The sequence below is a fragment of the Quercus lobata genome, chromosome 3 (assembly GCF_001633185.2).
Source record: "Quercus lobata isolate SW786 chromosome 3, ValleyOak3.0 Primary Assembly, whole genome shotgun sequence".
Taxonomy (NCBI): domain Eukaryota; kingdom Viridiplantae; phylum Streptophyta; class Magnoliopsida; order Fagales; family Fagaceae; genus Quercus; species Quercus lobata.
The window spans coordinates 58610930-58677494 of NC_044906.1; the positions used below are offsets into that span (position 1 = coordinate 58610930).

Here is a 66565-nt window from a genome sequence, read left to right on the forward strand (position 1 = left end):
AGAACCATGCAAGGCCTTGGTTCTGTCCAAAACTTGTAAGGTTTATTTTTTGTACTTGGTTTCCCCATAGGCTTGAGTCCGAGGACCATGCAAGGCCTTGGTTCTGTCCCTGGACCCCTATGCTGAACGGGCCTGGGCCGCGAATTTACTGGGCCCATAAATTAGGGGGTATTTCCGTAATCTTAGGTCACGCGGTACTTTTTGGCGTCCCAGTGTTCGAGGTGCGCCTTCACGAGGATCTTCAAATCCTACGGCTGAGGATGAAGTTGGAAATTGAGCCAAGTCTGCTTCGTCCGTAGCGTTCCTTGGAAACTTGCATGAATTAAATGCCATCGGTTTACTTCTGGGTATAAATAGGATAGGGGATCATTTCACTTGCACATGAACCCTCCTGTTCCCTTCAGAACCATATTTCTTCCATATCCGCGATCTCTCTTTCTGGTGCCACTGCCTCAAAGCAAGATGTTTGAGGCGTGGATGGGGATGAAAGGTCTTTGCACGCTTCAGAGGTACCGAATCCTCAAGGTGATATGGTATGGATAAGGATGGCACAGATTCAAGCCAGTCCTCCATTTTGACAGGAGGAAAATGGTATTCCTCCCTCTTTTAGTCAAAATCCGAAACAGGTTCTGGTCATGCCAGATTTTTGGTATGTCAGAAGAAGGAATTTCCGCCATCAGCGCCGTCTGCCTTGTAGCAGGCAAATTTTTGCGGGGGCTCCCCAACTTCTGGCTCCCTGCACCTTTTCTGTAGATGGTGTTAGCCTGAGGTCAGGTTCCCTGCACCTTTTCTTCACCGGTGCAGGCCCCAAGTTGGGTCCTTTGGCTGCCTGAGTTATGGGCATGTAGAAGCGTCGAGGAATAGTTTCCTTAGACGACATCTTGGAACAGTAGCCAATCTCTCATCTGCACCTTTTTTCTTCGGCTTTTCTTCATTCTATTGTATCTTTTCTTTTCACTTGCGTAGTTAGTTGTAATGTAAGCTTGTTTCAGCTTTTCACTGTATACTGTACTATTCCTTTGTCTTAATAAAAAATAAGTTTATTTCTTTCTAAATATTTTTCTTTCCTGCAACGTCTACTTTGTGCTTGAATGTTAGATATAAGCTTGCCTTTGATGAGACTCGGGGCAGACAAATGCCTTAATACAGATTCATACTAGTTTAAACCTACGAACACTATTAAGTATAACGATGGCAATCCTCAATAAATTAAACTCCTGGAGCTAACCGGGATAATAGCCGAGCGCTGTGCGATGCGTGCTGGACAAATGTCCGAGAACGATAAACTCCTAAATAATTCATCCGAGGGGGTAGCCGAGCAATGAGGGACCTCAATCGTGTTTTTGGTAGCATATTGCTCTATGTTGCATCAATCCCTTTGGTACTGAGGATCCGAGGGTAGACTGGGGAATCCATTCAGTATGGGGACTAACCCAACTGTTAATGGGTAGATCTCGGATAGATTCTAAGGTTCACGTAACGTAATTTTTCTTTTAAGTAATTGGTTTCCCCACGGGCTTGAGTCCAAGGACCATGCAAGGCCTTGGTTCTGTCCAAAACTTGTGATTTTTATTATTGTTTTTTTTTTACTTTCGTTTAGGCTTCGAATGTAAGCCCCTAGACCAGGGCGGGGAGAGCTGGCTTATGGCCAAAAGCCCCTAGAGCTGCCCACGCCGTTGGCACCGCAAGGCATAGCCCCTAGCAGAAGTTTATGCCGGAGCAGCAACTGTATGTCGCCGGAGACGGAGAAAACCCCAAGAATTTCTGCTTGCTAGAGAGTTGACTCCAACGCCACCCGCGCCAACGCGCAAGCTTCCCACAGACGACGCCAATTGTAAGGACACGATTCTTTGGCGGCCCAATAAGGATGTTGGGCTCGCGCATGAAAGATCCCTCACAATATGATTTGTAGAGAGTGGACTTGAAAAACTAGCCGTTGGTCACAGGGCGATGCTCCGATCTTGATTTTAGAGGAATTCATATAGCAAGAGGAGTTGGGTTTGAATATTTAAGCTCTGCAGGGTCGCATCTTATGGGGTTGGACTCCTCGGACTTGATCTGAGGGTCATTAAGGTCTTACCCCGGTTACCCGACGATGGCTTTTTTTTGTGATCTCAGGTGTTGTTGAGGTGTTCTCACCCATGTAGTCTCTCTTTTTTGGAGGTGGGATGGGAGTCCCCCCTTTTAGATTTACTTACTTTCTTCTTTTATACTCGTCTGCATTAACTGTCTTTCGTCCACGTGTAGAGTCAATCTTTACAAGACTGATATTTGTCCCATCAGTCTAATCCCAGAATTGTTGGGGATGGTTGATAAAACTGCAGAATACGGCTCTGTCAAGTGCAGAGTCTTATCTGGAAGGGTAGTAAGGATGACTTCCCCCAAGATATTTTAGATCTCCTTACAAATTTGTTCCTACATCTCTCTTTTTTTTTTTTTACCCCTCTTCCCAATGGAGCTTTGGGTCTGCCGAGGACTAGATTGTCCTCGGCTACGTCTCCAGGCCATTCTTGCCTTATATTTTTGAGCTCGGGTCATCACCTTTTTCGGCTTGGGCCTTTGGACTCCCCAGGAGCAAGTGGGCCTAACCCATAAATTATTGGGCCCCACAATATATATATATATATATGCTATTACACTAGTCCCCCTTTATATTTTCACTAGAAATGATTTTTAGTTATATGGACATTAGACAAGACAAAGCTTTTCTAAAAAAATAATCATTACTATTTATTATTTAATAAGCCAAGAGAGAAATGGGCCATGAGCCCACCATATGATGTTGACAATGACATGAACTGTGAACCCAATTGTGAAGTAGCAACATTGGGCCTTAAGCTCATTCCATGAAATGAAGAAAAATAATATGCCATGAGCTCAATTTCTGATTAAAAAATACATATGGGTCATTGTCCAATTCATAAAATTGTGGAATAATGCGGCCATAAGCCCGTTATGTGATACAGAGAAGACAAGGGCTAATAAGGCCATTTCGTGAAGGGAAAATGCTCATCATGAGCCCAACCTGAACAAATATGAGAATTATTGTGCATGATCTAATCTGTGTGATTTATCTATACTATATATAAGAGGATTTTTCACTTTTAACTGGACTTTTATGTGGTTCAAAAATATTCTCATTAATGAATGATAATTTCATTTAAAAATAGGATCATAAATATCAAATAACAAATTTCATTTTGAATTCAAAAAGAGGACTCCAAAAATTTAGGATTTTTGTTTCTTCACATTCAAAAAAGAAATTACAGTTACTGCTTATCTCTAAAGTTTATCTTTTTTATTTGTTTGAAAAATAAATAAATATATATTTCTAAATTATAATAGATGCAAATTATCAATCTTTATCCAAAAAAATAGAAGAGTCTTTGAGCACACATGTGAGTGCATGCTCAAAAGCTAGTACTATATATAAGAGGATTCTCCTCTTTCAACTTGACTTTTATGTGATTTAAAAATACCCTCGTTAATGAAGGGTAACTTCATTTAGAAATAGGGTCAAAAATGTCAAATAACAAATTTCATTTTGAATTCAAAAAGAAAACTCCTAAAATTTAGAATTTTTTTCCCTTCATGTTCAAAAAAGAAATTAAAGAAATGATATGTCCACAACATTTTCATAACATTTTTATAACAAATCTTAAATAATAGGTTGTGGCGCCGTCTGTGGGAAAGGCTTGTGTGTAGGTATAGGATGTGGGTCGATAGAGTTTCTTCGTTATTTCTAACCGTTGGTTATAGAGTTCTAGTATAAAGTTCTGCTAGGGGCTACGTTTCTGGACTAGGGGCTAGGCTAAGGAGCTAACACCCTTAAAGCCAGGGTCCCCCGTAAAGAGCAAACTAGGTACTTGATAGCGTTAATCGTATGGATAAACTTTAGGGGCTTGGTTGAGGAGCTAACTCCCATAAAGCCAAGATCCCACACAAAGAGAAAACTAGGTTTTTGACAGAACCAGGGCATTGCATGGTCCTCGGACTCAAGCCTATGGGGAAACCAACTACTTGGATGAGGAAAACTAGGTTTTGGACAGAACCAGGGCATTGGATGGTCCACGGACTCAAGCCTATGGGGAAACCAACTACTTGGATGAGGAAAACTAGGTTTTGGACAGAACCAAGGCATTGCATGGTCCTCGGACTCAAGCCTATGGGGAAACCAACTACTTGGATGAGGAAAACTAGGTTTTGACAGAACCAGGCATTGCTTCCACGGACTCAAGCCTAGGGCCAACTATGGTCCTATGGGGAAACCAACTACTGGATGAGGAAAACTAGGTTTTGGATAGAACCAGGGCATTGCATGGTCCACGGACTCAAGCCTGTGGGGAAACCAACTACTTGGATGAGGAAAACTAGGTTTTGGACAGAACCAAGGCATTGCATGGTCCACGGACTCAAGCCTATGGGGAAACCAACTACTTGGATGAGGAAAACTAGGTTTTGGACAGAACCAAGGCATTGCATGGTCCACGGACTCAAGCCTATGGGGAAACCAACTACTACTGGATGAGGAAAACTAGGTTTTGGACAGAACCAAGGCATTGCATGGTCCACGGACTCAAGCCTATGGGAAACCAACTACTTGGATGAGGAAAACTAGGTTTGGACAGAACCAAGGCATTGCATAGGTCCTCGGACTCAAGCCTATGGGGAAACCAACTACTTGGATGAGGAAAACTAGGTTTTGGACAGAACCAGGGCATTGCATAGTCCTCGGACTCAAGCCTATGGGGAAACCAACTACTTGGATGAGGAAAACTAGGTTTGGACAGAACCAAGGCATTGCATGGTCCACGGACTCAAGCCTATGGGGAAACCAACTACCTGGATGAGGAAAACTAGGTTTTGGACAGAACCAAGGCATTGCATGGTCCACGGACTCAAGCCTATGGGGAAACCAACTACCTGGATGAGGAAAACTAGGTTTTGGACAGAACCAAGGCATTGTATGGTCCTCGGACTCAAGCCTATGGGAAAACCAACTACCTGGATGAGGAACCAACCATCTAAAAAAAAACTTTGGCACATAAATCTCGAAATCCATCCGAAGAGAACTCCGCGTCAACAGATGGGTTAATACCTTGATTGCGCGGATTCCTCGGTCTACCCTCAGATCCCCAGTATCAAAGGGGTTGATGCGATACGGCGCAACATATTACCCAAAAGCACAACCGAAGTCCCTCGCTACTCGGCTACCCTCTCGGACGAATGACTTAGAGTTTATCGTTCTCGGACATCGCTCTAGTATGCATCGCGCAACACTCAACGGTTATCCCGGTTAGTTCCAAGAGTTTAATTTATTGATGATTAACCTTGTTATGCTTGATAATATTTGTAAGTTTAAACTAGTAGGAATCTGTGTTAAGGCATTTTTCTGCCTAGAATATCATTCAGGGCAAGCTTATATTTAATATTCATGCATAAAGTAGTGGTTACGGAGAAGAAGGATATGTATAGAGAAATAGACACATATTTTATTAAGACAAAGGAACAGTACAGTGTACAATGAAAAGCTGAAACAAAGCCTACATTGAAGCTAACTACGTAAGTAACGAAAAATACAAGAGAGTGAAGATAAAGCCGCGGAGGTGGCACAGAGGAGAAGTTGGCTGCTGCCTCTAGACCTTATTCCTCCTCAATGCTTTTGCACGCCCATAACTCAGGCAGCAAAAGAACCCAACTTGGGGCCTGCACCGGTGAAGAAAAGGTGCAGGGAACCTGACCTCAGGCTAACACCATCTACAGAAAAGGTGTAGGGAGCCGGAAGTTGGGGAGCCCCCGCAAAAATTTGCCTGCTACAAGGCAGACGGCGCTGATGGCGGAAATCCCTTTTTCTGACATACCAAAAATCTGGCATGACCAGAACCTGCTTCGGATTTTGGCTAAAAGAAGGAGGAATACCATCTTCCTCCTGTCAAGACGGAGGACTGGCTTGAATCTGTGCCATCCTTGTCCATACCATATCACCTTGAGGATTCGGTGCCTCTGAAGCGGGCGGAAACCTTTCATCCCTATCCACGCCTCAAACATCTTGCTTTGGGGCAGTGGTACTAGAAAGGGAGATCGCGGATATGGAAGAAATATGGTTCTGAAGGGAACAGGAGAGTTCATGTGCAAGTGAAGTGACCCCCTATCCCATTTATACCCAGAAGTAAACCGGTGGCATTTAATTCACGCAGCGTCCCGAGGAACGCTACAGACAAAACGTCTCTGGCTCGATTTCCAACGTCGTCTGCGGCCCTGAGGTTAAAGGAGTCTCGAGAAGGCGCACCTCGAACACGGGACGCCAAAAAGTACCGCGTGATCAAAGACTATGGAAATACCTCTTAATTTATGGGCCCAGTAAATTCGCGGCCCAGGCCCGTTCAGCATATGGGCCCAGGGACAGAACCAAGGCCTTGCATGGTCCTCAGACTCAAGCCTATGGGGAAACCAAGTACAAAAACAAAAAAATCACAAGTTTTGGACAGAACCAAGGCCTTGCATGGTCCTCGGACTCAAGCCTATGGGGAAACCAAGTACAAAAACGAAAAAATCACAAGTTTTGGACAGAACCAAGGCCTTGCATGGTCCTCGGACTCAAGCCTATGGGGAAACCAAGTACAAAAACAAAAAAATCACAAGTTTTGGACAGAACCAAGGCCTTGCATGGTCCTCGGACTCAAGCCTATGGGGAAACCAAGTACAAAAATGAAAAAATTACAAGTTTTGGACAAAACCAAGGCCTTGTATGGTCCTCGGACCCAGGCCAATGGGGAAACCAAATACTTGGACAAGGAAAGGTTTGAATTTTGTAAGAGGGGTTACTTGATAAAAATGTCAGGTCACTTCATCCACAGCTTAAACACCATAAAAAGGTTAAGACCAATAAAGTTGTGAGGAAGGTGGTGAAACGCCCCAGTATTCAGTCGTATAAGAAGGCTGTTCATTTGGTGGGTGAGATATCTTCAAATGGTTATTCCTCACACGGCATCAAACCTTCGTTTTATTCCTCGGCTAGCATGGGGTAAGTATTACTTTTCACTGGTTGGCCTTATTGTGCCAAGCGTTTTTATTAAAGTTATGGCGACATCTTTTTATTATCAAGCATTTTGGTCTTATTCGTCATTGATTTAGATGCTATATTATTGTGCCGAGCAGCGTTTGTGAATTTTTTTTAAAAAAAAAAAAAAAAGGCATAGAGACAAAACATGCGAAATAAAATAACAACAATTTTTATTAATACGAAAAATTATTACAACGTACAAAGGAGGGCTCAAACGAGCCTATACAAAGTGAGGACTGCCTAAGCAACAATTACATCCGTAGTACAGATAAGTAAACTGGCAGGCGTCTTTTAAACTCGTCTTCAAAGTCTCTCCAATCTCTGCCTCAATACTGCTCAATTACGATAAGAACCTTCTTTGGAAAAAAGAAAAAAAATGAAAGAGAAGGAAATAGTAAGGAAGAAATCAATGAAGAAGATGGAGGACATGAGTAAAGAAGGAGGAGAAGAAGAGAGAAGAGATGAAAAGAAAGAAAAAGGAGCAAAAGAGGGAGAAGTGAAAGCACCAGGATGGAACTGGTGCTGGGAAGACTAAGAAAGGGAAACGGAGGATAGCACCAGTGAAGGAAGAGAGGAAGAAGTAGAGACACTTAGTCCCTGCCTCGATCCTGACTCCCAACACACTGGAGCCATACTAGGTATGCTCATAGGAGAGCGGTTGGTATTGATGATAGGTGTTCTCGACTCAGTCACGCCGAAAGTTTGACGTGACAAGTCCCTGCTTCGGATTTTGACTGAAAGAAGGGTAAGGTTGATTTTGAGTCTTCGCCATCCCTGTCCCGATCGAGCCATAATGAGCTTTATTGGAACATGGCGTTTATGGGAGGGGTTTGGCTTCTGCATCACTCGTGGTTATGATAAAGTGTATCACGATTTAGTTTGTGAACCAGTGGGCAAAATGAACCCTAGGGGAGGCCAAGTATTTCAAATCTCAGGAGGATAAGAAGGAATTCTTTACAAAAACAATAACCTCCTCCTTTCCTTCTTATACAGAGGGTGGAGCGGGAGACATTTAATAGATTCAGATCTCCAAAGGAATCTGCCAACACAAACATGCCGGTTCCGTTTCTCCACCCCATCAAAACAAACCGCCAAATTAAAGTAGTCTCGTAAATAGCGGTCATTAAAAGCACGTTTTGGGAAACCCAAACGTTAAGAGCGTATCAAGCGCGAAATCAAAAACTGTCTCATGGACCGGCGTATTTCTTGGACAGATGAAGAGCCGCCAGCATTATTAATAGGCCAAATTGATTGGGCCGTGGGAAGAGGTTCGGCATCACCAAAACCCCCCCTTTCCAACCAAGAGGTTGGACAGCCGGGTTTTGAGGGGCTATTGTGGGGCCCAAATGATTTATGGGCCAGACCCATCTACCCGGGGAGAATCCGAAAGCCCAAACCGAGGAGGGCTATGGCCCAAGCTCGATAAAGATAGCCTTTGGATACCACCGAGGACAGCTCAGTCCTCGGCAGACCCAAAGTCCCCCCTGAAAGAATGGTAAAAACGGTATAGGACTGAAACTAGGAAGAAAGATCTAAAATATCCAGGGAAAGCTGCCCTTACTGCCATTCAATGCTCTGAACCTGACAGAGCCGCATTCTTTGGCTTTTACAACCACTCCCAATGACTTTGAATATGGGCTGATGGGACAAGTATCACTCTTGGAAAGGTTGACCCTATACGTGGACGAAGGACAATGAACGCAGGCGAATATAAAAGGAAAAACAAGTAACCTAAAAGGGGGGGTTGGGAAAAATGGCCAAAAACCAGAGCCTCCCAACCCACCTCCAGGAGAAAGACTCCAGGGGTGAAGGAAAACTTAAACTTGGACGAACACCGCGAAAAATCCACCGCCTGTCAACCAAGGCCTAGCCTTCCAAACCCACGCTCTACAAATGATATTGTTAGGGGCCTTTTTACGTGCGAACCCGACACTGTTACGGTCCGCCACGAATCGCGTCCTTACAGGTTGTTACTGGTCATTACTGTTGGGGTAAAAAAGTAATCTTAGTACTAGGTTCAAATTTGAACCAATAACAACTAACCACTTATAATTTGTTGTGAAAATGTTGTGGGTGTAGCACCTCTTAAAAAATTATAATTACTACTTATCTCTAAAGTTTATCATTTTTATTTTTTTGAAAATAAAATAAAATATATCTATTTCTAAATTATAAAATATTCAAATAATTAACTTTTACCCAAAAAATAAATAAAAGGGTCACGCACGTGCTCAAAAGCTAGTACTACTTATAAAAGGATTCCTCTCTTTCAAATGGACTTTTATGTGGTTAAGAAATACCCCTAAACCTTAGATTTAACATAGAAAAAACTTAAAGACAATCCGGTAAAAATATATCTCCAACTTTACCTAAAATACCTACAAAATAAAATATTTTCCTACTAATCCATATCTTCAAAACAAACTTATCCAAAATTTATTTTTTTAAAAAAAAGTCTCGTCGTATGCACAAAACACGTGTGATGAGGCTAGTTTTATATAATTCTCGCCCAATTCAATGTCATTCAACTTAGGTTCCATGAGCCTAGAGCTTTATGATTCATTTAGTTGGATAGATGCCATGCCTCAACAACTTATCCTGAGTTTGGAGATGTTTTAGGTGGTTTTGTTCCTTCCAAAAATATGACCTTTGTGGAGTGGATCAATCAGACCAGGTTTGAGTTTGACACCATGGAATCAACTCGAAGGCAATCAGGATAAAAGCAAAAAACAAATAATACGGAATGGTATAAAAACAACGTGAAAGTGAGACATTGATTAAGAGAGAGAGAGAGAGAGAGAGAGAGAGAGAGATTAATCTAAAGACCGTAGAATTGCTAAAAGTTGAAGGTAATTGAACTATTGAAGAGGCAAGGGAAAAAAAAACTAAATGAATTGAGAGCCCAAGCAAATATGTAGTCCCGCATATCTTTCATTCTTGAAATTACAGCTAATGAGATTGGATTTGAAGCCTGAATTTGTGACCCCCCAAATTTCGGCTAAATGTTCCATGTAGAAATTGCAATTTCCTTTGAGAATGTCACCAAACAAAAGGATTTGACAAATTCCTTTGTCAAATTCTAGTTTCTTCCCAAATCCCATGTCCAAATACTCTCCCAAACACATGGTAAATACATACCTTTGTAGTTGTCAAATGGTGCATTTAGTATAGAAGAAGACAATATTAAAAGTTTTGCCTCTTCTCACCCAAAACTCACCACTTTGGTTCAACAAAACAACAAAACTTTACTAAACAAAGGAATTTCTCTCCTTATCAATGTGTGATTACACATTTGACAAAGAAAAATGCTAGAAATACAAACTTTGACAAATTTCTTATCTTTCATATTAATTCATACATTTATATATATATTTTTTTGGCTGAATCCCACATCTATACATTTAAATTGCCAATTTTATTTATTTTAATTATTTAATATGAAAATGATAGAACATTAATTTATATAGTAATAAAATTTCTTGATCAATTCGTTTTAATAAGATTTGAATTCAAAACCCTTATTCAATGGGAAAAGAGTTTTCTCAGTTAAGTAAACCAAAACAGCATGTTATATTCTTCTTCTTCTTCTTTTTATTTTTTTTAATGTGTGTGTTCGAATGATAATAAGTCTGTTTCTATAATTTTTTAAAAAAGAAAAAGAAAAAAAGAATGATATAGTCTCGAAGGCATGCGTGGTCCGCGTGGATAATGTCTTTCTTTTTTTCTTATTTCTTTTTTTGATAGGACATGCGTGGACAATGTCATGTTGCTAGTTGGTTGGCTGGTACTCCTGCATACACAATTTTTGGATGTCAGAGCTTGGTCCCCCAACACATGAATTGTGTTGTGTTGCACCAAGAAACGCACGTAATACTTTTTGAGATTTAACTTATTTTGTCTCTAGAATCTCATTAAATATTTATAGTTTCTATTGTATTATTCAACAAACTTTTAATTTTTTTTTTTTTATATTATCGAAAAAAAATTTTCAAATTCAATTAAATAAGTTGTTCTCAGACGGTCTCTTAGAACTTATTTGATTTGGCCATAACTCAATTTTCATAACTTAATATTCATAACTCAAACTCAAAACCTATAACTTATAATCCAATCCTCACTTTCTCGCAAAAACTTCAAAATGCTTGTTTAGTTACATAACTCAGCCACATAATTCATACTTTTTGCCAAAAGCGTGAAACCCACCCACTGACACCACACAGTGGGCTTATGGTTGCTACCCTCGTGGATTTTCTTTTACCTCTCACCGAAATTTTCTCCCATCAGAGCACGCCTGTCTTCCCCGAAAAGACCCAAACCCCACAAGCCAAAAGCATAGCAATCACCTCCCAATCCAACGTCGGTGAAGATCGAGAACAGGTTCGGGTCTTCTTTAATCTTCTTTCTTTTTCTTTTTCTTTATGCTTTTCATCAATACCCATTTAACACCTCTTTTTCCATAAACTCATTTCTCGCCTCTCCCTCGTCTGACCTCAGATCGTCGCCTGGGACCGGTGAAGATTACTCTGGAGTTCGCTACAATTATCGTTGCACTTGCTGAACCACCGTTTAACGTAATTTTCTCATGACCCTTTGGCTCCGTCTCTCTTGCCCTGTTTGGGGAAGTTTTAGGATCAACCTAAGGAATAGTTTGGGCCTACTTCGCCTCTGAAAAAACAACGAGATTTTGGGTCTGTAATGTTTAACCCCATATCCCACAACAATATTTATGTAATCAATGGGTTTCGTTGAGCTTGGGTTTAATATTATATATGCTATTTGGGTTAGATAAATTCAAACTTTTAAGTATACATTAGATGTTTGGAAAAACGTTTGAATTTTTCCATCTATAGAATTGAATCAACATACTACTTGACACAGTTTGGATATAGATGAATTTTCAATGGTATAAGCAGAGCAGTTTGTAATTTCTACGTACAGTTTGATGCGTGTTATAGTTTAGTCATTCATTTGAAATTGGAAAACTTTAGAGTACTTGGTATAAATTGGTTCTCAGGACCCAGGTAGGAAACTATGGATTGACATACTATTAACCATGTTGTTATCTAACTGAAGTCTGACTGATTCTATAAATTTCTTTAAACTGTATTTTTTTGAGTGAGTTCTTGGATAGTGGAGCCAGATTGGTAATGTAGGCTGCTGGGAATGGATTCTTTTGCCAGTTGCATCAATCTCTACTATCATGATACTATTTTGATTGTCAAGTTGTGTTTATGAAATGTATAGAACTTGCTCAAGACTAGTTTGACTGAGTTCTCTGTGACTGGTTATGGATATTTGATTGTTGTGTTCATCTTAGGCAGGTTCAGTGCTTCGGTTCATCATCTCAAATGTTGTTGGGAATGAAGTGTAGGCAAAATGTGAAAGGAGGCGGAGAGAGGGAAGTGGGAAAGAGGGTAAAGTGATGCTGAAAATTTGGGGGAAGAAATGAACTGAAATGAAGCAAATGCAATGGTAATATCAAAGGACTGAAACTAATTTGATAATTCACTGCAAATGAATCCCACAAAGTCACACTATTTACCAAATTGCCACTGAAACTCAGTTTTTAACTTTTGAAAACACAAATTTTTTGTTCCTAATTTCCGTCAATCAAACTCAAATTTTTGGTTTTGAGTGAGAAACAAGAATTTTTTTTCTAAATAACAATAAATATTAAAAAATTTAGTTAATTGTCACGTTTCAAAACAATATTGAAAACTAGCATCTCGAGTGTCTAAAACTTGAGTTCCAAGATAAAACTCGAGTTTTTAAGTCTCGATTTGTAAGTGGATTAGTTTAAAGTGGGAAAAAATGAAGCTGAAAATCGAGTTTTAAAGACTCGATTTCCAAAAATTAAATAAAAACGCCGCTATAGGTCTATAAAACGTCACTATAGGGTTTAAAAACGCCATTATAGGACTCCTTAAACCTGTACTTATAAAAAATTTTTGCAGGAAAACGCCGCTATAGGGCTTTAAAACGTCACTGTAAGACTTAAAAATGCCACTATAGGTTAAATTTTTTTTGCATGAAACTCGAGTTTTAAAGACTCGAGATCTATGTGGCACTTTCACACTCGCAAGGCAAGTCTTTTAGACTCGAGTTTCTAAAACTTGAGATGTTACTTTCCTTTATTGTTTCAAACGTTGCCTAACTAACTATATACAATTCTTTTGCATTGCTATTTTGCACATTACCTCTGAGAAACAATATTAGGAAACCAAGCTAAGGACACTTTTTTTTTTTTTTTTTTGTGGGCCCCACTAGATTTGGATTATGGGCGATAACTCAGTTTCCATCATATGGTCTCGTTTTCAGCTAGAGTCTGCGGGCTAAATAGAGATTCTTGCTAGTTGGTTAATGGGCCTCACATAGAACTCTAGGTGTTGGCCCAAAGATTTTGACATTTTTGAAAGGTCTTTAACAAACTCACCGATCACTTTTTTATTTGTGCAAATGCAAATACAATACTCGTCCCTCTTTTTTATTTTCAAACGAAATAAAAATCATTAACTCAGAAAAATCATCATCTATGAGGAAATGAATTCAAGACTCTTTAATAAACAAATTCTTACTGTAAATAAAGAAAAGTTGGTAATGAAAATTTTGTTTCATACAAGAGGTACTCAAAATGATAAAATTGATTGTCATAACGCCTGTGGTAGTATGGTCCACTTTTAGTGGAAACAGTAACAGTATGTATAAACTAATTTTCATTTTTGGGGGACACAGCGTCTGTTGCATAAATGGGTAAATCCAAGCTGTAACTCGGAACAATGAAAAGGATGGTTCAAAGAATTCAGATTTCAAAATAAAATAGAACAATCTGAACAACCAATAGACAAATTTAGAGAAAACAAAGATTATAGAGGATGGGGGAGTTAATAATATACCTGGCCTCTGTGGATGCCTGGATGGATTGATGAGGCGACAGCATCTTAAAACATAAATTTTAAATTAGTATTAACGATTTAAAGAACTTTTTCCAATAAAGTATTCTAAGAATTCGTGGAGAATCTAGTTGTTATTTGTTTTCAAATTGCTTTTATCTTCTAGTTGAAATTACTTCTACAGGAAGGATGCTTCCTTAAAGTTAGAAACAAATCTACAAATATTTATTTACGTGTAATAATAAAATTAAATAGAAAATTTATCTCAAGTTCAATAAACTACTTTCTCAAAAAGAAAAAAAGAAAAAAAAGAGGGATGGTTCAAAGAATTCAGATTTCAAAATAAAATAGAACAATCTGAACAGCCAATAGACAAATTTAGAGAAAACAAAGATTATAGAGGATGGGAGAGTTAATAATATACCTAGCCTCTATGGATGCCTAGATGGATTGATGAGGCGACAACATCTTAAAACATTAATTTTAAATTAGTATTAACAATTTAAAGAACTTTGTCCAATAAAGTATTCTAAGAATTCGTAGAGAATCTAGTTATTATTTATTTTCAAATTGCTTTTATCTTCTAGTTGAAATTACTTCTACACGAAGGATGCTTCCTTAAAGTTAGGATCAAATCTATGGATATTTATGTACGTGTAATAATAAAATTAAATAGAAAATTTATCTCAAGTTCAATAAACTACTTTCTCAAAAAAAAAAAAAAAAAAAAAAAAAAAAAAGAAGGATGGTTCAAAGAATTCAAATTTCAAAATAAAATAGAACAATCTGAACAGCCAATAAACAAATTTAGAGAAAACAAAGATTATAGAGGATGGAGGAGTTAATAATATATCTGGCCTCTATGGATGCTTGGATGGATTGATGAGGCGACAGCATTTTAAAACATTAATTTTAAATTAGTATTAACGATTTAAAGAACTCTGTCCAATAGAGTATTCTAAGAACTCGAGAGAATCTAGTTGTTATTTATTTTCAAATTGCTTTTATCTTCTAGTTGAAATTACTTCTACAGGAAGGATGCTTTCTTAAAGTTAGGAATAAATCTACGGATATTTATGTACGTGTAAAAATAAAATTAAATAGAAAATTTATCTCAAGTTCAATAAACTACTTTCTCAAAGAAAAAAAAAAAAAAAACCAAAAGGGATGGTTCAAAGAATTCAGATTTCAAAATAAAATAGAACAATCTAAACAGCCAATAGACAAATTTAGAGAAAACAAATATTATAGAGGATGGGGGAGTTAATAATATACCTGGCCTCTATGGATGCCTAGATGGATTGATGAGGCGACAACATCTTAAAACATTAATTTTAAATTAGTATTAACAATTTAAAGAACTTTGTCCAATAAAGTATTCTAAGAATTCATGGAGAATCTAGTTGTTATTTATTTTCAAATTGCTTTTATCTTCTAGTTGAAATTACTTCTACACGAAGGATGCTTCCTTAAAGTTAGGATCAAATCTATGGATATTTATGTACGTGTAATAATAAAATTAAATAGAAAATTTATCTCAAGTTCAATAAACTACTTTCTCAAAAAAAAAAAAAAAGGGATGGTTCAAAGAATTCAGATTTCAAAATAAAATAGAACAATCTGAACAGCCAATAGACAAATTTAGAGAAAACAAAGATTATAGAGGATGGGGGAGTTAATAATATAGCTAGCCTCTATGGAAGCCTAGATGGATTGATGAGGCGACAACATCTTAAAACATTAATTTTTAATTAGTATTAACAATTTAAAGAACTTTGTCCAGTAAAGTATTTTAAGAATTCGTGGAGAATCTAATTGTTATTTATTTTCATATTGCTTTTATCTTCTAGTTGAAATTACTTCTACACGAAGGATGCTTCCTTAAAGTTAGGATCAAATCTATGGATATTTATGTACGTGTAATAATAAAATTAAATAGAAAATTTATCTCAAGTTCAATAAACTACTTTTTTTTTTAAAAAAAAAAAAAAAAGGGATGGTTCAAAGAATTCAGATTTCAAAATAAAATAAAACAATTTGAACAGTCAATGGACAAATTTAGAGAAAACAAAGATTATAGAGGATGGGGGAGTTAATAATATATCTGGCCTCTATGGATGCTTGGATGGATTGATGAGGCGACAACATTTTAAAACATTAATTTTAAATTAGTACTAATGATTTAAAGAACACTGTCCAATAGAGTATTCTTAGAACTTGGGAGAATCTAGTTGTTATTTATTTTCAAATTGCTTTTATCTTATAGTTGAAATTACTTCTACAGGAAGGATGCTTTCTTAAAGTTAGGAATAAATCTACGGATATTTATGTACATGTAATAATAAAATTAAATAGAAAATTTATCTCAAGTTCAATAAACTACTTTCTCAAAAAAAAAAAAAAAAAATATATATATATATATATATCAATAAACTAGTCACCTCAAGAGTATTTAATTAAAATATATATTATTTTATAAATATTCATTATCCATAATTGATCCCAAATGATTAAATTTTAGGTTCAAAATTAGGATGAAATTTTAAAAAAAAAAATTTCAAAAAATCATTAACAAAAGTTTAAAAAATCGTAACAATATTCAGGTTCATATTGCAATGTAATTTTAACAAATCAACAAAGTTATCTTCTCAATAATTCCAATTCAAATCATAATGTTTGCTAAGCCTCCAATACAAAAGGAAAAGGTGGTGACTAAAAAATGTTTAGAATGTGAAACAGTGTGACCATGAAATTACCTTGCTTAATTTCAAAAAAATAATTAATTAATTAAAAAGAAAAAAAAAATTTGCCCGGCTTTATAGTTAAATTGGTCTATTTCTTTTTCTCAAAAAAAAAAAAAAAAAATTGGTCTATTTCTAAGACAGCCCTCCAATTCCCTACTACTTTTAGTTGGATGATTTGATTTTTAAATACTACATGTGTTAGATCTAAATTAAAATTTATTTGATTTTTAAATACCATGTCTATTTTTTTTTTTTTAACTTTTCAAAAAAATAAAAGTCTAAATTTTTTCCTTATAAAACATCTCAATAGGTGTTTCCTCTTTAAATGGTGCAAACTTTTTTTTTTTTTTTTTTTGGCCTGAGCACCACTTTTCAATTTCAGGCAAAATTACCACCGCGCACCCTTGTGCGATAATCACTCCACAAGTATAATTGCTTGTAGAGTGTAGGGATAAGGGCTAAAATTCAAATCTCTGAGAGGAAACATCATACACATATATTCTTACATTATGATAGAGTAAAATTTCTATCAATTATAAAAAAATTTCTAGACAAGATTGCTTGCTATCATTGAATTTCATATTAGTTTAAATCCCACCTCTTTTGATAATAAACACTTGATAACACAAAACAAAACAAAAGAGTGACCAAAAAATTCAAGAATGAAGTTCCAAACATATTTATGAACAGAAAGAGAAAGAGGATAATGTCTAAAATGCCATAAGATTTACTAACTTTATAAAAACCAGAGAGGGCTCGTGTATAAGCTACGCCTCTAATATATATCTCATAAAGCTACAAAGACAAGTTGGTACAATGAAGAAAGGGAAAAGAAGTGAACTGAAAAAAAAAAAAATTAAATTTACATTTACAATGGAAAAAGAAAAGGAAAAATGTGTAGCAGGAAAACAGGAGTATATATTTTCTGGCTGTTGAGTATCAGGCGAGAGAAACAGATACAAAAACCTAAACAGATACAAAAAACTATTGGTGTGCTTCGTTTGGTAATGTTGGTGGATCCTTCCTAAATACATGCTTTCTGCAGCGTTCAAAAATGCTGTCATATATCAGATCAAATTGAACTCCCGCTCTCTCCCGATTCACAATGAACAATATGTGATCAGCTTCCACAATCTTGTAGTACCTGCATTTAGTTAAAACGTCAGACTCCGTCTCTGAGCAGGCTCAAAGAAGAAGCATTAAAGCGAAGTCTAAAGATGAAATGCCCACAAGCAGTGGATGGGGAAAAGCAAGTAGAAGTCATTCCGTTTCTTAATAACATAACCTTAAGCAAGTTTAATAACAATACTGAACTTTCAATTTTATTCCAAGGCATTATGGAATGGACTATTTACTTGTTTTCTTGATGTTTTGTACATTTCTTTGAGAATTACAACTCTGTCGTGAGACTACGGTTGCAGAAACTGATATGGCTGAACTAGCTTCAGCCAGTAACGGTGCATTTGGACACGATTCTAAAAATGATTGATCTTGCTATAGTGATCTCTAATGGTTGTTTACAATGCATGTCCAAAAAAGAGCACCATCTCATTATTTTGCAATATATAAATGATTAGCAATGTCATGATCCCCCAGCAAGCATATTGCTAGGTGCTAATTACTCCACACTGCCAGACTAGTTAAGCCACCTTAATTTACACATATTAGCAATGGAAGTAATCTCTTTTACATCCAATTTATAAATTCTTAGAAAATGTACACCATGATAGTTAAGTTCTGTATGATATGAATTGGCTTAAAACTGAAGCCGGATGTCAAATTTTTTGAATTTCAAACAAGTTTGAAACTTTGGGTGAAAGATTTGTCTATGAAAATTACCATTTTGTAGCTAGTATTGTTAATAGTGTATGTAAGAAACAATCAAAATCTTCTTATCAAAAAAAAAAAAAAAAAGAAACAATCAAAATCGAATTTCCCAAAATCAAGCTCTGTGGCCCAAACAGTAAATAGGATTTTATTAGTAACTGTGTTAGGTAAACAATTTTGTTACTAAGAAGCATGACTTACCAGATGCCTGGTTGCAGTGGTTGACACTCTGAATCATTTTCAACAAAACAACTTGGATGTTCAATTGGAAGACGAGGGTGAGTCATGTATGCTGTGTTGAGGGCTCCATCATTGCCCTGCCAATCTTCATCCCTGAACAAGCATTTATAAAACACAAATTAGTTGTTACTAAAGTAATAGTCATTTTTGTTTTTCAGATATCAAATTCAGCACTTGCTCCAAAATGAAAACTTTAATTTCTTGATTTACGCAAAATCTTACATATCAAAGAGGGTACCACCATCTGTATTTTTCAAATTCTAGAGATTTAATCATTACAGAAAAGGACAAACTAATTAATAGTGGTAGTGTCACACTTGATTAGGATATTGACAGAGAGAAATTCAGTAAATGATCCAAACTTATATAGTCAAAATCATTTGTCAAAATAAAAACCTCAAGTAATTGGAGAACAGGTACTAGATAATAAGTAGATACAAGAACACATGCATTTTAAAAAATACCTGTAGCCTTTATAAGGGGGAGAGACATCAGGAGGATGACGCCATTGGCTCATCTGCAATACTCTTATAAAAAGCAATGGGTGGATGCCAAGTATGCTAGAAGGAACTGTGATGCCTAAGATCTTCCTAGTACGCTTGGTAGCATAGCTGAAGTAGTATGTATTGGGAAAGGTATTTAGATGGCAGTTGAGTTGCATGGCCCCTTGAATTGAAAGATCTGGGAGGATCCAGTCCCCTGAAGAAAATGGGCCTGAATTCCCCAAGAGGCCATCAACAAGACCCCTAAAACCAATTTTCCTCCACGACATGTTGAAGTGATCAAACCCAAAATTGTAATATGCCTTGAGCCAGGGAACGTCAAACCAATCATATATTATCACTCCTATGCGGCACAATTGTAGCAGACATATAGGTTTCATGGTTCTCCCATCCTCTGGCCTGGAACAAGTTCAAACCACCTTAAAAAGTTAGGTGTAGGGAAAATTGGGGGAAAAGTAGTCAATATATAATAGCATAATTTGCCAACAATTATAACCATGATCCAACTTTACATACAAAAATGAAACTAGCTTTGATGTATAATCTAACGAGGCAATTATTATGACATATCATTAGGATGATCAGCTAACGTGGCCACATAGACCAACAGCCTCTCTTTTTTATGCTTTCTACTATTAAGTTACACACTCTGAATTTTGAATCCACAGCCGCCAATTCTTGTGTGAGAAGGAAATGCTATTAGAAAAGAGATCACATGTCCTCCCTGGGGCATTTGCAAGCAGTACTCTTAGTGAAGTTATTTTCTAGTTGTTCTGTTTCTGTTTTGCTCTCAGTTTGCTTTTTGAAGAGTCAACCCCCCCCCCCCCCCACCCCACACAGCACCCCCTTCCCATCAACCACCCCTCAATATATATAATTACACCCATAATTAATTTACTATCTATTATAATCTTATTTGGCTACTAGCATTATTTCAACACTCAATGGTTGGACTTAATTTCGCAACTAACACAAAAGTTAGAGAATTCCATAGCTGTAATAGAAATTAAAGAGACCGAGCTCTAAGGAAAGGCACAAGTTTTAAACGAAACTCACTGTATCCCATCTAAGTAGGTTCTCGTAGTCCCATTGAAGGCTCCTGACAAGGCTGTGATGCTCAATACCCATTTTTCTGAGGTATTCTCATACCCCTTGAATGCCTGAAAACAATATGAGCATAAAATTACAAACCATCTTTAATTTGAAGATTTGGGTTCTCCTTCGTTTACATAATACAATTTCAACGAACCTTATCAGTAAGCATTTGCTGTAACAAGCGAACAACCTGTGCTCCAGCCGAGTGCCCCACAAAGTGAATAGGGTGATCCTCATCCCATTCAGGATAATTCCCTGCATTGCAATTACAGCCTATTAGAATAATGCTTAAGTGACTAAAATTCACCCCTTCTTCATTGTTAAAGTTTTGGGGACAACTCATAATTTGTCATGGTATCAGAGCAAGTGGTACTAATTTCAAACCTGTCTCCACTCTATCTCTCATCCTTCCTAACAGCATAAACAACTAGTAATTTACCAATCCCCAACCACAACAACAAGACAAATTCAAATTCAACTAAAGCCAACTATTATATAGACAAATTTCATTCATTGAAACAGACAAAAATCATGAATATAGAGCTCTAAGCAAAGCAGGCGAACTAGAACCTTGTTCATAAACTCGTCCGAACTGTGAGTGCCCACAAGCCTTGCTATGTTCTTCACCATAATCGACCTGCCCTCCTTTCAAATAATAGAACAATTCACGAGCCCTGAAACCCAAAACCCATTAGCTAACGAGAAAAAAGTGAAAGCCATGAATGAAGCTGAACCAAAAACGCCAAAACCCCATTAAAAAGTGGAACGTACCTATCATAAATACTTGTTAAAGAGCCCAAATCAGGCACCAAAACCCTCTCGTCTTTCTTCTCTGCCCCAGCAAAATACGACAAACCTCCCAATCTCTAAAAACCCAGAAAAAATTTACCAAAACAAAAACCAAAAAGATTAATTTGGAAGCGTAAAAAACACGAAATGGAAAAAACAATCCAAACCCATTTGAGAGAATAATGAAATATTCACATACCCCTTTGCCAAATCCAAAAATTCCATGAACTAAAACAATAGGAGGCAGACTATCAACATTGGTGCTTGTCCCTTTAGGCACGTCTTCTTTGACCACAACATTCGTATTATTAGCCTTAAACAAACATTCATTCAGAGCCTGAGAGAGATCACCAGCCACGGCAGAGCTAAATATGTAAAACCCATATAGCATATGAACCATCGAGCTCACAAATAGCTCTGCCAATTGCAGTGAAAGCACCCACCATCTGATCATTCTTACTTAGATTCAAAACCAAAAACAAAAATATTCACTCTGCAAGAGAAAAAAAATCACTATTTGGAGGCTATGTTTTCTAAAGCAGAGAGAGAGCAGAACCTTCTTCAAAACCCAAAAATGAAAAAACCAAAGAAGGCTCGCCCAAAGAATTGGTTCAAAGAATAAAAAATTCTACATCAACCCCATGTTTTAAAGACCAAAAAGAAAAGAAAAGGCCAACGTTCTTAACAAGTTTTTTTTATATAGCATGAATTTTCTTTTCTTTTTTTCATTTTCTTTGCTTCACACTTTTGAATAAAGGCTTGCCACGATTTTCTCATTCCCCGACCACACAACAAGACAAACAATACTGCCAACCAATTGATTTCTTTTTAGGGGAAATGGCAAATACACCCCTAGGCTATTGTCCTTGTCACACAAAACGCACACGTCAATTTTTAAATTTTGAACGCATGAAGAATGGTGATGAATTAGAGAGACGTCGGTTCTTGTTACTAAAATAAAATAATAATAAAAAGAAGAGACATAGAGCTATTTGATAGTGTATTTTAAATAATATTTTTCAGTATTTAAATAACAATATATTTATTTTTACATACTTTTAACTACACGTATTTCTAAAAAAATATAAATAATATTATCAAACAGTTAAGTGATAATATATATATATATATATGGATTCATGTTAAAAGTGGACTATTGATCACTTTCATATGTTATGAAATTAGGTAAGTCTCTAGATTTTCTAGCTGATCAATTGATCCATCAGTCTCACTTTTGTTGATTTATTTGTAATTAAGTTTTAACAAAAAATAATTCTAAATCATGAAGAAATAAATAATTCTAAATAAGATACAAAAGTTATAGGACCACATAAAAAATCATAGTTTTTGTTATAATTATCCACAAGCAAACATGTGTGTAGTGAATATAAGGAAGAAAAATGCTACTTTCACAATATTTTTATAACATTTTCACAACAAATTTTAAGTGACAAATTCTTATGAGTTATTATTGATAGGATAAAAAGTAATTTCAATAGTTTAAATTTGAACTAATAATAACTAACCACTTATAATTTGTTAAATATTAGAATTATTTGAGATAAAAAAAATTAGATTTATTAGAATTATTCGGGATAAAGAAAAAAATTAATATATAAAGGGGTGGGGGTGTTTTCTGTAATTTGGCCTTCTACTTTTCTTTTCCTACGCGGCAGACAAGTTTGGTATGGGTTGGTGCCACATGTCGATGATATAACCCCACAAGATATAGCAAAATCTTGGGACGGATAAAATTATACCGAAAAAATCGAAGATTTTTGCCTCTATATCAGCGATCAAAATAGCGGAGTGAAATATGGTAATAAAATTTTGGATAATATATATGATTCTTTCATTCTAGATGTTTCTTCTTAAATTCAAACAAAAAAAACAAAACAAAACAAAAGTAAAAAAAGATTCTCGGCGTTTCTATCGAGTAATGGTGCGCTGGATCAGAGCTGGAAGGTTCTCTCCATTACCAAAGTCCCAACCTACCAACTGTAATTGCCCCCTTATCCCTTGCAATCAAATCTTCTTAAATGCAAACATTTTTAATGTTGTGGATCACGCGCTTAAGTGGAGGTGTGGAGCTTGTAAATTGGTACTAATATATTTATAGTTTTTTATAAATTAAAAAAAATTCAAATTCAAATAAAAACTCAAAATCACATGAGGATAATTTTATAATTTTCTAACAACCATTTTCAGGAGTGACATGCATCATAAATGATTTCTGAGTTTAGGTTTGGTTGGGGTGAAAAGAGAGATGATGAAAAAGGAGGGAAAAAAAATAAGATAAAATAAAAAGTTATTTTATTGTTGAGTCATGCTAACAAGTGCCTTAAAGATATTGATTAACAATTTATTTTAAAAAAAAAATTTGACATTATTTTTATAAAAAATAAAAAAACTGTCAAAATATTAATGGTTTTTTTTCTCCGTAAAAATTTTTTTAAATGAATTATTAACACATTTCCCTTTATTATTTGGTAAATTTTTTATTTTTATTTTTTATAAAGTATTGTTTTGGTAATTTGGTTGGGAGAACATGGAAGGGATGAAAAATGAGGTTGGTGATTTTCTCCTGGCCTATAAACTTTAATATTTCCAAATTGGAGAGAAAATGAGTGAAAATGTAGAATATAAATGCATTAATTATTTTACTCTTTGAACCCTTTTGACCGACTTTGTTGTTCTCTTTTTTCTTTATTTTAAGGAGCATGTAATATGAGCAATATAGTAAATTTAAACAAACTATCTTTTCTATCATCTCATTTTTCTTCTCAATCAAATCGTGCCGGCTTTATACTATAAACAATTGATGCAATTATCTAAGGCTACAAGTAGAAAAAATGCCACTAAATTTTAACAAATAGAGTTATTTCTTTTATTGTGATAGTATTAATTAAATCCAAATATTAGTCAATAAATAAATAACGCATAAAACTTCCTTTAAATGAATTACTAACACATTTCCCTTTTATTATTTGGTAAATGTTTTTTTTTATAAAGTATTGTTTGGTAAATTGGTTGGGAGAACATGGAAGGGATGAAAAATGAGGTTGGTGATTTCCACCTGGCCTATAAACTTCAATATTTCCAAATTGGAGAGAAAATGAGTGAAAATGTAGAATATAAATGCATTAACTATTTTACTCTTTGAACCCTTTTGACCGACTTTGTTGTTCTCTTTTTTCTTTATTTTATGGAGCATGTAATATGAGCAATATAGTAAATTTAAACAAACCATCTTTTCCATCATCTCATTTTTCTTCTCAATCAAATCGTGCAGCTTTATACTATAAGCAATTGATGCAACTGTCTAAGGCTACAAGTAGAAAAAATGTCACTAAATTTTAATCAATAGAGTTATTTATTTTATTGTGATAGTATTAATTAAATCCAAATATTAGCCAATAAATAAATAATATTGTTTATCAAATGAAAAATAAGGAAAAAAAATGTTTCGTCCACAAAATTTTTTACAAACACTTTTGCAACAAGTCCTAAGTAGCTAGTTCTTACTAGCTGCTATTGATGACAAAAAAATAATTTCAATGTTGAGATCAAATTAGAATTAGTAACAACTTAACACTTAGAATTTGTTGTAAAAAATATTGTGAATGTAGCACTTCTCAAAAAAAAAAAAAAAAAAAAAAGCAATACAAAAAAATTCACAACACTTTTCACAATAGTTGAGTTGACAAGCTTTTATAGTCTCTCATTTAGGTCCATCACTATCATCACTCTTTTATTTACCAATATTAATCTGCCACATCAACAGGTGTGAAAAGTTTTGTTAAATTTTTTGTATCTATAAACTTTCTATATAAAAAAATAAATAAATAAAATTATACACAATTCATGTTAATTAGTAGTACTTTCACATCTAAAACAATACAATAGAGTTTAAGTAATATTTAATTTTTTAAGTCATATTTAAATATATAAAATGCCTCAATTTTAGTTTTCGTCCTAGGCCCCCAAATGCATTAAGCCACCCCTACAATCAAACAAAGGAAATTTATACTTATTTTCCATTGTTTCACTTTTTCATTCTCTATATCAAACATTCATGCTGAAAATTTAAATTTTTTTCTATCCTCCTAGCATTTTCCATCATCCCAACCAACAATGCAGGAGGATTGTATGAAGAGAATACTATCATGTTTAGATGTAATAGGTGTATAACCGCCCCTTCCATGTATTGGAGTCTATGATTGTGGGGTCTGTCTTTATGTGAGGAGAAGGTTGTACTTGTATACCATTATTCTATATACAAACTCAGTGTGAAAAGTCTAACGAGCATGCAATTGATTTGCCTTGCACAATAATTTGTTATTCATTTAATAAATTATTTTGAAGCAATACAAACTGCAAAATTTTCCTCCAAATTGGGTTGAAATAATCTTATCTAACCCATTACTTGGCAACTCATAAGAACATCAACATACATTAAAGCACAATATTTATAAAAACATATAAATAAGTTATGTAACTATTAAATATGTTATGTAACTAAAAATATGCGTATATAGTTTTTTAAAATTGTCATGTGGTTGTGCACTGGAGAAACATTTTGTTATTTAGAAAAAAAATTTGAGAGGAACTAAAAAGGAGAATTTCACTCCTTTGATGACAATGAGTAGACTTTCGTTTCACCTGCGCATATTGTAAAATATGACATAGAAAAGAAAAAAAAAATTCGTATGGTTTTTTCATAAAATATATACCCATTAAGTTTTGAGTGTACACTTAAACCTCGTTGCATTCTTTGTGTGTAAACTATTGCACATTTGATAATATAAACAATGAAGGACAAGGTTTCTTTCTAAACTAAACCCTTCAAAATTCTCCTATATCTTTTTGTTGAATATGAATTTTAAAAATCTATCTGTTAGATTGTATGTTCTTAGCACACATGTCAATTTTTGTTTAAATTGGATGTTATTTACTATTCAATCAATTGACTTATGCTTTATACATAATTTTAGACTACAAAAACTTGAAATTTAAATATTTAATTGATGATATAGCTAGACAAGGAAGTGTATTTTGTTTGCTAGTCTGCTGTGGCACCCTTTTCTGCCATGGTCCGGATCATTTCTCTCTCCCTATCCCTCATGGCATGCACCTAATGGTTCCAACTCAGCTTGCCTCTTTTGGGTAGTAAGCCATCCCAATAGGACACCTCCCCGAAAGAGTCTGAGCTAGAACCATAAAAATAGATTTTTCCTCTCTCCTCACCACTAAACCATGCCCTCTGATCCTCTGACTCCCAACCTCACCATACTCTGTATTGGCTGGGTACAGGCTGGTGGTGTCTGGGCCTTGCGCGTGCCTTCATTCTATATGTGTCCAAAACTTGCTTGCTACCCATTCATCTGCCGTGAACTGGAGACTCGCCGTCCGTGTTTTTTGACCTCTTATGTGGGCTGCTCTTTGTTTTCCCACTCCACTCAGGAGTTGGGCTTTATTTGATGATGGGTCTTATATTTCCTTGGCCCACTCCTTGGTTTCCTTTATTTCTTGCAATGTTGTACTGTTATTCTTGCCATAATAACTTAATCCTGCTGGGCCTCTTTTAGGCCAGCCGTTTGTTCTTTCTCTCAGTGGCTTGGCATGGCCACTGGTTTGCTTTTATTTATGGGCTCCTATGTCCCTTTTGACTTTCCTTTGGGCATCCTCGGCCCGTTTGCTTTCTTTGGGTTTCCTCGACCCTTTTGCTAATTCTACATTCTCATGGGCTTTTTACTAACTTCATTGGGCTTCCTTGGCCCAATAACCTTATTCTCATCCTTGGGGTTTATGGGCCTGTCATAAACCCCTTACTTTCTTAGTTTGCATTACCTTAGACTTGCGGCAGCCCTTTCTCGCTTTTCTACCTCATACACTGCCCATGAGATGCTATTTCTCTCTTTCCAGGCTTCTTTTAGCCCACTTGCCTCTTCAAGACCCATTTGTTTATTTCTTGAGCCTGTGATCCATTATTCCTACTGCTTGGGCCTAATGGTTTTGCTGTCTGCTTTGTCAATTTTGTGTTGCTCATGTTATTGGGCTTTCTTTCTTTCCACCTGGATTCTCACAAATGGCCCTCAACAATTATTTTTTAAAAAGAAAATTAATTTATCTTGAATATATGATGATACATAATTAATTACATTTATAATCTAATTTGTAATTTATGATATTAATTTTTTTTAAGAGAGTTTCAACCTATGACGTCTGCTCCTGATGATAGGTCTTTATCATCAGACTAAGATACCAATCAGTTTTTTGTGTAGGCAGGGATTGAACCTCAGATCTTTTATTCAACCATCAAAGACTTTACCAGTTGAGCTAACTGGAACCCATAATCTATGATATTAATTGATGTGTATCTTTGTAGTAGATTAGTTTACAAATATTAAAGTTTCAAACTATTAGGGGAGATTAATTATCATTGATGATTTAACACATTTGCAAAAAAATTTTAAAGCCTTGTTGGAAATAAAAAAGGAAAATGCTAAAGGTACTACAAAATGTTCGCAATATAACGTGACGATAACAATGATCGATGAGCTTCAATAATGTAATTAATGAATATTTAAAATACTTTTTGTGGTTGGTAACATGTCAGTTTGTAAATCTATAGTAAAATTTGTAATATTTCTAACATCACTAATAATAAAAAATGCACATCCATTTGAAAAAATTCATATTTTTTATAAAATTTTGAGCATTTTACAATGGGATGGGGTCTTTTTTTGTAAAGGGTAAATATATATATATATATATATATTTTTTTTTTTGGTGGTGGGGTCCTTAGGCCTAGGCTGAAGTTGCCTAGGCCTTGGGTCGGCCCTGTCTAAAAAGAGTAATTTAATCAAAATCCTCTACTTTTATAAAATTTAAAATTTTATTTTTATTTGAAGAGAATGCAATGACCAAAATCCAAAATATTGCTACAACACAACTTTAAATTGGATTGATAAGCAATGTTTATCTCTTATGTAACATGTATCACCACTATATTTGAACATAAATCTACTTGCATGCTTGCTTTGAAAAGTCATTTCTAAAGGTTGATTAAGTTTAGGGGAAAAGTTGACGGATGACATAAGGATATTTGCTTTTAAAAAAAAAATTATTTTTTAAAAAATTTATGGAGAATAATAAAGTAATTAATTTTTTTTTTCCAATTTTTTTTATTTTCCTTGAAAATGGTGTTAAAACTTTTCTAAAATAATTTATTTATAATGGCCCTAAGAGCACCCGTTAACATGATCTTAAGTTCAGTGATACATTTTATCATTCAAAAAAGTTGTAATGATTTTATCAGACTTAATCATGTTATAAGGAGATCCTTGGATAAGTAAAGAGATATCTAATTTATAGTTTTCAATACTACTTAAACATACTATAGCATTAATGGCAAATTAATACTGATAAATCAACCTAAAAACAATGTGTTAAGTTGGTTTCTTTTCAACCTTGACTTTAGACCACTGCACTCCCTTGGTGCAATGGTCACTCCACAAGTATAAGTGCTTGTGGAGTGTGGGGGGTAAGGGCCGGAGTTCAAGTCTCCAGGAGAGAGCTTCACACACATATACACTTAGATTAGATTAGAGTAGAATTCTATCTTGTAAAAAAAAAAAAAAAAAAAAAAACCTTGACTTTAGTATCCTTCAATTTATGACTAAAGATATTACGCCTCGTTATTATAGAGATGGTATTGATCTTTAAGCTACGTTTGGTTGGAGTGAAAATAGGTAGGATAGAAAATAAGGAATAGATAAGAGAAAATTTGATTGAAAGGAGTGTTTGGTTGGAGTTATTCTAGTGAGAGAAAATGGTGAGGCCTGAATATTTTTTCCCTGAGCCTACCATTTTTAAGCCCCTCAAGTTGGAGAGAAAATGAAGAGGAGAAGTGAAATAGTTTGATAAAAATTACTAATCTACACTTTATCCTCCCCCAAAATAAATTCACGTTGACACTCTTTTTCTTTATTCTCTACTACATTACAATTTAAAAGTTAGAGTTGCTTATTTTATTCCAAAAAAAAAAAAATTTCATTTTATATCTTATTAAATACCTTTAATGCGGTTATCATTTCACAATTATAAGTGTTTGTGGGATGTGGGGGGTAAGAGCCAGGGTTCAAGTCTCCAAGAGCAGGGATAGAGCAAGAACTTAGAGTTAGAGAGGCGGCTTTGTTGTTGGTTTTGTGCAGTGATTTCACCTTTTGACTATGCTGTTACTTAGCCGCTTAGTTGTTGGTTGTTTTAAATTTTATAAATGGTCAAATTGTTTGTTTTAGGTAAAATTAGTTGATTAGGCTTAATTTTTTTAAGTTTTACTATTGGTAATTTTGTTGTTGGACTAATTTTTTTGGGCTTGTATATTTTGTTTTAGATTTGGTCTTTAAAATGAGAAAAATGATAGAACTACAAACTTTTTTACAAATTGCTGATGTGATGAGTAGTTATTGATAAGTAAAAAAAATAATATAAATAGTCGGCCCAAATGTGAATCAATAAGAATTTGTTATCTTAATAGTTTATAAAAATGTTGTAGAAAAATTTGTAACTATAACAATACTCTTAAAATAATAATGATATGATTAACGAGACAAAAGTGTAATTTTATAAAATAAAATTGCTAAAATTAGTACCTATATATAATAATAATATTTTTTTAAAAAAATTTGGCGGGCCATTGCCCCCCAAGTCCAACTATAACTCCGTACATGTCCAGAAGAGAATTTTATACACATATACACTTATATTAGGTTATAATAAAATTTCTATAATGTATAAAAAAAATTCAAATAAATAAAGAGTTATATAATAGCAGCATAAAAATAAATTCATATAAAAATAATAATTTCAATAAATACTTTTGTTAATAAAATATATCACGCAAGCTATTATCTGAGTATAAAATTCAGGGCCCTTGGCCCTGGCCACATTCCCAAATGATGGAGCGTACTTTGCACGTATTATAGAGATTTGTGGGTCTGGTGACTCTGATGGTCATTGTCCCTGCTACTTCGTGGCACCGGCACATGCATTCATTTTTGCTTGTACGTAATATAAAATCTCACAAATTAGATTTGAAAACTGGGAACTTGGAAACATCTACATTGATTTATATTAAAAGAATATTCAATATTGAGAGAGGCTGCGAATGTTGAGTGGTGGCCGGTGTGAGGTTGTGAGCTTTTCAGTTGTCCTTTTCATATTTTTTATTGGTGGGGCCTTTTGCGCTGTCGTTTGTTTGACGGGTTCGGGGGTTGACCACTTTTTGCTAGCTGACCAAACCAAAATTCCCAGGAGGCATTATGGTCTGATTTGGGAAATTAATTATTAATTAAATAATGGTTTTTTATATGTTTGACACGTTAAGGATTTGATTTGATTAATCAAATTTCAAGTCTGTTTTGACAAATGTTGCAGTTCAACGGCTTAAATCTAATCCCAATTTTGTCCTATAACATTAACATGACGTTAGGCGTGATGTTTTTGCGTTATTATTAAATTGAAAAGAGATAATACATGAATTATGTGTCCATTAATGAAGGTGTAATCTAGAAGTGTTATTTTATTTATTTATTTTATAAAAGTAATCTAGGAGTGATGCTTTCGATCATGGAATCAGAGTTTGAGAGTTAGGCAATAGAGGCATGGTGCAAGCCTGCATCAGTGGTAATGTGGAGAGCATGCAGCATGTTGCTTATGGGTTGGGATACTGGGATCGTCTCTGCTTAGAATTAGATTTAGATTTTATTTTATGGATATAACAATACAACAAACTGTCATGTCAATTAAAAAATAATAGTGGGTTTTAGTTTGTTTAATTGATAATGTAGAGAGCATGCAACATGATGTGTATAGGGTGGGATCCTCTCCACTTAAATTTGAATTTAGATTTTTATTTTATGGATCTAACAATACAACAAACCGTAAATGTCAATAAAAAAAATAACGGTATGTTTCAGTTGACTCAACTAGTAAAATCTTTAATAGTTAAATAAAAGTTCCAGGATTCAATTCTCGCATACACCAAAAATTGACTGGTGTTTACGTGAAACTCGTGTGAGTGTGAGTCTGCGGTGTGAGTCTGTGAAACTCTATTAAAAAAGAAAAGAAAAGCGTGGAGCTTGTGTGAGTGTGAGTAAACGAGATAGGTTGATAGCATTCAGGTAAATGACTAGAATCTTGTAACTTAATTGGTCAACACCTATTGATGTTTCCAATAGAGACATTTAAGATTTAATTCCCGCATACACCAAAAATTGATTGGTGTCTACGTGAAACTCGTGTGAGTGTGAGTCAGTGAAACTCTATTAAAAAAGAAAAGAAAAGCGTGGAGCTTGTGTGAGTGTGAGTAAATGAGATAGTTTGATAGTATTCAGGTAAATGACTAGAATCTTGTAACATAATTGGTCAACACCTATTGATGTTTCCAATGGAGACATTCAACGTTCCAATAAAAAAAATGGTAATAATTTAAAAGTCCTATTAATGGGTGTCCTTAGAGCAAGTATTATTAAATTATTTTAAGAAAGTTTGATATCACTTTTATAAGAAATATAAAAAACCATCAAAAGATTCAATTACTTTTTTTATTTTCCAATAAATTAAAAAAAAAAATATTTTAAACTAATGCTCTTAAGGAATTAGTTAACTGTCCCTAATATCATCCCAATATCAGTTGCAGCTCTTAAAACTTGAGTTTTAGAGGCAAGAGTTCCTTAAGGGTCCGTTTGGATATAACTTATTTTTGCTGAAACTGAAAACTGAAAATTGAAAACATTGTAGCAAAATAATTTTTAAATGTGTAAATAGTACAGTGGGACCCATTTTTAATATTTTTTTGAATAAAGTGGTTGTGGGTCCCATGAACAGTGAGTAAACTGTGCTGCTACAGTATGTAAACAGTGATAATTGTCCCCTGGCCTAAAGCAAAATGCAAAAAAAAAAAAAAGAAGCAAAAAATGCAAACGTGACGCGGATCCAAACACATACTAAGTGTACTCAAGCATCTAAGACTGGTTTTTCTGATATATAACCAAATTGTTGGTAAAATCAGGCCAAATGGCCCAAAAAAAATAATCCAATATTTAATGGTTAGGCCAACAAGAATCCAGTTAATTTAATAATGGACCCCTGGCCCAAAAAATAATAATAATGGACCCATAAAACTCATGCCCAAAGCCCAAACTTAGCCCAAAAAAAGTTTCCTCATTTCTTCTCCACTGCAAGACTAGGGTTTTGAATCTATTCGATCCACTTTCAGTAAAACCCAACAAAAACCCACACTTGCTACTAGCTAGTTCGGAATCGGAGACTTGGGAAAGGGAGGCCATTTTGCAAGAAGCAAGAACAATGGCGCTTCTTCAACATCTGGGGCGTTCAAAGAGCGTGGCGAAGAGGTCGAAGAAGTACTTAGAGGAAGCACTTTACACAAGGCTCTTCAAGGAAGGTGGGTCTGAGTTGAGCGTCAGACACCAGCTCAACCAGTTCATCAAGACCCACAAGCGAGTTTACAAATGGGAAGTCGGTGACACTCTCAGAAAGCTTCGCCAACGCAAGCTCTACTACCCTGCTCTCAAGGTTTGTATTGAAATTTTTGTCAATGGTTTCAATTCATTTGCTTATCTCTCTGTTTTATAAATTTACCCATTTCAACATTTGAGCCTTTAGGACTTGAATGGTTAGGAGTTGTGTGATTTTGTGAAATTTGATATGAAGGGCTTGCTTTGTCGTGGGTGTTATAGCTTTTATTTGGATTATCGGCATTGCTGCATTTTGTTGTTTTTAGAATTCAAGCATGTTAAAATGTTTATATTCTAGAGTATCGAGAGTGGCTAAGGCCGTCATGTATGTTTATAAATTAGAGCACTGATATTGTAAGCAGCTTGAGGTGGTGACATATTGAAAGTTGAAACTATCTGATATGAAGTCAAATCTCGTCCTTCACATAACTTGGATTTCAATTAAAGGGCAGAAATGGAGAAGGCTTTCGTATATAGCTTTCAAATTTGCTTTTCAACTTGGTCGAATTATAGATGGAGCTGGATGTTGTTCAAAGATTTTAGATTGTTGGGAATTTGATACCATTATGTATCCTAGTTCTTAGGCACTATGTTTAATAGTGTGCACAAGCCTCTTAGGTCTTAGATATGCAGATAGAAGGGAATTTACTGTCCTAGGTGGCGAATGCCTTATCCAATCACTCTGATAATGTGATAAAAAGTGTGAGTAAATCTCTTTAAGGTTTGATTTTGTCGTGGAAAGAATAGTTTATGCCCATATTTATGATTCAGCCATTATATAGGCAAAGTGATATAAGCAGTATGAAAAGCCAATAACTTATTAGCAATGTTGCTCCAACTTAGGTAAGATCTTAACAACAGACAACTTCATAAAAGATGTGTGCTTGTGCTTGATTGGTGCTATATGTGTAAGAGATGTGGGGAGTCAGTGGATCACCTTCTGCTTCATTGCCCCATAGCTTGGGAGTTGTGGTCTTTGTTTTCTGTTTGTTTGGTATTCACCGGGTTATGCCTCATACAATTATTGAGTTGTTTGAGTCTTGGCAAGGAAAGTTTGGGTGACATCGTAACATAGATGTTTGGAGAATAGTGCCTCATTGTTTGATCTGGTGCATTTGGCGTGAAAGAAATGCTAGAAACTTTGAGGGTTGTGAACGTTCATTGCTAGAGATTGTCTTTTTTCTCACTCTCTATGATTGGAGTGTGGTCTTTTCCCATTTTTCTTGTTCTTCCCTTCCTGTTTTTCTTGATCGTTTTAATTTTGGTTCCTGATTTGTGCCCCCATAGGACATCCCCAATGTACTCGGTTTGTCATTTTTTTTATTATTAATAATATTTTTACGTTACTTATCAAAAATAAAAACTTTTAACTTTCAATGCCTCCGTATTCAGGATGAGTGTAGTTTCTAAAAGCCTCAATTATTGCCCTCACACATGGTTAAATCCCATTTTTGATCCTAGAAAGATCCAGCAATTACTCACTTATCATGAAATAAGTAAGATCCTGCAATTATCCTGTTTATTGGATTAAGTGGTTTGGCTGTGTCTGTTTAGCGTTGCTCTTGGTTCCAACCCATGTTGTTTTTTATTTTTATTTTTATTTTTTATAAATTAAAATTTTATGGCCAGTATTCAGTTGATAATAGAAACTAATGCCCTTCCCCACCCCCTTCCTCATTTTTTGGGTTGTGCATTCAATCCGCCACCCCAATGGACCCAACAACTTGGATTGGTTTTTAGTGAGTTGATGGTTTTTGAAGTTTGTGTTGGTTCAGGTTTTGGGTTGGCACTTGGAAAAATGTTTAATCAGATTTAACGGATCCAAGCCACAATATTAATAGTTGAAATTATTATTTTTTAAAATTTGTTAGTATTTTTTTTATTGGATTTTTATGCTCAGTTTAAATATGTTATGAACTTGATCTGGCCTGACCCAACACAATGTCTCATTTGCCTCTCTCCATTTAATAAAACTACCCATTTTGCTTTTGCTATGGCATATGAATTAAGTTTTGCTAGATTTTTAATGGGTCACAGTTTTCTGGTTTTAGAGTTGTATGATTTTGTGCAATTTGATGTGAAGGACTTGATTTGCTCTGGGCATTATAGTTTTAATAGGATTTTCAGCATTGCTGGCTGTATTTTGCTTTATTTAGAATCTAAGAATGTTAAATTGTGTGAATACAAGAACAACCAAGCCTTAGTCCCAATTTTTTTGGGGCTGGCTATGGATCCTCAATAGATTAGTCAAAGTTGGTCACATATATTCTTTTTCGCCATTCTATTCTACCTGAAGGCATACTCTCTGTTACTATCTTAATTGACATTTTTTTTTTTTTTTTTTTTTTTTACTACTTATGTTTTTTTTCCTTCCTCTCTCTCTCTCTCTTCAACTTGAATCAACTGACTCTTTCTCACTAGTGTATTAATCGCTCTCTTCTGATGTCAAACTGTGTGAATTCTTATATATAAAATGGATGTATTCCTTATTTCTGTTAGCTCTTCCCTCTGATTTGTTTGTATTTGCTTCAAGTGCAGTGAGTTTACTATTGTAAACAAATCGCACTTTTCTTATCAATAAAACTTTAATTACCTATCAAAAAAGAAAGAAAGATTTATTCCCTTTATTTTTATAAGTGACTTTTTGTGTAATCTGGGCTTGATTATTGATTGTTGGAATCTTAATTAGTTATAATTATTTTTGAATACTACAGCTTTCAGAAACTATGGCTAAAAGGGGCATGAATAAGACGGTCAGTGATCAAGCTATACATCTAGATCTTGTTGCCAAAACACGAGGTATATCTGCTGCAGAAAATTATTTCATTGATCTTCCTGAATCATCAAAAAATCATCTTTGTTATGGTGCCCTCCTAAATTGTTACTGCAAGGAACTGATGACTGAAAAGGCTGAAGCTCTTATGGAAAAGATGAAGGAACTGAACCTTCCTTTAAGCTCCATGCCTTATAACAGCCTTATGACCCTCTACACGAAAACCGAGCAGCCAGAAAAGATCCCGGCCATCATACAAGAAATGAAGGCATCCCATATCATGTTTGATGCCTATACATACAATGTCTGGATGAGGGCTCTTGCTGCTGTCAATGATATTACTGGGGTTGAAAGGGTTATTGATGAGATGAAGAGGGATGGCCGAGTTGCTGGAGATTGGACAACGTATAGCAACTTAGCGTCAATATATGTTGATGCTGGATTGTTTGAGAAGGCAGAAAAGGCACTCAAGGAATTGGAGAAGAGAAATGCCTGCAAAGATCTCTCTGCTTACCAATTTCTAATTACGTTGTATGGGCGAACAGGGAACTTGCTTGAAGTTTATCGGGTATGGCGTTCTTTGAGGTTGGCTTTTCCTAAAACTGCAAATATAAGCTATCTGAATATGATTCAGGCACTTGTTAACGTAAAAGACTTACCAGGTGCAGAGAAGTGTTTCAGGGAGTGGGAATCTGGGTGCTCAATTTATGATATCCGTATAGCAAATGCTCTGATAGGAGCTTATGCAAAAGAGGGTTTGCTAGAGAAGGCTGAAGAGATAAAGGAGCGGGCTCGCAGGAGAGGGGCCAATCCTAATGCTAAAACCTGGGAGATCTTTTTGGATTATTATATGAAAAAACGGGAATTAAAATTGGCAGTAGATTGTGTTGCCAATGCAATATCTATCGGTAGAGGGGATGGTAAGAAGTGGGTCCCATCATCTGTGGTTGTCAGCAGTTTGATGGGGCATTTTGAGCAAGAGAAGGATGTTGATGGTGCAGAAGGGTTTCTGGAGAATTTGAAGAGGGCTGTGGATAATCTAGGGGCAGAGGTTTTTGAATCACTGATAAGAACTTATGCAGCTGCTGGAAGGACAAGCCCTATAATACGGCGCCGGCTGAAAATGGAGAATGTTGAGGTGAATGAGGCTTGCAAGAAGTTGCTTGATACAATATGTGTTGAGTGAGTTTTTTTTCTCTTCATTCTAATTTTGGTATGTAAAAGTGATTTTGAATGGTTTCTACTTGCTATTATGTTTCGATAATAATGTTGCCTTCTTTTGTTTATTAATGTGAAGTGACACATGGATTAGCTGAGTTAGCTCATTCAAGAGTACCTTCCATGCATATATTGAAAGGGCATTACCTTTGTTATAACTTGATATTCAGAAGACATTTCAATTAACCTATTGTTAAGGGATTGAGATTTCACACTGGTCAAGTTAGATAGGATGTATGTTTAGTTGTATGGAATATGATAAAGAGTGTGATGATATAAACATAACCATTGCAGTCTTGTTCTTTCTATTCAAGATACAGGAACATGGTAGACAAAGTCGTTACTGTTTTATTTATTTATTTTTATGGCATTACTTAATGCTGAATGTAGAAGGACAAATTGATGATGAAGGAGAAGAAACCTATGTTAATCTGTTGTAACAATTTAATTTCTTATGTTTCTTTGTTTTAGCTAACCCACTATTTGATGACTACGGCTAAAGCCTGCATAATCAAGTCATAGGGTTTTATCTCCCACATGGACCCAAATTGATGGGAGTGCAAAACCCTGTGCTTGTAAACTGGGGAAGGGTATGCTTTTTCCCTACTCCGGATGGTAAAATTGTGGACTAGTAAAAGATTTGGCCATCACTTGACAAGTAAGCACAAACATATTGGAGCCTATAACTTCCAAATTGTTTGATTGCGGGTTGGAGGAATTGGGGGATGATGCTTCATTGGGTGAAAATTATAAAATGTTTTTGAATGTGGATTGGGTTGGTGTCTGTAGACCTAACGGTGAATGCGCTGCCTAGATATATTCTGGTTGAATTCCTAGCTGCCTTGCCTATATATATATAACATTTATATGAATAGGCACACAAAGTAAATTCATATTCTTTCACTATATTCTGAATCATTTTATGCCATCAGAATTTCGAAGTGCCATGTCCTGCTTATTGTGATACAGTGCTGGTGTGATAAACGCTTATTTTAGTATATCTATACTGTTCTGTCACAATACTGAATTATTCTGGGTATTGGTCCTCATCCTGGTAATGCTTTGAAAAATATGTAAACTATCTTCATTTCCTTTGTTTTTTTGATGAACGGATGGAATAGTTTTTGTTTGTTGTTTAGTCTTCTTTTAGTTCTTATCCTGCAGTTGCAATTCTGCTGTGCAATTTTATTTGTCAAAAAAAAAAAAAAAAAAAAAAAAAAAAAAAACTTCTGTGCAATTTGAGTTTGTTTGTTTTATATAAATAGCATTAATAATAAGAACAAAGACGTAGTTCCAAAACTTTGAGTTCGACTATGGATCCTCAATATACTAATTGGGGTTTGTCGCATTAATTGTTACTGTAAGGGCGCGATTTGTAACGACCCGAAATGATATTGGGTTTGCACGTAAAAAGACCTAAACAATATCATTTATAGAGCGTAGGTTTGAAAGGCTGGGCCTTGGTCACCAAATAGTGGATTTTTCGTGGTGTTCATACATAGTTAAATCGTGTTCGCCCTAGGAGTCTTTCTCCTGGAGGCGGGCTGGGAGGCTCTGGTTTTTGGCCATTTTTTCCAGCCCCTTCCTCTGGATTCCTTACTTTTCCTTTTATACTAGCCTGTACCCCTTATCCGACGTCCACGTGTGGGTTTGATTTTTCAGAACTGATACTTGTCTCATCAGCCCATATCCAGAGTGGTTGGAGGTGGTTGTAAAAGCTGAAGAGTATGGCTCTGTTAGGTGCAGAGTATTGAATGGCAGTAAGGGCAGTTTTCTTTTTATCCTTAGTCGTTATACTATCCAGTGTACCCTTCTCTATTGACCTAGATATTTTAGATTTTTTCCCAAATTGTTCCTATACCGTTTTTACCCTTTCTTCTAGGGAGACCTCGGATATGTCGAGGACAGAATCATTCTCGGCTGTGTGTCAAGACTATTTGAAATTTTATTACCTATCCTCGGCTATAACCTTTCTCGGCTCGGGCCTTGGGCCCCAACGTAAAAATGGACCAGGGCCACAAATTATTGGACCCCACAGTTACATTAATTTTTCTCTGCCATTCTTTCATAATCCAAACTATAATCCTTTTTATTTTCTTAATTAATATGTCATTTTTACTACTATTAGTGTTATTCTAAGGAGATGCTTAGAACAATTTGGTTCCATTGTCTGATCCAAATCTCGAATCTCTCTTTGGAGTGCAATTTTATTTGTCAAAAAAAAAAAAAAAAAAAAAAATCTTTTGTGCAATTTAAGATGGTTTGTTTTATATAAATAGCATTAATAATAAGAACAAGGACGTAGTTCCAAAACTTTGAGTTCGACTATGGATCCTCAATAGATTAATTGGGGTTTGTCGCATTAAGTGTGTGTTTGGGTTCCGCGTTGCGTTGCTGTGTCTGCATTTTCACACATTTTTTTTTTTTTTTTTTTTACATTTCACGCGTTTTGCAGAAAAGGGGGACAAACGACACTGTAGCGGTACTGTAGCAGTACTGTTTATGGGACCCACAGTCACTTTATTCATTAAAAAATATTAAAAATGGGTCCCATGGTACTATTTACACATTTAAAAATTATTTTGCTACAGTGTTTTCAGTTTTCAGTTTTCAATTTTCAGTTTCAGCAACAATAAGTTCAATCCAAACACACCCTAATTGTCACATTAATTTTTCTCCGCCATTCTTTCATAATCCAAACCATAATCCTTGTTATTTTCTTAATTAATATGTCATTTTTACTACTATTAGTGTTATTCTAAGGAGATGCTTAGAACAATTTTTTTTATGAGAGAAAGTTTTAACCTATGGCATCCGCTTCTAATAATAGTTCTTTATCATCAGATCAAGACACCAATCGATTTTTGATGTAGGTGGGGATTGAACTGCAAATCTCTTATACAACCATCAGAGACTTTACCAGTTGAGCTAACTGGAACCCATAGATGCTTAGAACAATTTGGTTCCATTGTTTGATCCAAATCTCGAATCTCTCTCTGGACTGTAGTAGCTATTTTAGAAGAAATATTCCTTTCTTCTATGCTGCCTAGCTATTGTTGTTGGAAAATCTCAACCTATAAATAAGAACTTGAATAGTGCGGCCCATATATTAGGTCAATGGGTTTATTGTTATTATCGAGTTGGGCCTATACCAATCTTAGACAATAACCTTCCAGATTCGGTACTATTTATTATGTTGGAGGTGAAAAAGACTTCAAAACTCTAATCCAACTATTGAGTGTTGAGTGGTTGGTTTGTGCTTCAATTTGGATTGATAATCGATGACTATATCTTGAATAATTTCAAAATATAAATAGTATAAAACTACCCTTAAAAAAATGATATTAGTCCAATAGCTTTACCTACATCAATTATTTTTTAGAAAAGGATATGCATAAAAACAAGAAGCAGTAAGTCTATGGGTTCTGCCCTCCTTATCAAGGGCTATCAAATCCTCCACCACGTGCAGTGGGTTATCAAATACAACAAAAGTACTAGTAATAGAAACATTGAGAGGCTGTTTGGATTTGTTGTTTTCATAACTCATAACTCTGTCTTCATCACTCATAACTCAAAATATGTGGGTCCCACGAAAAAAAACTCTGTTTGGATTTGTTTCCATCACTCAATTATTTGATTTTTGAGTGATGAGTTATGGAAACTGAAAACACATTTTAGGTGTTTTTAATTTTCAAAACTCAGTTTCCAATGGCATTTTGGTAATTAAACACACACTGAGGGACCCACTAGTTAGAGGTCAATTGCAACTTTTGACCCTTTTTTTTTTTTTTTTCACTGGGTTCGATGAGTTTGGTTTCACACTGGTCTTCTTCTTCTTTATTTTTTTTTCAATGGATTCGGTGAGTTTGGGTTCTTCTTCTTCTTTTTTTCTCATTTTCCTTTCACACTAGGTGGTCTTCTTCTTCTTCTTTTTTTCTTTTCCCTTTCGCTGGGTCTAGTTTGGTCTTCTTCGTCTTTTTTTTTTTTTTAAATATTTTTTATTTTCACTGGGTTCAGTGAGTTTGGGTATTGGGGGTTGAAGGAAAAAAAAAAGAAAAAAAGGAAAAGAAAAGTAAAAGCTGCACTAAATTACAGGTATGGGACCCACAAAAAGTTGAAAATTTTGAGTGATGTGAGTTGAAAACAGTGTCTAAATGGGTGGGGTTGGGAAAATTAGGGTATTTTGAATGATAAGTGATAAGTGACGAAAATTGAGTGAGGAGTGATGAGTGATGAAAAAAAACCCAAACAAGCCCTAAGTCTGCCAAGAGCATTCGCACATCAGTTTGCTGCACGATACGTGTGATCAACTTGGTTGCTAGTTCCTAAAAAAAAAAACCTTGGTTGTTAGGGAGGGTCTTCAAGAGGTTCTTATAATCAGATAACAAAGGTTTTGGTGATTGGTTGTCGAGATGAACCACAATTAAGACATCTAACTCAACAATCAGGTTAGAGATATTTAAGTCTCTAGCTAATAATAGGCCATCTTAGAGAGCCCTCAATTATGCCATTATACTAGTCAAGTGTTTGGAATTTTTGGGGAAACCTTTGATCCACTCACCAATATTGTTCTTCAACAGCCCATCTCCACCTAATTTATCAGGATTCCCAAAGGATGACCATCATGTGTTAAGTTTAAGGGCCTGTTTAGTTGTGTTGTTTAAACAACAGTTTTCGTTTAAACAACACAACATTTATTTCCACAATACTTTTTCACCTATACGAATTTTCACAATACTTAAACAGCATTACTAGAATAATATTACCAAACGGGCTCTAAACCACCCACCTTGTGGTGTACTCCATGAAACTGGAATACAGGTCTTCTTTGATGTTAGCATTGGGCTCATATACCAAATGCAAAAAAAAATCTGCTCATTTTTTAACACAAGCATCAGCAACTTTTGGTTCTATAAACCCATTACGGAATATGTAGGAATTCTAGTGTAGCCAAAGTTGCCAGAGTCTCATAAAATATAAGACATTCCATAGCAGTCTCATTTTGTTGGAAGTGCTGTTGGAAACAGCATTAGAATGAATCCATTCCATCATCAAGAGAGAGTGTTTTCCACGTCTTGTTGTATACTAAGGTTCGACCACGTCAGTCATATTCTTTATGGTTTGTTTGGATTGTGGAGGAGAGAGGGAGAGTAGAATAGAGTGTAGTAGATTTGGCTCAAAATTAGCCTATATTTAGCCAACTTTACTCTATTCTACTTCTCTCTAATCCTCCTTATTGCCCTCTCAATCCAAACAAACCCTTAGGATTTTTTTAAATTTAAGGGAAAAGTTAATGGATGTCTTAAGGGCTTTAGTTTAGAGTATATTTTTAGAAATTTTTACGTAAAAAAAAAATCACCTTTTTTTGATTGTTTTTTATATTTCTCATAAAAATTGTATTAAAAATTTTCTAAAATTGTTTATTAACAATTACCATAAGAGCACTCGTTAACAATACCTTAGATTTAATTCAATTAAAAATTTCACAAAAAAAAAAGGTTTGTGATAGGATAAATAAGGTCATGAAAAAAATATTGATTTATTTATATCTCTTTACATATAATGGATTTGCTTGGACGTACTTGCTTCATTTTTAGCTCTAGAAGTATATATATATATATATATATATATATATATATATTGGTTCTTGTGTTTCACAGTTTCAGTCAAAGAAAAGACTAATGAATTCTGACTTGGGGAATAGACCTCGACGAGTACCCTGTCAGACAGCCATCAATTCAGTAAAAGGACGTATGGAGTAATTTGCGTTGAAGACACACTAATGATTTGTGGGATAATTCATAGAAGAAGAATTAAAGAAATGTTAATCCTACTGTTTCTCTTTTGATTTCCATATATGTTTCACTTTCACCACGCACTGATGACTTGTAGGATAATTCAGTCAAAAAAAAAAAAAAAACTTGTGGGATAAAAAAGTCATGAGCAAACCGTGTATAAGAAAAAGCACACATTGATTGAGTAATCGTTTTTCATATGGAAGACTTAAGGAAGTCCTAGAATTGGCTTGTCAAAGGACAAAAAAAGAGTATAAAACAATGTTTAGATTATCTCTGTCCTTTGATTTCTTGTATATCACAGTTTCAGCCAAGGCTCGAGCAATTGCCTTGCCCCACATCCAGCGTTTCTGAGAAAGGACTTGATATTATTGAGTTCTCGTTATCAACACTACGGTTGGCTTGTCATAGTAAATAGTATTCCCTCAAAGTCCTGCCAATTTAGACTTTGTACACCAACTTTCAAATTGTAATTGAGTATTAAGCTCGGACACAGGTACGACTACAAACATGAATATGGATATAAATATAGATACGGATATGACACGGTGACACAAACAATTTCTGAAAAATTATAACTTTTAAAAAAATTATAATATGAAACGGTTATTATGACACTGATATAACACGAACACGATATAGATATAACACGGATTGTGACACCGATATAACACAAACACGATATAGATATGACACAGGTATAGCCACCCTAAATAAAATAAAATGTCCCTATTCACACAAATACGTATCACAAAAAGATACTGCAGACACTGACTTAATGCTATGATAATAGGGTCCACAGACACAGAGTGATGAATAATATATAATTCTAAGGTCTAAGGTGCTCACTGTTCCTTGCACAAACAATTGTTCTGGTTTGTGCTACAATTAAAAGCTCCCAATGTGTATGATTGTCACTCATCTGTAATGGTTGGTGGATTCATTTAATAGGTATCATAAGAGCAATACTTGGGAAGTTGGGAACACATCATAAACAACTATCGATGGGTGCAATACAGAAAGAAAAAACACCCACATTTTATGGTTGGTCCATGGACTTTTTTTTTGATCCACTCTTTACGCATTCGCTTATGCTTCAAGTATAACTTAGATCTTATTATAGACTTATAGTATATCTGACTTCTATAATATCTGATGCACCGACTTGGAGTCAAAGACAACTCCATCACTCTGAAATACACATTGGTTTAGGCCTGCAAGAATGGCTTTAATTTAGCTTCAGTTTGACATTATTGATTCATGATTGCTTGCCTAGACAAGAATCTATATAGACCATGCTGGTTTTCCTACACCCTTTTTAGACGTGAAGACAGGTTTTATAGTGCTGGTTAAGATTTGAATGCGTCTAAACATTGTTGATGATGTTTTATCTTTATCTTTTTCATTGAAGAAAATGATTTCCATTGTAATTTAAAAGGTTAAACTAGCCAAAATCCACAAGTTGACTCATGCCTAAGGAGTGAAAAAGCTGAAAAGATGTAGCATGAGAAAAGATTTAGTTGTGATCAGGGGCAGAACTAGGATTTTATGAATGGGGGCCGAAAGTACAACAAATACAAAGTTGAACTAATTTAATTGAGTCATACAATAAATATGAAGAGTTTGGGGGGCTAATCATATTTCTTTTATAAAGTTTAGGTAAATTTAGAGGTAAAAGTCTAATATTTGAGAAGTTTGGGGAGCTAACTATATATATTTTGAAATTTTTTCAAAAAACAAGGAGTAGTTTTATAATATTTGGGAAGTTTGGGGGCCCATGGCCCCCCACGTCTCTAAGTAATTTTGCCCAGGTTGTGCTTATTAGAGAATAGATTCATTAAAACCGATTTAACTTGATTAGACATGTCTATGCATAATAGCATAAGAGAAAATTTTTGCATGTCAAACTCCAAAAATCACTTGTATCAATAATCAATCTACGTAAACTTGTATAAATTTATATTGTTATTACAGTAAACATGTCAATATGCATGATTACTATTTACATGCAAATATATTTTTTAATACTTTTTATTCATAAACGCAAAGAGAGAGCAATAAAAAATTAATAAAAAAGTAATATTTTAATAAAATGTAGTGTAAAATACGTAATAAGTGTTTTTGAAAAGTGGTTGTATGTAATAGCAAAAGTAGATCTTAGGTTAAAATTAACAAAAAAATTTTACATGAACTGATAAAGATGCTTTTAAAAGTGTATAGGGATTCAGCTTAATTGGATGGACTTAGCCTTTTATAAAACTCTCTTTCAAGGACAAGGTTTTACATAAAGGGCAAAAGATGGAACAGATTCTATCTGTTCATTTTGCATTCTTAAGAGGAAACATGATAGAATAATGACCATTTATCTATAGAATTATGAAGAAAATAGTCAAAATACCGAGTATGCATTCATATTCACGTTGCTGAAGTTTAAAGTGTTTTGACATTATATTAATACAAATTCCCGTTGTACAGCAATACATATCTCAGTTTCAGAATGTTGAAACATTTTAAAGTTTGAACAATAAGAAGAGGAAACGTGGACTTCAAGAAAAAGATAATAGTTGGCAATCGTGCACATTGACATTAACAAATATACAAATCCAATTTCTTAAAAACAAATTCATGTGGGAACGCATCGCAAGGATTGGATAAATGAGTAATGATAGAAGATGGGGTATTGTGTTGTACTAGTAATAATCATGGTCGATAGTCTTTGGGGGCTCAAAGTGAGATACATTGTATCTACTACTACTATTTTTTAATGTATTATTCGTAATGACATTAATTATCTCTAAGTTTCTATCTTATATTCAAAGGAAAGCATGCTTACTTTGGTATTATTAGTACATTAAAAAGTGTATGTTTGTGGGGGGAAACTAATTATTTATGCTAGCTAAGTATGTTTCACATTTCATCCAGCTGGGTCCACAGCTCCACATGCTAATCATAAATGTAGCTACATACTTATGATATCTTAATTTTAGGTTTACGAGAGATGTGTCTCCCTATTTAAAAAAGAATACGGAATTTATTTATTTATAATTTTGTAAAAATTGCATCTTAGGTAACATTTATGAAAGTTTCAGAGCAGCTAGCAGGTAGCAACTACATGCGAGAAAAACAGTCACCGACTCATCTCTCCAAAGTCCAAATTCCAATTATAAAGAGAGTGATTAATTTTGTGTGGGACCTATGGCCTTCATCAAGGGCAGGCATGCAGGCATTTAATTTGTGAAGGATTAATGTGTCTACAAAGATAGTAGTTGTTAGGTTTTGGTCAATTGTATGGACCCCTATTTTGTAAAATTGAATTAATACCAATCTTGCACTCTCAAAGTTATAAGGGGAGACCATGAGGTGAATTCCAGTTAACTTAATTGGTAAAATTTTTGGTTAAATGAGAGATCTGTGATTCAATCTCTTCTTACACTGGAAACCGATTGATGTTTTAGTCCGATGATAAAGTGCAAAATCACATAAGTGAACGCTATAAGTTAAAATTCTATTAAAAAGAAAAAGGAGAGATCATGTGAATTTCAAGTATTTCATTTAGTTGTTTTTAGGGCCTCATTTGATTCATCAAATCATGGATTAAAAATTTTTGGGCCTGGTTAATAGATGTTCTTAAAGCATTTATTAATAAACTATTTTAGAAAAAAATTAATACCACTTTTCTAAGAAATATAAAAAAAATTGTCTAAAAAGTTAGTAACTTTTTTATTTTTCCATATATTTTTAAAATATTTCTCAAACCAATGCTTTTAAAGCATTCTTTAACTATCTCATAAATTTTTTAGCCAATATTTTGGGTATCTCGAAAGAATACTCATTGTAATAATCTAGTGTATGGAATGTGGGAATTATACTCAACTAAATCTCATGACAATTTTTTTTTTTTTGAATAATGCTAGAGATACAAATTTTTTTACAAAAAAATTTACAAACTGCTGATGTGGTGAGTGGTTATTGGTAAATGAAAAAATGATGTTAATGATGAGATTAGATGAAAACTAATAAAAACTTGGCCACATCAACTGTTTGTAAAAATATTATAAAATAGTTTGTGATTGTAGCATTACTTTTTTTTTTTTTTGATAAGTCATATTAGGATTAATTAAGTGCTCTAAAAGTCATGTATATCCACATATTAAGAAAAAATAAAATAAAAAATAAAGATGGAAATCACAAACCACAGTATATTCACTATTTCTTTTTCCGAATTTACACAAGTCCCTAAAGGCGGTATAATTAATGAATCACCTGTTAGTAAGAGAAGAAAAAAAAAAAGGAAAAGAAAAAGGAAATGACAAAGAAAAAATGGATTAACAAAGTAAACATATTATACCCCAAGCTCACCGAATGATCTCGAGAAGAAACCCAAATAACCCAATTTAATAATAAAAGAAAAAAAAAAAAAAACAAAATAACTTTCCACCTTTGTACCAATCCCATTAGGGACACCTCACATTTCTTCCAGGTCCACCATAGTAAAAGTAATTCCCCCAAACACCATTTATTCCTCCTTGTATATCATAGCAATTGGGATGATCTGCTAGGACTCTTAGGTTTGATAATGGAATCAAGTTATTATCCCAATCAACAACTTGCAAATTTCGAAAATAAGATGCTTTTCCAAAACCTTCTCCTGCAAAATGTCCACTTCCCATTTGTGTTGAAGTGTGAAAACCAGATGGCCTAGAATTCACGGTTTCTCCTCCAAATTGTACCATGCTTGCATGACTTTGTAGGTGAGTGAACAAGAAAGATGGCCAGTAACCAACCAGAATTCCGGATCCAAATTCTAGCCACCAATTTCCATGCTTCGGATCCTACACAATATTATCGAATTCACTCCATTAGAGAAAGAAAGAAAGAATCAGAGAGAGTAAAAAAAAAAAATGTAGGTATAATTCTCTAGATATTATTTCTGAGATTTCTTAATTAAATTCAATCTTGTGGTCACGTTGAATAAATGGTCGCATAGTTGAATTTAATTCTTTTTAACAAAGATAATATTGCTTTTGATGTATTGATGAATACAATTAATCATAGTTCAATGGATAATCATAATGTACAAGTAGTTGAGGAATTGTAAGTAGGTTTTATTAAAAACTAAAAGTTGTTAAAAGAAAACCAATGAGAAAACTGGTTATTCTTTAAGCCACAAAGTTCATGGTTGAAGATTCTTATTCGTGGGAAATTCGTCATATTTATGAAAAAAAGGTGCATGCGACAGGAAGCTCTTTTGCTTGGAAAAGAAGAGAATCTTGCAAGACATAAAAAAGCACAATGGAACATTGGAATTGCAATTCATTAATGTTTGAGATTATCAGTGCACGCGTACGATGACTATAGTATGGTGGGATGTGTGGCACATTTTCACTTGAAATGTTCATATCTTCATGCATGGTATTATTATTATATTTTGATATATATATTTTTTTATTTTGTCATTACTCAATCCAACAATATTACAGACACACCAAATTCAACATTTAATTTCATATCTTATTAAAGTGATTGATTTTAAGTTGTGAAAAAAAAAATTGAGAAAATATGAAAAATTGGTAGGCAAAATATATCCATTACTCATAATCGACCACTCGATTTTAAAGTAAAATTGATGTATTCCTAGATTTCTTCTACTTGTTAGTTTATGTATGAAATTAACCTTGCTCCCTTGCACTATCTTCAATGCACAAGTTGGGATTTCGAAAGTTCTAGAGGCGCTAGACCATCAAATCTAAGGACTTTTTGGGCTAGAAAAGTATTTAGATCTAATGGTCCAACGCAAATCTATCATTAAATATTTTTATATTTTGGTGGGGCTAAGAGATCCACGGCCGTGGATGCTTTGTCATCCTACACACCTAATACTCTTTAGACTCTTCTTGATTTGTCGTTTGTAGGTCATATGATTACAAGTTTTACCTTAAACAAATAACGGCCAAACCCGCCATGACCTCAACTATGAAAAACATAACATTAAAAAAAAAAAGTTGCTATATCTATTTCCATATTATTTATCCTATTTCTATTTTAAAACTAAGGTACAACCTATTCATGCTATTCCTTTTCAATTTTATTGTTTTCTCATTAGACAAAAAAAAAAAAAAAAAAACAATGCTAAAACAAAGAAATAAAAAATTGATTTTGGTAACCAAATCAAGGTTTATATATATTTTTGTGGTGAAGTTTAATTTACCTTCCAAACCAATAGGCTAATATCGAATTGTCCACCATTGTACGAGGAAGTGGGAGAAATTGCAGCCCCAATTGCAATTCTATTGTTAGTCTGAACGAAGCCGGAGCATAATAAATTGTAACACCCAGTTGCTTGATAAGCATCAGTCTGTAAATTGATAAATTAATAAGTACCTTATTATTTTGTGAAATTAATTTCAAAGCAGTAGATGTATTGCAATTTTTTTCTTAAATGAAGGAAATTTTATTACTTACAGTCCAATAAGTAAAGAACCTAGGATAGTTGTCCCCATACAGCTCTGGGCTAACCTGCAGAAAATTCAATGAATTAAAGAAGATGAGAGGTGGTTGAGCAGTGATAACCACTTTAAATGTGAAAGCAAATATTGGAATTTAATGTGTTGAAATTCTTTGCAAACATTATATTGCTATGTCTGAGTGTAGCTTTCTCAATTAAATACATGGTGTCTTCCTATAAAAAAATCTTTACTAATTTTATTAGATAAGTTTTTTTTTTTTTTTTGATGAAAATTTTATTAGATAAGTTTTTAAAAATAGATGTGTTAACTTTTAAATACAACACAAGAAATTAATTAAAAGGTTTATTTATTGTATGATTGTTGTTACATTTATTATCATATCTGTTTGTAAATATTCTATAGTAGTAAAATTGATAATAATTTTAGCATTTTCATAAATCTATTGAGAGTTTCAAAACAAGTTGCACTAGTAGGATTGAATATACACACACCTCATAAGAGATTTTCCCATTGGCAAACTTCATATTATAGTTCAATGACAGGAAATAAACAATTTTTTTTCTTTTTTTAATTTATTTATTAGTCAAACCTTAAAAAATATCCATTCTATTGTGATTGTGACGTGTGAGTAGCATCCAGCCAAGACAAGTATAGTAAAAAGGTTAACATTTGTCTGTTAAGGGATAGAAATTAAGGGGGACCCATGAATTTAAAAACATGTGTTTTGTTTTTTAAAAGCATAGGTGAAAATATATATGTAAAAAAATGTGTAAAAATACGTATAATATTTAAAAACATGTATTTTTTTTGAAATGGTGTATCAAACACCCCTAAACTTCTATGAGAGAAGATGATATGAGGAAATAGAAGCATACCTGCCAACCAGCTTCAATGGTGTTAAGGTCATCGCCAAATGAACCAGAGATGACCCACATTTGGGACAAACTGAATTCATATTGATTAGCCACGCGAGGTGCCCACACATTTATGCTAGCTTTTGCTCCAAAATACTGATCTCCACTCACATACCCAACCGCATGCTGAAACCCACAAGTTTAAATGAGAAAGGGACGGTAATAATGCCATAATTTTAAAACTGATTCATTACTATATGTTGCTTCATTTTCATGGTTTCTTAAACCTTTAAGTTTGTTGACTTATTCTTGACGTTACAGTACATACGTCTTCTTTTAACCTTTTTTTTTTAAAAAGAAAAAATTCTTATTCTATTCGAATAAATTCAATATTTAATCTTCATAGAATTCATATACTTTGGTTCATTAGAGTGCATTTGGATTCACCTTTTATAGACAAATTTATTTCTCAATTATTTGTTGCAAGTTAATAAAATCAAGATTATAACTTATAAAGTGAGACTTTAAAAAAATTGTATATAAATAAGCTAATAAGATGCGGAAAAAAGATAATCTAAACACCATTTATGTTTGATAAGTGAAATGAAGGAAACCCCACAATCATATATATATTTTGGTTTATTCTGCTTACACAGGAAAGCATCAGTGATCAGACACATTATTGTCATGATCTGGGTTATGTTTTGTTCAAAATTCTCCGGAAGAATTTGTTGTAAAGAGAATAGAGGGAATAAAATATGTTTATCAGTGACTTCAGTTTCATATAAATAAAAACAAATTAAAAAAAAGAAAAAAAGAAAAAAGCAGATTTTTGTCACACTTTATTCTTTGTTCAACAAGTTTATTAATAAAGCTGTTATCTTTAAGAACAAGAATAAGAAAAAGAAAAAAAAAGTTGCAATATGAAGAATATTTGTTTCAGTTTGATCATAATTTTGTGACACTTTCCTCTTATTAATGTGTGTAATTGCTATTAATTGCACTTTACCTCATGGCCATTGCTGCTGGAGTCTCTTCTAACATGTCTCCTTGGTTTCCTTCCAAATCTTCGCACAGAACTGGCTCTTAACATATCTCCTTCAGTTGTTCTTCTGATTGGAACTGTTCCTTCTGGACATGACTCCCCAGAAAGACTCCATAACTGAACGTTTTCTTCTAACATGCCTGATGGGCTATGGCCTTTTGGTCTATCCGGTGGATCCTATAAATTTAAGCAAAGAAATTCACACTCTGATTAGTTTGAATTCACTAGCTTGGCTCCAAAATATGAGTTATGAAAACCTTCAAATAAATTGCCAAAAGTAAAGTTAAACTTACCAATGGTTTTTGACCTTTGAGTTGAGGGTGATCAAAAGCTGGTTGTAGATGAGACACAACGCAATCTATTATATCACCATCAGGGCTCTGCAGCAACAAAAAACAAGAACATTAAGTCCAAAACAAGTGCAAGAAAAAGCAGAACAAAAACAGAGGAAGCGAAGGTTTAGTCCTATAAAAAAAAAAAAAAAAAGCCAGCATTAATAGAGACATAAGTGTCAAATATATGCCTGAATTGTCTTCACAGCAGGCTTGTTGATCTTGCTGAGACGAGATGCTATTATTTTGAGCTTTTTCAACTCTTCGTTTGGCCGGAAAGTTTGATTGGATGCACGGTCTTCAATGGTTTCCAATGAATGAACCGGACAAACCAAAGAAAAAACAAGAAGAAACCAAACAAAAATGGGAATGATTGGGGAGATCCTACACCAACTAGATGCCATGTTTGAGAAACTTCCTTGTGCTGTTGTTCCTTTTGCAATATCTGTTTGTGTTTGTGCACATTGGTGTTGTCTTCTTCTGTGTTCAAAATGATGCCATTTACTCCTAGATTTTCTCCATGAAGACACACCTCCCAGCAAATCCATCCAAGGCTAAAATGACTATTCTAAGAGAACCCAATTCACTCTCTCACCATTTCCAAAGCTTTGGACACCCCAGGATAGCGAAAACAAACTTCTATTCTATTCTCTCTCTCTCTCTCTCTCTCTCTCTCTTGCTTCACACACCTTCTAATACCTTGGTTTTATGTTCTGACAACTTGAACTTCCAGGCGTGAGTTGATTAAAAAACACACACAAATGGGTTGGGTTTTCTTAAAGTTTTACCCATGTGGGCATGGAGTTATAAATAGTTTGGTAGTGATGAAATCATGCTCTATTTTTAAAATTCGAAAAAAAGAAAATTGAGGAGAGAGAAAAATCCGGGGGGGGGGGGGGTGTTTGAGAGGTTGTGTTTCCAGTCTCCAATACAAAGACTGAAACTTTAGCTTTTGTGTTAATTTTATAGGGGAAAATGGTACTGATATCTGTTATTCTTTACTTTGGCTATGAGGACAGATTGGAATTACACTTGATTCTGGGTTTCCAAAGTTCTTTGCTTTGGGGTCTCTCTTTCTCGCTTCCCTAGATGTTCTTTGTGTCAGCTAGTCTGTTTTTGTTACCCCTCATTTACAATTATGGTTTAACAAATTAAAATTAGCCCACATGGACACATTCAGCAAAAAAAAAAATGAAAAAAAAATAAATAAATAAAGCATGCCGACTTTGGTTTTCTAAAAATTGTTAATGTAATTTTTTTGATTTTTTCTTTTTGGGGTTTGGATAATTAGAAAAAGGAAACAATGTGCTATCATGATACTACAGTAATTAACTTGCTGATGGGTGAAGATTTGGACATTTGTTGGGTTGACCACCAAGCTAGTCACAGATCAATAAGGAGTAGCACTTCCTACGGTTATAATTTCTGACTTAATCTAAGTTTCCCTTAAGTACCATACCTTTTTGAGCAGTCATTTTCTCATAGTGAGCCAATTTTGTTAGTGTGTTGGGCCTGCTGTGTTGGCACGCGCATCTGGTTTTGTGCACTTCTCTGCATGCCTATGCACACACCCATGCATCAGCTGCTTAATCTTTCATTTTGCAATTGATTAAGGAAAATATTAACGAGTGTCCTTATGATACTGGTTAAGAATTCAATTAAAAAAAGTTTTTATGAAAAAAAAAAAAAACAATTAATGTTTTGATAGTTTTTTTTATTTTCCATGAAAGTGATGTCAAAATTTTCCTAAAATGGATTGTTAATGAGTGCCCTTAGGGCACTTGTTAGCATGACCCATTGATTAATGGTTATTGGTACTGGTACATGAAGTTCCACTCTGTATTTTTCTTTTATTCTTTGCACAAATCCTTTAATTACATGGTGTAGAAGAATTAGAACCAAACCCCCCCCCCCCCCCACCCCCAAAAAAAACTTGTTTTTTTTGGATTTATTGGATATTTTAAACGAAAAAAAAAAAGGAATGTATGCATGGTTTTAAAAATTGAAACTGTCAAAGAACCAAAACTAGATAAGGTTCTCGATTTTTGATCGATTTTTCCTCAGATTTGGAGGTTTTTACCAAACCAAATTAGGGACCAGTGTTCAGTTGAATTGATCGATCTGATCCAGTTTTTTTTTTAAAAAAACCATGGATGTATGTTAATTATGCAATAATAGTATCTATATCAAATTATATATGATACAAGTTTACCAAATAGTAGGGGGCCGACTGTAGAGTATCTCAAATAAGGTCAAAAAGCATAAAATAGTAACACAAAATATAAGGAGACTCCAAAAGATATCCACCCATAGCCATTAGCTTTAGGTGTGCTTACGGGTGGAGTTGAGTTGGGTTGAGCTCAACCTGACACTCGACCCGACCATGTTGAATGAAGAAGGAAGAACCTATTAGCGATCAAGGAGAACTGGCCCCTTGAGTGTTTGAGAGTCCATGTGAGTAGTCAAATTGTCTAAGGTAGCGATAATGATCACAAATATGGGATGATGATGGCAATGGCGGTCACATAATTGATTAAAACAAGTGATTATAGGTGATGATGGGTGCATATCTAGCCCAAACTACAATGGGGAGGAGTCGATGATCATAGATCGAGTCAATGATGATAGGGAGATGATGTAGAGCAAGTAGGAAGAAGGAGGAAGGTGGCAGCCTTTATGATGATATGAGTACATATATTCGATTAGGTTAGATTTGTAATGTCGAGGAGGAAGAAACCCACTGCCCAATTCTCCACCCACCACTCAAATACCCACTTGGTTGCATCATCTAACACTCTTTAGGATAGTTTAGGTTGGGTGGGTTATTGATCATCCCTAATTAGCTTGTTAGCACAATGATCACTTATATGCATATTGAATGGACAATTAAAAAATCTCTAGAGAGAAGTGTTAGGGTATCTAGATGTTGCTTAATCCCATAAAAAATTTATTTGTAATTGTTAGGTTTGATTTTGTAATATAAAAAGTGGTAATGAAGGCTAAAGTCGAAGATTTTGTTAATTATGCAAGAAAGCCAATGTCGGTCATGCGTAATTCAAGCTTGGCCATGCGAGATTCAAATAGACCCCTATGTTAACCCTAATCTTCAAAGAATGAAGATAGTTATGGGAATTAAGAGAAAAAATGCGTTGAATTGATTCTTGTCTTCTAATCCTCCCTATTTGTGTTATCCTTGAGAGGATATTTTACCACCTAAATCAAGATCATCACTTGTGTTATTGGAGTGCTGTTGTAAAAGGATAATGCTAACAAACATATTTAAGTGACCTGTGTTTATGCTTGAGCTCGTTATTATGTTTGAGCTCCACTCATTTAATAGTTGGGCCTAAACTTATGTTGAGTTTAACTTTATTGGCTACAAAAACAATATAAACAAATTTTTTTCCAAAGTCAATTCGAATTACTCATAAATAACTTGGTTCATTTACAAGCTTAATTGCAAATTTATGAATTCAAACTAATATGATACTAGACAGATCCTTTTTGTTTTGTTTTTTGTATTTTTGGGTGATATGTGGTTGTAACAAACTAACAATTACCAAAAAAGAAAAAAAGAAAGAAAGGTGAAACTTATATACATTATCTTAGCTATATTACATTAGGTTACTTAACTAAATTTGAAAACTTTATTACTAGTATTATTTTTTCAAAAAATAACTGAATTCAAAACAATCAAGTGTTAGAACTCAATTTGAGAACCTAATATACTATAACAAAGGAATTGTATATAAGCTTTAACTAAAACGAAAGAAAAAAAAACCCCTACATCTGCCAATATGTAAAAACCTGTGAAAGAAAATAACTGTTGATGATATTTACACAAGTGAACAGAGCAGTGTATGATGTCACGGTTAAAGGATCATGACATCACTAGTCACCCAAGGCTTGGGATTGATTACACGTGTAAGTATTACAGACACTGCATGCACTGATGCACCTATTGTATCGTTTTTATTTGTAACGTTTACTTTTGTCCCAGAACGCTCCTTATTGTACGACCTTTTAGAATACTCCAAATTTTAAGTACATCTTGATTTATTATTATTATTATTATTTTATTTTATTTTTTGTAAAATTATATCTTAAAGTTTAAGATGTACAAATTGAGCAACTGTCATGCAAATCAGGGTTAACTTCATGATTATCTTCTTCTTCTTTATTTATTTATTATTTATTAAATAATTTAGTTTAAACTTTAATCTAGTAATTACCAGGGCTTGCCTTTCCCAGTATTCCCCTAGCTCTCTTTTTAGGACCGTGGCAATGATGCCTGCCACTTCGCCGGCATAACCTTTTATTCTTGTTTTATTCCTCTTTTTATTTATTTATTTAATTAATTATTATTTATATATAAAAAATAAAATATTTATTAGAATTCTGATCCTACTTCCTAGGGTTTAACAATCACCCACACCTGCATCATACAAAAAATTGAAAGCATACAAAAACATTGACCCACAATGAATTTTTATTTTATTTTTGGTCCCACAATGTGTCACTCTCATAATCTCATTCCACGCCAATTGGCTCACATAATTTAGATATCTTAGTGGAACCAAACCCACATAGCCACAGAATTTAGAATTTAAATTGATCCATAGAGCAATGTTATTGAAGCCAGACCCTCCAGCCCATATGGTATAATTCTTTGTTAGATTCTAATAATTAAATGGTAGCATGCATGTCTATTGAGTATTGACAATGTCTGACTGAATGGTTGTGATTTCAGAAGATGCCTTTATAAACCTTTTTAAAACCAAGTTGAATAAAGTATTGGTTTGCTTCCACAAGTTTATTAAGAGTTACAGCTAGAGAAAAATGGTCTCCAGGGACCACTATAGTGTTAAAGAATTATTGTGCAACAAATTCACAAAGAGACCGAGCATGTTCACAAATGTCTCCAAGAGAGCTCGTTCTAGCTAGCGACCCTTCAATTTTGTGTGCCCTTAACAAGTTACAAGTTTAAACACCCAATATTGACTGAATTTGTGTCACCATAATAATAGAGTTTTGACCCTAAATCTAAAACCAAATACACTGAAAAGGTTGGTCCCAAAAAGGTTGGCAACTACTTTGAAAGCTTCGGTTAAAACCATATACATACATTAACATTTAGTTAAAAGTGTTGTGTTTATAGGAGTGAGAATAATTTGACCATTTTGAAAAATCATTTGAAAGCTCCACTTGGAAGGCTGCTAAAGTAGCATGCAGTTGTTGCTTTTAATTTGAAGGGGGGGACAAAGGCTAAATAGTTGTGCACAAACTAGTGTATTTATAGTTGGACCTAAAAACACTATTATTTTACTAGGCCTTTCCAAAAAATTAAAAGCATGGTCATCAAGTGTTAAAGGCCATGCGGGTGCAGTGAGTGTGCATGAGTAATTATAGGGTTCAATGCAATTTAATTTGAGAAATACCGACAAGTTTGGCTCAATGGACCATTGAGGACCTTTTATGCACACATGTCTCATGGAAATTTGTGCTTTCTGTGAGAAATTAATTAATGGATCCATTAACAAGTATAATTTTTTTTATTTATTATTATTTATAATAGAGTTTCAACTTATGTTGTTCGTTTTTGATAATTATGTTGTTTATCATCAGATCAAGATACTGATTGGTTTTTAGTGTAAACGAGAATTGAACTCCAAAATCTTTTATTAAACCATCATAAACTTTACGAGATAACTAATTGCAACCTACCATTAATAAGTACATATATATACACTGAATGATGCTTTTCTTTTATTTTGGATAGAACGATGCTATTAATTGAAGTACAATCCTTTTGAGCCAATGCACAACACAAAAGTGACTTCAAAATTGGCTTTAATATATTTAATTCAAAAAAAAATTGGCTTTAATATATAATAATAAGATTTTGTACAGTATATACTTGACATGGCAGCCTGTACTTTTCCTTTAAAAAAAAGAAAATTACAACTTTTTTGGTCAGAGAAAATGGAATTTGAGCGTATTTCAGTGCATATGATTGCGTCTTATGGGGGTGAAGAGGGTCCTGTGCAATCTTGATTGAAGCAAGCAAGCCATGAGATCTTTATCTTTCTAATGGATTCAGCAGCTATGTCCCTTTTCATCATCTTGATTCCTGAGAGAAGAAAAGCTGACATCAGTTTAAATGCCTAAAAGATGGCCATAAACAAAACCAAATTGAAGGGAATGCTTTGAGAATAGGTACCCAGAATCTAGTCTGCTATTATGATTTCTTTTGCACACGCATCATTTTTGCCCTTCTTTATTCTAAATTCGTGTCCCACTTGGAGTTGGGGAGTGTTCAGTGTTCACATTCCAAATATTATAGCTGTGTTGGGATAAATATAAAGGATTAATATCTAAAATTGGTTTTAGTTCAAACAAGCTGACTAGCTTATATTCTTACCATCTTACCATCTTATGTGTGTATTCTTCTTTTACTGTGAGTATAAAGCCACGACACGACAAATAGTAAGTTGTGATAGTTTCATGTAAAAGTGATATATAAATTACAATTTGTCATCTTAACAATTTTGAAATCATTTGTGTTTATAGCATGTTGGGGAGAGAATACCTTAAGAAAACTCCCATTGAGTAGTTAATGTAACATATATAGATATTACTTAGCCCAAAAATTTAAGCAAATGGGCATGAGCCCAATTATGTTATATTAACCATTCATTTTTTTTTCATTAGTATCCAATGTGAGATTTCATTATTTAACCAAACACATTACTCACAACTCACTCAAACAACACTCACAAACAAAAACAAAAACCTCTCACAAACATCATACACACAAGCTCACAATTCCAAAGCCTTAATATACCCAATAACTCTCTCACACTAATAAACAAAAACTCTCAACGCATAACCACAAATATCTCTCAAGCTCAAGAATTTACTGAACTACTCTTCGAAGAAACCAACTCATGTTCTTTTAGGAATCTTCTTTTCTCTCCATGTGGGAGGATCCTTGGACAAAAGCCACAAAACCCTTTGCAACAATATCTATTTATAAGGCTTCAATTCAATTTCTTGATGACAAGAAATAGCCAATTACTTATTTCACAAGATAACTTTTTTCTTTCCATATTAATGAGAATCCTTATCTTCTACACCAAGGACAAACCTAAACCAAATTTAATTAGAAATTCGAAACAATATTTAACATAGCATTATTGATTCTTTTAAGTTGCTTTCCGTAGCCTGAAATCTGAAGCTAGTGCAAGGGTCAAAAGCTCAAAGCACTCAGTCCAAATAATGAACTTTTATTTTTTGGCTGCAGTGCAGATCAAAATTTTTGCAGGGGTTTTAGTATCTTGGTTATATTTTTCCTGAACTGGATTCAATTTTTATTAGATTTGTACCTATATATATAATCATAATGTCTGTAAGTTGAAGCTGGGAGATGGGATAGTGGCATCCGGGAAAAGATAAAGCATGTTTGCGTGTTTATAATAGGGCCGCAATGTATGTAAGTTACTTGACACATCCAACAGTTGGAGCCAAAGTTGCCCTTTTCTGACATCTTAATGCCTGCTTGGTTGCATTGACTCTAGAATGTGAGTTGAATGGCATGCATGAACAGCACGGTCACTTCAAAGTATCTATTCTATTTCTTTCTGTCTCCCTGAGGCTATTCAGTTTTAAATTGGGATCATTCACATTTCACACCCAGATATGCATTAATACTGTAGAAAAAAATCACCAAAAGCACCCATATCTGATTATGAATTCCTGTTCAAATTTTACCACATTGTCACAGTGTCATTTAAATATAGACTAAAAATACTTATTTTATTCTACCATTCGCTATTTGATATGACTGTTTGGAACAAAATAATAAATATAGAATAAAAGAAGAATATTTAGATAGAGTAAAGTGTAGCTGTGTAGGTGGCCAAAAGAATAACTCACACCACTACATCAGCCACCCTATCCATTTCCTATTTTAGGATTGTGCTAATATAGGAAAGAAAGTATTGTTCATTCCCCAAATTAGTATTTTATTGTTTTTGTATCTTGGTAATTGTGATAAAGAAAGAATGAAGAGTGAGAGAAATAATAATAATAATAATAATATCTAAATGAAATATGGTTTAAATTAAGAGTAATGTTATCTATACAAATTATTTTACAATATTTTTATAAACTGCTAATGTGATTTTAGTGTTTTCCAAATAGTTATTGTAAGTAAAAATGTGATGTTAGTGATTAACCCATATTAAAACTAGTAAGAATTTGTCACATCAGCAGTTTGTAAAAATGTTGTAAAATAGTTTGTATTTGTAGCTTTACTCTTATATTAAAGAATCTAATATGTGTGAAAATGAAAATAAGGTAGCTAAAATAGGAAAGGTAGGCTTTTATCTGATAATATGGAGAACATTTTTGGTAAGCTGATACCAATACTTGAGAGAATAAACAATGAGATGTAGGGTGTATTGTTAAAGTAGTTAAGTAAAATAAACAGAATAGCTTTTGGGGATGGAAAATGAATTTTTTTTGGGCATTTTGAGATGTGAATTCTAGAATAATTGTACCCACATGCACAAGAAGTGTGAAGAAGAGGTGTGATTGTTAACCCAAGTGGCAGGATTGGCTCTAGGATAATGTGGCATACTTTAAGAGGCCTTGAATCCAAGTTCTTGGATTTGATGTTGGTGGCTCAACTTGTGGAACCTGGAATCGGTAGCTAGTAAGGAGAAATGATTGGTATAATTAGTTGCTAGTAGGAGCAAGAAGCTGGGATACAACTACGCTTACTTAGGGCGAAAATGGGAAACTAACCATAACTTTCCAACTATATAGTTAGTAGTCAATGTTTTCAAACTATATTTTTTACTGGCATCTCGAGTTTAAGAGACTCGATTTTGGCCTATAAATCGAGTCTTAAAGACTTGATTTCCATGGTCTAATCATGTCCCATGTGGCATCTTTTTCCACGTGACGACCACTTGGAAACCGAGTCTCTAAGACTTGATTTATAAACCAAAAAAAATTAAAAAAAATTTTAAGTTTCAAGTCTCTCATGTACAAGCCGAAATACCCAAAAAAAAAAAAATACAATTAGATTAGAGAGAGAGAGAGACAATCAGATCAGAGAGAGAGAGAAAGAATCTAGAGAAAGAGCTCACTTCACTAGCACGGAATGGGGCTTGTACGGCCTGGGGCTCGCGCGGCCTGGGCAGCGACTTGATCCAGTCAACCTATAGCCACCCCAAACTCCAAACAGACAGAAGCTAAGAAACCACAGTAGAGAAAGGGAGTGAGACGGATTTGGTTGTGGATGGTTACAAATTTGGTGGTTGCAGTGGTGTTTTTGTTTCTTGGATTGAAGCATGAGAAAGACCGAGAGAGAAGGAGTGAGACAAGAAGAAGAAGAAAGAGAAGAGAGTAGCCTTTTTGGCTTTCTTTTCTTCTTCGGCTTCTTTCTTTTTTATTTCTAGCTCTGATTTCTTTGTTGGTGCTGTTGTTCTTTTTTTACTTTCGTGTTTGGGTCTAGGCTTATAAATCGAGTCTTAGAGACTCGATTTCTAGGTGGCCGCCACGTGAGAAAAGTGCCAACTCAGACCCGATTAGAACATGAAAATCGACCCTCAAAGACTCGATTTATAGGTCCTAAATCGAGTCTCTTAGACTCGAGATGCTAATAAAAAATATAGTTTGAAAACATTGACTGCTAACTATATAGTTGGAAAATTATGGTTAGTTTCCCATTTTGGCCCTTACTTAGAACTTGGGGGGGTTTGTAAGGGTAAATAATGTACCTCAACTATTCTTACCAGTGAATTTGTGTGGTGCTATAGGTCTCCAAAAGTTTTTTACTTGTTGTGGGCTTTTCTCTCTATAAACACTTAATGGTGTTTTGGTCTGTTGGTTATTGGGATTGGCTGTTTGTTGTGTATATCCATGCAATTAGTTAACTGGACTTAGTTGTGAAATTTACTTAAAATTGGTAATTGGAGTGGTCTAAACTTGTGTTTTTCATATTGGTTCAGGTGGATTAAGATATTCTATAGTTCTTAGATAATTCAATCATGAAGTTCCTAAAATCCTATCAATCTGTTTTGAAGTGGATGGGTTAAGTTTTGAAACATCATCAACAATTTGAATATATGCCAAAATAATAACAGTCAACATTTAATTAACTGTTGATGATGTTGCCAAATCCAATTGATTTGTTTCAAAATAGATGGATTGAATGGAATTTTAAGAGCACCATGATGGAGTTGTCCTGAAATCTTTGACGTGCTTGTGGCTGCTGCTGCTACTACTACCATGTATCTAATCTCCACCCAAAAAAAGGTTTTGAGATGCAAATTCCAATTAAACAAGACTCATATCTACTTACCTTAAAAGCTGGTTGACTAAAAACTTTATTTATATTGACTTAGAGACAACATGACTAGACCCATTTCTTCTAATGGCTTGAGAACCCCACAAGGAAGAACCAAAGGTGAGCTTTTTAGGACCCAATTCCTAGAAACCTTGAAAAAGATGTCCAACTGAGAATGTGAAAGAGTATATGAGGATAATTACCCACATTTAAGTGGGGGCTGTGGGCTTGTATTTCAAATGGTTGAAAAGCAATTAAGAAGTTTGTCATGATGACATAGTTGTAATTTCCTGACTTCTTTTTTTTGAGCCGCTAATTTAGTCAATGAGCTTCAATTCAAAGTCTAAAAGAACCTTTCACAAACTTTTGCATTATCATCCGATCCCACTTAGAAGAGAATGTCTGTGAAGTGTCTAGATGAGGAACATAGATTTCAAAGAAAGTCATATTAGTTTATGCAATTCTTTACTTGGGCGTTAACACTATATGAAACAAGCAAATTACTTGAAATAGTAAATGTAAATTACAATTCCATTTTTTGTAAAATCAACCAAAGTAAAAGATTAAAAAGAAAAGTTAACCTATCATGGAACAAAGACACATGTAGATTGCATTTCTTGTTAGACCAGCATCTGGCTAGGCATCTGATTTTTTAGAATTTAAGTTTAAAAAGTGGAATCGTATTAAAGTGAATTCCACTTAGACCCGACATAAAAAGAAGAGAATAGAATCATTATAAAGGGTGGTAGTAGTGTATGTAGGGCTTAAATGATCAATTCAGAACCACTAGTGAACACCAACTTTTGTTCATGAAATAGTATTACGACCATTATTCTCTCTCTCATGTGTACATGATTGATTATTCTATATGGAAGGGTTCATTGATCTTCATCCTCCTGTGATGTGTGTCATATTTTAATGCAAAAGGGTCTTGAAAGAGCAAAAAAAGAGCCACATGAAAGGCTTGCAAGCATGGTAGACTAATGTTAAGCAATGATTTTGTCTCTAAGAGGCATGGTCACCTTTCCTAATTGAATGAGGGTAAGAAGTAAATCCCAATGGGGTTTTCACAGCCAAAAACAAAAGATAAAAAAAATCCTAAAAGGGTTTGCAAATAAAGGGACATGGCCAGTGAAAGATGTCGCTGACTGCTCTTTAATCCAACAGGGTTTGTGCATAAGCCATGATTTAGGGGGGTGGAAATTGTTGGAGATTAATTTCCTTAGGCACTCTTTTTAATTAGGTACGTAAGGGTAACATCCTCAAGGCATAATCTCATGGGTCACATTGCTAATACATCATTATGTTCATCATGATGATGTAGCTCGAACCAAATACACAACCTGAACTCTAGCTTCTTGGCATGGCTTGCTATGGGGACAACATATGATGATTAATCATATGTTTCATTCATTACCTGCACATGTACATGTGTCTTGTTACCAAATATGTAAGAGATATATATAATGTTCAAGTCATCGTCCCTCGTTGTCAATCAGCCATATACGTCTTTTTTGTTCATAGATCATAGTCAGCAACATATGTCTTGACATCTGTTTAAATGATCTTAATTCATCTTTTAGAATAGAATGTAGAACTTTTAAAAGTAACACCTTACTCATTTTTAAAGGTATAAAGTAATGTAAAACTAATGAAAATATCATATTTTTCAAGCTACAATGTAGATCTTATAAGGTGAGTTTTTGAATTTTACTATAAGATATAAATCAAATTATTATTATTAAATCATTGAAATGTGTCTTGATGAATAGTGAAATTTAGTATTAGTGACTCAAACCGGTAGTTAGTTTGGATAATAATGGGAAAAGTTTGGTACATAGCTTTATTACCTAACCAAATCTTATAATTTTCCATTTGTTTGACGAGAAATCATTTGATGGAATATTTTGGTAAGCATAAAACTTTTTCCGAAATTGATGGAAAATAACTCAAAAAATGCCAAAAACGTTTTTCACTTTGAGAAATAAGAACATTTTCCACCATTCCCTTAGTTATGCCCTCACCTCTTTCATTATCTTTTGTTGCTGACACTAATATTATCGCAGCCACATTTAGCATGGCCATCACACTTCATGTTGCTGTTACCACCACCATTGACATTGTTATCACCATTGCCATTGCTACGACCATCCAACTGACACTACCACCATACAATCATCAATTCATCATCGCCACTACTACTACATTTACGGAAAATATTAATGATTTTTTGTGTGAAATAACAAAATTAGAAAATTTTGGATTATTTTCAAAATCACACCCAAAAGTAGGAAAACAAGCCATTTTTTCCACCAAAAAAAAAAAAAAAAACGACTAACAACATTTCCTAAAAAGAATATTTTCCACAAAATCAAAGAAGCTTTTAGTATGGATTTGAGCTTAATTTCTAAAATCCGTAGGAAATTGGATTTTTAGGCCTTCATACTTGGAACTAACCCTATTATATACGTTAATTACTAAAAAAAATCTATAAATAATAGCTATGGAAATTCAAGATTTTCTGTAATGCTTACCCATTACTTCTCTATCTCCATTTCTCATATTTTCCCCTTATACAAAAAAATTAATGTGACATAAATTATTTAAATTTAAATTTTATTTTCACCTCTTATTTAAAAAAAAATGCTTTGCTTCCTAAGGTTGCTATTTAAAATTTTTTTTTCTTGAATTAATTGTCATCTAACCAATCTAATATTTTCAAATACAATTATTTATTTATTTATTTAATAATATAAGAAAGTGGTGTCACAACCTTTGGCTAGACTATTCGACTCTTTACTCATAAGACACTCTAGAAACCATGTGCACCAACCTTTGGCTAGACTATTCGTGCTAAATTTGATTGTAATTTCTTCAATCACTTTTCCTGTATGTATGTGGGTTTATCTGTAAGGGATGAGTGTGATAGATCGGTGAAGAATCAAGCTTCAAAAGTCGAATCAGTGGATTTTGCGACTCGCTTGCGAGTAGCTCGCGAGAAGCAACCCGCGAAAAGGTCACAAGTGGAGCACATGATTGGAAGATGAAGAGTCGTGCTAGACTGTCGATTTCGCGATTGTCTCGCGAGGAGGGCCAATCTACGAAAGTTTTTGTTTGGCAAAAAATTGTGTTTTGTTTTACCAAGTCTTTACCTACACTATATATACCCTTATTACCCACAAATTGTAAGGAGTGTTTTTTAGAGAGAAAACCCTAGAAAATACACTTGAGAGTTAAAGATTGTTATACCCACAATCATCTACACATTTCCTTGTGGTTTTCCTCAGCTCCTACCTCTCCATCTCTAGATCTTTGAGAGGTTGCTAGTTCAAACACTTACCACACCCATTTTGAGTGTAAAGTGAGATTTTGGTGTTATCGGAAAGTATTGGAATGAGCCATTCATTGGCGGATGCAATCGGACTGAATTGCAAGATCCGGAAAGTTATAGAAGACAAGACTTCGATAAGTCTGTTGATAGCAGGAACTCGGAGGGTTCAAGTACATGGGGGTAGACTAGACTTGGATGGTCTTTTGTTATTCATGTACTCCAACTTTATTCTCTAGTGGATCAATTTCTACTTGAAGGGTTGCGGAGAGGTTTTTAGCCAAGTTTTTTGGTTTCCTCTTCGATAACACGTCTCAGTATTATCTTGTGTTTGCATCTTGTGGGGCCAGAGAACTTATGACCCGGCCCACTTTCCATTAGGACTCAGGGCCCGTGTCGAGGAGAGTAGTTGTCGAGGACAAGTGGTGAAAGACCAAATAGCCTAGAGATGCAGCCGAGGATGACCTTGTCCTCGGCATCCCAAGACTTCAAAGGGAAAAGCAACATGTAGTCCAAGGTAGCTTCCGAAGCGCCCCCAGAAGAAAAGGCGAGTAGAATGAGACTCATATGAGGGTACGGAGTGGGAGTGGTTCAAGGAAAAGACGTCACCTTCGCATTGAATGCGCCCATAAACGTCCTGGCCATATTGATGGGAAAAGACTCCTGAACAGTGTGGCTTCGGTTATTACAACTAACAGAAAGTAGGGGGAGGCGGCTGATAGGACATGTACTCGAATAGGTACCTGCCTGATCAACAAATGGAGGGTCAGGATCAACCGAGAAGGGCTATATAATGTAAAGGCTTATGCGCCAAAAAGAGGATGGGACCAGAGACCCAAAATAGGGAAAGGAAGAATATGAATATTAAGCTTTATGGGCAAGATCCACGGACAACTATAGCTTGTCTCTGCGTGTCCACCATGAGTACCATGACTAACCACCGTTCAGTGACCAAGGCCTAGCCTTTCAAGCCCACGCTTTACAAATTATATTGTTTGGGCCCTTAACGTGCGAACCCAACATCATTTTGAGGTCGTTACAAATTGAGTCCTTACACATCTTTTTTCCCCACTCTTTAAACTTTCATTTTATTGTTGATGATGGATGAATATGGCTTAGGGAAGTGTTATTGGTTCATTGAGCTTATTTACTCTTGTTCTGCACTTAGTCTAAGTTAGAGTAAAAGTAATTTAGTCGTAATTTTTAATTGGAGGTCTAAACAAGCTCTTTGGTTTTACTACAAATTCGAGCTTTCAGAATCTAAGACCTTTCGATTTATGTCACATCTTAGACCAGTGAGCTCACCTCTTGAACACCTTATTGGGTTAATTATAATGTTTTTTTATAGATAAAATCTTGAAGAAAGTAAAATGACTTTCGTGTTATAACTTCTAAAATGGGTTAAGATCATATTTAATTATATAAATTGGAATAGAATTTTTTTAGTTTCCACTTTTCCATTTCCAAAATTACCTTTATTGTAGTTCATAATGATTTTCTTAAAACCAAAAATTAAAAATTTTATTAGTAAATAGTTGAAAGAAAAATTAGAATAATTTTTTTAGTGAGGGGTAAAATAGTTAAATTGAAAAATCTCTTTAACATATCTAAGTTGAGCTACAATAATCTCTTTAATCGTTGCTTTAGCACACTAATAGTCCATCCCTTTGTTGTACTTTAGTTCAACTCAATAGTCCAGCTT

The 66565-nt window shown here is 34.4% G+C and overlaps 3 protein-coding genes and 1 long non-coding RNA gene across 4 annotated transcripts; 2 read left to right on the top strand and 2 right to left on the bottom strand.

The window, feature by feature from the left end:
- Positions 1-11037: 11037 nt before the first annotated feature.
- LOC115982341 lies at positions 11038-12666 on the top strand. The gene is made up of 3 exons (XR_004089599.1): positions 11038-11440; positions 11558-11751; positions 12385-12666. It is a non-coding gene; the product is annotated as an uncharacterized LOC115982341 (long non-coding RNA).
- Positions 12667-17401: 4735 nt separating this feature from the next.
- Positions 17402-21862, bottom strand: LOC115982501 (lipase). The gene is made up of 8 exons (XM_031105112.1): positions 21351-21862; positions 21134-21228; positions 20933-21036; positions 20517-20617; positions 20324-20427; positions 19229-19666; positions 18726-18857; positions 17402-17841 (listed from the first exon to the last, which is right to left on the bottom strand). The coding sequence occupies exons 1-8, from the start codon at positions 21603-21605 to the stop codon at positions 17682-17684; spliced, it is 1389 nt and encodes a 462-aa protein (XP_030960972.1). The 5' UTR covers positions 21606-21862; the 3' UTR covers positions 17402-17681.
- Positions 21863-32400: 10538 nt separating this feature from the next.
- LOC115982693 (pentatricopeptide repeat-containing protein At1g60770-like) lies at positions 32401-36973 on the top strand. The gene is made up of 3 exons (XM_031105372.1): positions 32401-32752; positions 35409-36649; positions 36765-36973. The coding sequence occupies exons 1-3, from the start codon at positions 32525-32527 to the stop codon at positions 36781-36783; spliced, it is 1488 nt and encodes a 495-aa protein (XP_030961232.1). The 5' UTR covers positions 32401-32524; the 3' UTR covers positions 36784-36973.
- Positions 36974-46661: 9688 nt separating this feature from the next.
- LOC115979042 lies at positions 46662-52077 on the bottom strand. The gene is made up of 7 exons (XM_031100991.1): positions 51370-52077; positions 51140-51226; positions 50811-51023; positions 49823-49987; positions 48943-48996; positions 48689-48835; positions 46662-47312 (listed from the first exon to the last, which is right to left on the bottom strand). Exons 1-7 carry the CDS (start codon positions 51724-51726, stop codon positions 46935-46937), a joined length of 1401 nt encoding a protein of 466 aa, XP_030956851.1. The 5' UTR covers positions 51727-52077; the 3' UTR covers positions 46662-46934.
- Between the last annotated feature and the right edge of the window lie 14488 nt (positions 52078-66565).

What these genes read in the sequence shown, in the direction of transcription:
- LOC115979042 (XM_031100991.1), bottom strand. Translation starts at nt 51,726, where the DNA reads ATGGATTTGCTGGGAGGTGTGTCTTCATGGAGAAAATCTAGGAGTAAA. An exon ending in CCAGCAGCAATGGCCATGAG is followed by an intron (nt 49,988 to 50,810) that starts GTAAAGTGCAAT and finishes TGTGGGTTTCAG; the next exon opens with CATGCGGTTGGGTATGTGAG. An exon ending in TTAGCCTATTGGTTTGGAAG is followed by an intron (nt 47,313 to 48,688) that starts GTAAATTAAACT and finishes AATATTGTGTAG; the next exon opens with GATCCGAAGCATGGAAATTG.
- LOC115982501 (XM_031105112.1), bottom strand. Translation starts at nt 21,605, where the DNA reads ATGATCAGATGGTGGGTGCTTTCACTGCAATTGGCAGAGCTATTTGTG. An exon ending in TTAACAAGTATTTATGATAG is followed by an intron (nt 21,037 to 21,133) that starts GTACGTTCCACT and finishes TTTGGGTTTCAG; the next exon opens with GGCTCGTGAATTGTTCTATT. An exon ending in ACCTACTTAGATGGGATACA is followed by an intron (nt 19,667 to 20,323) that starts GTGAGTTTCGTT and finishes AACTTGTTCCAG; the next exon opens with GCCAGAGGATGGGAGAACCA.
- LOC115982693 (XM_031105372.1), top strand. Translation starts at nt 32,525, where the DNA reads ATGGCGCTTCTTCAACATCTGGGGCGTTCAAAGAGCGTGGCGAAGAGG. An exon ending in TCTACTACCCTGCTCTCAAG is followed by an intron (nt 32,753 to 35,408) that starts GTTTGTATTGAA and finishes TGAATACTACAG; the next exon opens with CTTTCAGAAACTATGGCTAA.